The sequence below is a fragment of the Podarcis raffonei genome, chromosome 14 (assembly GCF_027172205.1).
Source record: "Podarcis raffonei isolate rPodRaf1 chromosome 14, rPodRaf1.pri, whole genome shotgun sequence".
NCBI classification, from domain to species: Eukaryota; Metazoa; Chordata; class Lepidosauria; order Squamata; family Lacertidae; genus Podarcis; species Podarcis raffonei.
Window position 1 is genome coordinate 36981879 of NC_070615.1, and position 72089 is coordinate 37053967.

A 72089-nucleotide genomic window follows, 5' to 3' on the forward strand; every position below is an offset into this window, starting at 1 on the left:
TCAGATTATAGGACTAAAAGCCCCACCCTTCCCCTGGCTTGCATGATCTGACAAGGATAAACAGGCTGCTCCCTTGGCCTGTGGACTTACATAGTGAACCAGAGCAAGATGGAGCTATCACAGAGAAGTTGGAGCGAACCAATGGATTCAAATTGCAGGAAAGGAGATTCCAACTAAAATTAGGAAGAACTTTCTGGTGGTAAGAGCTGTTTGACAGTGGAACAGACTAGCTTGGAAGATGATGGAGTCTCCTTCATTACAGGTTTTTAAACAGAGGTTGGATGACCACCTGTCAGGGATTCTTTACCTAAGATTTCTGTGTTGCTGGGGATTGGACTCCATGACCCTTGGCCCCCTTCCAATCCCTTCCAATTCTATTATTCTTTCTAAAGATTTTTACAATTCTGAAAGACTTTTGGCCCAACAGCTTCTGAAGTTTTCCTCTATCCCATCCCACCCTAAGTAAAATAAATATAAGAATTCAGCAAGGTGTTAGGACCTGATCTGCTGCTGGACCCCTTGAAGCAAGGCGGGTCAGGACCACGGATAGCTCCAGGGGAGCAACGTGCTCCAACAAAGGTTCAGAGCAGACTGAGCCCTTTTAAGCCTCTGCCCTCCTCCTTCCGACTGCCTCTCCGAGGCTCCACCCCCCTTGTGGATAACCTCCTTTTCATAAAGGGACAACCCTCTGGTCTGTACATAGGTACTGCTCCTTTGTTCCATAGCCTCTCACCCAGTGTGCTCCCTGAACCATTCGACCAGTGAGGCATTTGGTTCCTGAGATTCAGGGGGAGGTGCCATGAGGGTTAAGACTCTGGCCCTACAGGCCACAGTAGTATGGGACATTCTTCTCCGTGCTCCTGTCCATCAGCCTCAAGCTCGGTCTCTCAATTTGCAGGGCCTGAGGCCTGGTCTGGCTCCACAGCCTCTGACCCCAAAGCCAGACTCTGGAGTCATGACACAAAGTTGAGTGAGGAACATCTTTTCATTCAGTTGCAGGGAGAAAAGATTGCTTCTTTTGTTGTGCAGATGGTAGTGGCACAAGAGCCCTGCTGGGATGGGTGGGGAGTGGAGTTGGCAACTCAAGGCATACATGGGCGTCTTTTTTTTTTTTAACATCCTGCTGATCAGGGAAATAAGCATTAAGAAAGGTATGGAATGGCTTCATGTGATGAACCTGGTAGCCAAGAGCAAGCGGTCAAGCCAGGTATTTGCATATAAGTTAAGGATGGCAACTTTCCAACTGGCCATGACTCTGAGGACCTAAACAAGTGATAACCTTTACCCCTGTGTTATGAAAAGCTTTGCCTGTTCCTTTCTGCACAGCAGGCAGCCTATAAGAACTCTGCCCCATGTTCATTTTGGTCCTTTGGCAACTCTAACTTGCTTCTGCAGTACCAGTAAGCTGCAATGGGGAAGTTTGCCCTCTCTTTAAGAGGGTGCATCTTAAAACTCAGGCTTTTATCCTTCTAAGTTCTACTTTGACTAGACATGTTGGAATTAATAGGCCTAAATTAGTCATGTCCATTCATTTTCCTCATAGTCTCACTTAACGCAACACACACCAATTTACAGCTACTTCTGGTATTCCTATACCGTATTAGGCGTTAAGAAGAGAAAGGGCGCTCTCTGCTGTTTACTGAGGAAAAAGAAGCTTTTGAACAGGGCAGAGTCTCCAACCTGGAACAATGGAAAATGGTATCAAAATGTAATGTTTGAATCTGCCAAAAGCTAGGCCAGATACCATTTGGAAGTCCCACCCAGAAATTTTGAGACAACAGGAGTCAGCGATTGGATTCAGTCATCATATAGAAATTACAGGCAAGAAGCACATAAGCCAAAGATTCTATATCCACTCCAACTCCCCAAGGACAGAGACATTCACTGTAAGGGGACAAGTAGCTGATGATATTTCCAAATTGTTGAAGCAAGCAATTGGGTGGTGCCCTGCTCCTTCAAGTCCTCCACTCTTAGCCCATTGCTTCCTTCCTCGGCCACTGCAGACAAACAACGTAGAGTGTTATTGCACTCAGTTGATGCTTGTGGGTTTCCCATAGGCATCTGATTGGCCACTGGGAAAGCAGGAGGCAGGACTAGATGGGCCTGCAGCCAAGCTATTCTTATGACTTTGTGATCTACTCACTCGGTTCCTGGTGGGTATTACAACAAAGATTCAATAAATAGATAATAATGTTGATTTCCCTGCTCCCACTCTGGTGCTCGCAATGGGAACCGAGTATAGTAAAGCTTTTATATTGTGATTTTATGTTGTAACTGCCCTGAGACCTGCGGGTATAGGGTGGTATAATAATAATAATAATAATAATAATAATAATAATAATAATAATAATAATAATTTTAAAAAACCCAGCATCATGCAAAAACATACAGTGGTTTAGCACTGCCAACTCAGTTGTTCACACCAATAGGCATTACTGCTTCTCAAATATTCAATGATGCAAGAGAGGAGGGGTATTTTTTTTAAAAAAAGAAGAAGCTAAAGTGAGAGAATCCAGAGATATATGAAGCCCTTCATGGTACAAGTGGTGTGCTCTATGGGTTTCCCTGAAATCAAGTCTCTCTGTTAAGGTCTATCCATTCAGAATAAGTTTACACTGATCCACCCACTGGTTTGCTAGTAGCCAGGGCAAGCAGAACAACTGGTACCGTGCAGATTGCTAGCCCAGAAGTCTAATTTCTACTGCAGTTTACAAGCAGGTAAGAAGCTGCAATACAGTAGTCCCTTCCAAGCAGCAGGAGAGAGTCCTGCTGTTCCTTTCTATACCCCTGTATAAATGAGATAAGATTCTGTCTGTCTCCCATGCCAGAGGATAAACGGGAAAGTTCTGGTGGCAAGCACAAATAATGACTGGCTGGTAAACCAGGCTAGAATCTACCGACTCCTGATTAAGAAGTTAACCGACATATGCTCCATCGCTTATCCTGCATTGAGGTGAGAGAGAAATTCAGTGACATAAGAAAAGGATGGGAGAATCCTAGCTTGGCAGCAGTGAAAAAGATCTAGGTGTCTTTGGCCATATCCGTACGATACATTTAAAGTGTATATTGGTGAAAATGACCAAAAAATTGCTTCATATCATAAGAAACTGCTTGCAAAAATGTGTGTTATTTGACAAAATTTGTCCACAAGGGAAATATGAAGACTGACACCCTCCCATTCAGAAAGACTCACCTTCATTGTCATCACCTGATGGGACCAGAAATACTTATCTTCCCTGCCACCCTGGAACACAAGAGCGCTGACTTGGGTCCCAGACTATGGGCACCCAATGGCAACCGTGATGTAACATGATGTCATGACTTTGTGCCAGGGCCCCTGTAGTTGGTGCCAGTGCTGGAACAGGTTTCCTTCTCCCATCCTCTCAGTGCAGTAATATATTTCATAGCACCTGTGCTGGGAAAACCAAAGGACATTTCTGCACAATTAGAGTCCGAAGTATCAAAGAAATATAAAGATCCATTCATTGCTAGGGGTGGACAAAACTGTTCATTTTCCCCCCTCATTTTTCCCAATATCCACATATTCCAGGTCAGTTTGCATATTTTTCAGCCCTCCTGAAAATTCATTCATTTTATTTTATTTTACTTTACTTTGGGTGAGATGGGATAGGTCATTTATCCAGTCAGTTTTCCTATTCCTGGCAGTTTCCCATTTAGACACTAATCAGCTTCAGCAGTGGACAACTATTAGGTACCTCTGCTCCATTCTCTATGAACCAAGATGGAGTCAGAAGCAGCTGCAATATCTTATAAGAACTGCTTTGCTCCCTGAAACCTTTTTCTCCGTCTCCCTCCAAATACCCTGCAGGTATTTAAGTAGGTTATAAATGTGGGGGGTTTGCCATGGCACTTTCCCAAACAAACCCCATAAATTGCAGTCCCATGCCGATCATAAGCCAGGTAATAAGGCCACTTTTTTTTTCGTCCCGCCAAAAGCACAGAGGTGGCAGCAGGGAGGGGGTGAAGGCTTATTAGCGTTAAGGTGAATTTTATGTGCAATGGAAAATGTTTACTCAGCTGAAAGCAAGAAGGATTTTGAACCCAAGAATGCATGTTAATGAAAACAAGAGCATGCAGAGGAGAAGTGAGTTTTGGCACAAAGTCGCAATTCACTTGCGTGCACAGGTGTAATCACACGGGAGGAGCCCAAAGCCTCCAGGTCAGAGCACTCACAGTGCCCTCATTTGCTTCACACTTTTGCAAAAACTAATTGCAGGTGCTGCTTCATATTGTAGCAGAATGCCATGGGTAGACATCATTCCTTCATTCTTTTCTGTAACCATAAAAGGTAAAGGTAAAGGGACCCTTGACCATTAGGTCCATTCGTGACCAACTCTGGGGTTGCGGCGCTCATCTCGCTTTATTGGCCGAGGGAGCTGGTGTACAGCTTCCGGGTCATGTGGCCAGCATGACTAAGCCACTTCTGGCGAACCAGAGCAGCACACGGAAACGCGGTTTACCTTCCCGCCGGAGCGGTACCTATTTATCTACTTGCACTTTGACGTGCTTTCGAACTGCTAGGTTGGCAGGAGCAGGGACCAAGCAACGGGAGCTCACCCCGTTGCGGGGATTCGAACCGCTGACCTTCTGATCTGTAACCATAGGCCATCATTAAATCTGGCAGCGATACAACAGTGGAGCCCAAAGCAACGTACTCAGTGACATAGCTCCTTTGAAGTGCTTGCATAGTCCTAAACAGCTTAGGACTTGGATATGAAGAAGGATATTGACAAGCTGAAAGGTGTGCAAAGGAGGGCAACCAAGATGATAAAGGGCCTGGAAATCAAGTCTGGTTCAGAGCAGCAGCTGTTGCCTACTCCATCACCTTGGTAATGGAGACGCCAAGGTGGGAGAACCCTGAACAAATGTATACAGGAACCTTTGAAGACTTTTGACATTGCCCAACCCCCTTAGCCAAAGACCAACCCAAAATCATCATACATACATCATAGGAGGCAGTCTACAGCAGAAATCCTGTCTGCCAGGATACCTGATAATGGTCGCTGGTTGCATTACCTGGGCAGCCTGGCCATTATTTTGTGACGGTTAATATTTTAGTTCCTGAATCCAGGTTACAGGCTCACCCTATTCATACACAAATACACCCTTAAGGCGGGATTTGTAAGCGAAAAGACAATGGGAAGGCTTTCTCCATTTGCCTCCCTTACTGCAGAGGAATATTTGAGGTCACTGGGAGAGTCAAAATGGCTTCAGGATTGCTCTCCTGTACTGTTTCAGACACATGGTCTATATATTTAGATATGTGTGCATTTATGAATATTTATTCTATATTTGAGACCTTACAATTCTTATAACAATCCCCTGTTTGGAGCTATAATTTTATCTAAAATTGTTGCATCACCAAACAACCTGATGTCCAACCTTCCCAGATGTTGTAACTGGATGTGTTTATGTAACCCCAAAGAGACTTGCACTTCAGGTCTCTTAAGGCTATTCGCAAGTGAAGCAATGCACATAGCTGGACATAGGATTCTGTATCATATAAAACAGCACATCTTGTTTTGTTCTATGGTTAAATTACTTGTGGCATTCTAACAATTTGGGAGAAGTCTTCTCTCCCATTTCCCATGAAAAAAGAGGGTCTATGCTTTACACTCAGCAGGAAGTTCCATTTAAAATGAAATATGTAGTTGTTTTGCTCCTGCTTTTTTTGTGTTCTCAGGTGTCAATGTTAGCCTCCTGGCCCTGCTCCTCCAGTATACCACAGCAACATCCCCCAGTAGGATTCCCTGGTTGGGCTTTCATTGTCCATAAGCAATATCCCATGTAGCTAGGTGGCAACACGCCCTGGTGAGAAATGGCCCATCTTGCCCATCTTTGGGGTTTTACTATGGCTTTGGTCTTGTGCTCAAGGGGTGAGTTGCTCTTCTTAGAGGTTCACCTATCCTGTCTGAAGGGAAAGATTTGTTTCCTGTGAAAATCTCTGTAAGGGTCTGCTTCCTTTGGGCTTTGCAAGGGAATAGGAAAGCAGATCTCTGTAAACTTCCAACAAAGCAGCTTGGCTTGGCATACACGAGAAATGTCTGTGCATGGAAGGAAAATGTGTATATTGGCAAATGCATAGCCAAGGACTAGAAATTAGCAAAGATTAGCATTAAAAATGGCTTTCACAAGGCTTGAAAACTCCTCCGTGGATAAAAAGGAATTTCCTGTTCACAGGCCAAGGGATTTGGGAAAACCTGGAATTTTATTTTTTAAAGTGAAAAATCAGCTACTCCTAGCTGTACCCATTTCATACCTATCTGAAAAATATCATTCCCCAGTGGCTGAAATGTTCTGATAGCTCAAGCTCTGATTACATATTGCTTTGGTGGTGTCTTTGGCATGTAGTAGCAACATGCTGATTGGGGAGTTCTGAAACATTATTATTTACGATTTAAAGTTGTGTTTATTTATTTTAAGCCTTTTAAAAGAGGAGTGTTGCCTGATTAAGAAATCTTACACCGAAGCCTAATGCATATTTATCTGGGAGCAAAGCCCATTGAACTCAAGGGGGCTTTGTTATGCATAGACATTTATAGGAGTACACTATGCCTTTATTAATTGTATGAGTTTAGTCAAATTAAAGCAGGACTGTAGCAAAATGAATACTAACTTTGAAGGGTGGGGCACAAGGTGTGCAAAATTCACCCATGCTTCTCCCAACTCCTTCATGCTGCCAACTGCTGTATTTAAAGCCTCAGAATCTCCCAGAATAATGCTGGAGCACAACATAGCTCCCCCCCACACACACAAGGTGTTATGTACTGAGTTGAATAGGATCCAAAATGCAGCAGTCTGATTGGTCCTAGAACAATAGGATTCAGAATGCAGCAGTCTGATTGGTCCTAGAACAATAGGATTCAGAATGCAGCAGTCTGATTGGTCCTAGAACAATGCAGCAGTATGATTGGTCCGCAGGAGCCACCCAATCCAGCTCTAAGTGGAAGTGAATCCGCACCCTGATTGGCCTACAGGAGAATCCCGGAATTAGCCAATCACGTGGGGCCCATTGTGTAAATAATGTCTATAAAGCAGATATTTTGGGGAAACATTCATTCCTCCTCACCACTATGAGCTGAATAAAGAGCATGAAATCCACTCTAGACTCCGAGTATATTTCACAAGGGATTTTCTGGGAAGTGAGGAAATGGCATTCCCACTGTTGGCTGCTTTAAAATGCTAGTGGGTATGTCACCCAGCCCCTTGCAAAGCTAAGCTGTGTTGTGACATAGCTTTGTTCTAGAGCAGCCTTTGCCAACCTGTTGCCCTTCAGATGTTTTGGACTCCCGTCAGCCTCAAACCAACACAGCCATGGTAGATACTAGGACAGCAAAGCAGCTGGCAGCTTCTGCTAGCAAACAAGATCCCTTGGTAAATGGGGGGAAATTACAAAGCCAGTGTGTTCGCTGGACCATGCATCCTGATGCAAAGCTTCTTATAGAGACACGGAAAACCCAGCACTGGAATGGCCACTTACACGCCACCCATAAAAGGATAAAGAGAGGACAAATGGGACACAGATTTGCATATTATTTGCATATGCTAATTTGTATGAATGCATGAAAATTTACAAGGCATTAGTATAACTTAAATAGAAATATATCTCAATAAAATAGGGACTATTTGTGACAAGGTAACCCATATGTCTGGAACGTGGGTGGCGCTGTGGTCTAAACCACTGAGCCCCTTGGGCTTGCCGATCAAAAGGTTGATGGTTCAAATCCCTGCTATGGGGTGAGCTCCCGTTGCTCAGTCCCAGTTCCTGCCAACCTAAAAGTTTGAAAGCATGCCAGTGCAAGTAGATAAATAGGTAGCGCTCCAGCAGGAAGGTAAATGGCGTTTCCATGCGCTGCTCTGGTGTCTATGTTCCGTTGCGCCAGAAGCAGCTTAGTCATGCTGGCCATATGACCCAGAGCAGACAAACACCGGCTCCCTCGGCCTGTAAAGAGAAATGAACACCGCAACCCCAGAGTCGTTCACGACTGGACTTAACTGTCAGGGGTCCCTTTATCTTTACCTTAACCCATATGAAGGCTCAGTTTGCTCTCCAGATGCTGTGATGTGCATCTTCAAGGCCCTTCCTGCTTTCCCTTCTTAGGGTTCTTTATCTTCAAACCAGATTTGGCCAAGACATCCCTTTATATAGAGGGCCCTCAGGAGTTGTCCTCTCTAGGGCAGGTCACTTGGCAATAGGGATGGGGGAGAAATTTGATTGTTAAAGGCAAGGCTACCTAATTCACTCTTTTGGAAACAATCAAAACACAGCCACCCTGCAAAATTTACACTTCTCCAACTTGTACACAAATCATGTGTACAAAATGCATATATTAAAGTGTGCACATAAAGGGATATATTTGCACAAATAATAAAAAGTGGATTATACTGGGGGAATTGCTTTGCAAAAATGTGTATATTAGACAAAATTGCATTTAAAAACTTGTATAGAATGTGTATAGGAGTAGAAATTCACTAAAAATTGCTGGCGAATTTTCTTGGGAACTTAAAAAATATATACTGCAAAAGAATGGGGAAATGTGGAGAACTGAGTTAAAGATTGGAAAAATAAGAAACTGAAATTGACAAATTTCGCCACCCCTCCTTAGTCACCCTTGTCCTGCCTTGAACAACAGATTGTGAAAGAAATTGCTGATCAGGACACAACCCCATGGCGGTTTGCAGGTGTGGATGTAACCTAAGCCTTTGCGTGTCTGAAGAGGAAGGATTGTGGTCTGTGGCCCAGAGAAATACAACCCACTTGAACACAGCTCAGTGCAGGCATTTACACCCACACAGAAACAGTTGGCAGGATAACAAATATTTGAGAAGTCCAGTCGAAATATCTCAATTCATGGAAGTGTGTTGCACCACATTCTCTGCGCAAGGCAGGGACCTTCAGCCACCTGCCAACTGAGAAAAGTGGAACATGAAGCCCCTATGGTCAGGTGGGCAGAACTCAAATTCTGCCATGACCTCAATCCATTAAGAGCGCAGGTTTGCTTTCCAAATCTCAAGGGACTTCTTACTCAGAGCAAACTGTGGAATATGTGCAAGGGGGGGAAAGAGCCTTGATTTAGGAGAGGTCGTTGTTCGTACACCTGATAAAAATCAAAACACAGGATTGACTTTCCTCTCGGCTCGCTTCGCTTTTTTGGCACACTTCGCCTTCAGCTGGCAGAGCGGGCGAAAATCCATTCTCCTTTGGGTCATTAAACAAGCCATTTCCCCTCTAAAGGGAAAGGGGGGCACTCTGTACGTCTGCGGACCTGCTGGCCCTACCAAGGCCTGCTTTCCCTCTCTCCTTTCCCCCCCCCTTGCCCATCTCCAAGGCTTTCTGGGACATCAGGCACATGGATTGGAGGTCTGCATTAGTATGAAAGCAGCGCACACATCTGGAAGTCCCTTCGGTTAATTGGGCAATTATTCATACCACACTTTCTGGAAGGAGCCTTGTTAAAGGCTGGCCAAGAGCAACAATGGAGTGTGGGCTATGCCCCACCCCTCTCAGCAATTGTATAGTGAGAGCTGAAGGGGGGGGTCCAGGAGAGGAGAGGAGAGGACGTTGGGCAGTGGCAAGGGTGGAGGAGGAATGTATTACTGTATTCGATCCACAGGACGCACGAGCATTTGGAAATCCTTTTTCATTCCAGCCTGTAATGAAAAGTCTAGATGGTGATGATGGTGATGATGAGCTGTAGCTCAGTGGTCTGCTTTAGGCACAAAAGTTTTCGGTTTCAGTCCCCAGCATCTGCAGACCATGCTGCGAAAATCTGAAACGCTATAGAGCTGTTGTTGCATAGCAACATAGCAAATGCTAAGCTTGATGGCCAGTGGTCTAACTTGGTATAAGGCAGTTTCCTATAGTGATTGTGCCTGTAACGTATTGGTGTGGAAGCTGAGGGCCAGGGGCCAGATGTGACTGCCTAGGCCAGGCTGTCCAGCCCTGCTCAGCTCTCCTTGGGTCACACCCCTCACTGCCCCAAATGTTTTTGCCTGGCTGGAATGATGAAGATAATAATCTTCCGCTTGATACTGTGAAGTGTACAGTGGTACCTCGGGTTAAGAACTTAATTCGTTCTGGAGGTCTGTTCTTAACCTGAAAATGTTCTTAACCTGAGGTACCACTTTAGCTAATGGGGCTTCCCACCATTGCCGCGTCACCGCTGCGCAATTTCTGTTCTCATCCTGAAGCAAAGTTCTTAACCCGAGGTACTATTTCTGGGTTAGTGGAATCTGTAACCTGAAGTGTCTGTAACCTGAAGCATCTGTAACCCGAGGTACCACTGTATTGTGAAGTGTGTCTTTGAGGGTGAAGCAGTGACTATGGTGGTTGTAGAGCTCAATACGGGAGAGACATGTTTTGTTGCAGCTCGGGCAGATGAAGGCATCTGGTTTTGCTGCTGCAGATGCACCATGGTGTTTCTTCCCTCTGTGTTCCTTCCAGCGATCATTCCTCCCCCAGTCACTGCTATGGATATAAGAGCTGACTGTCTGTCTCCAGCACTGCCCACAGCAGGGTTGACGTTGCCAGGCTTCATGTCACATTCGCATGAACACAGAGTTGGTCTGCCAACGGGCCTGGTGCCTGAAGCCAGCTCCCCATAGAGCATGTCTTTAAGGATCCTGCTATCTTCCATTCTGTGGGCATGACCAAGCCAGCATATACATCCCTGAGTGCAGACATGCTTTGTTTAAAACTCTGTCCTTCCCCTGTTCAGCGTGAACCAATCTCCGGTCTTTTCTGATGCATCACTGATGTTACCACTGCTGAAGTTTTCAGGCTTTCCATAGCAAGAAACAATAGCAATGAACAGCAACCCTATTTCCACATACCCATGTCAACTTCCCAGAGAAGGCAATGTGCTTACAGGAAAATGTCAGAAAGGAGAAGGTGTGCTAGGATCCAAACCAGGTCCCTGCCTCTTTAAGATCTTATTTAAGAACTTCCATTCCTTAAAGAAGAGACAGACTCTAGGAGGGGTAAATTGGCCCTGGGTGCTTAAAACCTTCAAAGTCCACTTCATTGCAGCAGGTTGTTAACTTGGATCTGCAATTAACTTTGAACATGCCCATCATTTTAATAACCACTTCATTGTGGCAGGTGGATCAGTTTTGTTTTCTCCTTATAGGCTAATGCTATTTTAAAAACTATTAAGATATGTATGCCATCGTTCTCCAGGCACTAGTAGGTAGTTCCTTCTTATCTCCACAAGGGGTCTCACATTCTCAGTGTTTGTCTGACCTCAAATCACTGAGGCTACAATCCTCACCTGGAAATAAGTCCTGCTACCTGCACTACAAACTGCGGGAGGCAGTGGAAGACAGGAGTACCTGGCATGCTCTGGTCCATGGGGTCACGAAAAGTCGGACACGACTAAACGACTAAACAACAACCTGCACTACACATTTAAAGCAGTATCATATGACTTTAAACAGCCATGGTCTCCACTAAAGAATCCTGGGAACTGTAGTTTGTTCAGAGTGCTGAGAGTTGTTAAGAAAACCCCACCCAGAGCTACGGTTTCAGGAGTCCCCCGCAGGCAGGACTGATTGTAAAACCACTCTGAAAATTCTAGTTCTGTAAGGGGAATGAGTGCCTCCTTACAACTCTTAGCAGCCTGAACAAGCTACAGCTCCCAGGATTCTTTGGAGAAAGCCATGACTATTTAAAGTGGTATGGTGCTGCTTTAAATGGATTGTGTAGATAGGCTCCCAGCCCATTCTTAGGATTGCACTGTGAATGTTGTTATGTATACCACATTCAAATGAGAAGCCATTTTTGCAAACTTTCTACTAGCTTAGTGTTTAAAATACTGTACAACTATCCATAGTCACTGGAAAGTACTCTGGAATGCAGCAGGAATGAAACATTCTCAGCACAGCATCAGTGGTGTAGCATGGGTTGCCAGTGCCTGGGGCAGGCAAACTGCCAACACTGTTGGAGCACGCGCCCCCCACTAGAGCCAAGCGGGACTGTGCTGTTGCTGTGCTGTGCTGCCTGCCAGGCCATGCAGGGTGAAGCCCGGCCGACTGATGCAGTTCTTGGCGGGCAAATCCCCCTGACTGCCCACAGTCTAAGATGGGCAATGGGATAAACTACAGAGGGATGGGAGGGAAAAACCAGGGAATGGATTAATTTGTGTAATGGTCACAATTTGGGATTGAGGGTTGACTTGCAGCCATTTCCACCTGGTTGTGTCTGAGGGGGAAGACATTCAGCAATGGTCCAACTGCCATTTTGGCTCCTCTGCGGCCATTCCAGCTGGTTTGATACAGTCATATTTAAATTTATGAATGATGAATATGTGTGATTACTGTCACTAGAGCCTAAAATATTACTTTTGGGCTAAAACATATTTTTACATGATATAGAAGTAGTGGCAAATTTCACTGCTGGTAAAATGGGTATGTGTGGGATATAGCACGCCACCTGTTTCAGATTGGATTGACAAAATGATGTTTACCTTTGCATATTATAGAAGGCCATGTAATGAGCAAACAATTACATGTTTAGAAATATGGACTTCACTGTTATTTGTGTTTTGGAATCATAAATTTCAAGATATATGCTTTCACATATTTTTTTTGCAATTATATATAGTTGTTTTCCACATGTCCACATGTATAATCAAGTGGTTTTTTTAAAAAAAAAATTAAGATACATCGCCTTTTAGGTATAGGCCCTATAAGGAGACATAAAAACTAAAGAAGATGCAACTAAGATACATCTGAGGAGATAAAAATAACAGAGTAAACACAGCTAACTCTGTAGATATATTTTCAACGCCTTCACCGCGCCCTCAGAGCAACAGCTATGAGCTATTGAGCTCCTTAAAAATGTATAAGCCACGCCCCCCTGGCCGTCGCCGTGCACGAGGAAAGGGAAAAGGCGGAGAAAAGGAAAATACAGACAGAATAACGCCACAGCCTGCGAGCGCGCGATGCAGGAGCGGAGCGTGCACGCACGCACGCCGCGGGAGCACGCGCCAAGATTTCTCCTCCTGCGCCGAAAAGTCTCGTGCGCGGCCGTAAGCTCCGAGACGACCTTACTACGCATGCGCCTCGAGCCGCTATTTATAATCTGCTCCGTTCGTGGCCGCCGCAAGGGCTCCCGGAGGAGGTGTGTACATGGATGAACTGTGAGATTGGTGAGTAGAGAAAACGCAGGGCGGGGGGAGCGAACGAGCGAGAGGAAGGAGAGGGAGATAGAATGGTATAAAAGTGCGCCTGCGCGGGCTGGGTCTTACGAGCTGGTACCTGAAGTGGGGCCAGAGGTAAGAGGGGCCGGGCGCGGAGGGAGGGCGCGAGGGCGCACTCAGCCTGCGGGGGGCGCCTCCGACCCACACCTCTTGCCGGGAGAGGGGGCTGGGAGCAAAGGCAAGGTGGAGACGACCGTTTTAGCGTTGGGGGGGGGGGCGAGGTATTTTTGTGGAGAGCAGCTATTGTGGGAGAAATACAGGAATACCCTGGAAGGGCGGGCTGTCTCCTCACTTGCAGGGCTTCGTTTCAGCCGAAGTCCTCTTCTGTTTTTCATCCTCTTCCCCGTCCCAGTTTCCAGAGATGGATTTTTGGAGTGTGTGGAATAGTTTACACAAAAGGGGGCAGTGTCCTTGAGCATGAGCAGAGTGCCACCGCCAAGGAGCCCACTCTGCGTCTACATTTGGGGTCTCTGTGTGTGGCGTGCAGTGAATACGGTGTCAAGGTAGAATTCGGGAGTTCCTGGTCTGATTGACCCCACTCAGCCCCATAGCGTACTAGGTGACATTGGGGTTAGAGACAGATTCTCAGCCTTAACCGGCTGCACGGGGTGGTTAAGATAAAAGGGGTGTGGTGAGAGAACAGTGTGTGTTGCTTTGAACTCCGTGGAGGAATAAGGTGGGTTATTAAATGTAAGTTATCTTTTTATAAATACAGTGGTACCTCAGGTTACATACAGACTCCACTAACCCAGAAATAGTACCTCGGGTTAAGAACTTTGCTTCAGGATGAGAACAGAAATATGTTCCGGCAGTGCAGTGGCAGCAGGAGGCCCCATTAGCTAAAGTGGTGCTTCAGGTTAAGAACAGTTTCAAGTTAAGAACGGACCTCCGGAACAAATTAAGTACATAACCAGAGGTACCACTGTATAGAAAAGCTCCTCAAAAGATGTGAATCCCAGCAGCTTTCTTCTAGACATTGGGTCACCTGTAATTGTGTGGAAGAAAGACCCTTAAAATAGAAGTATTCATCACTTTCACACTCCAGACCCACCATCTTAGCCCCAACTTGCAGCACTGGATAAGACTAGTATTGTTATCCTTGAGTTGGAAGTGACTCTAGGGATCATCTAGTCCAACCCCTTGCAATGCTAGAATCTCAAGTACATGGCCATCCAAGCTCTGCTTAAAAACCTCCAAGGAAGGAGAGTCCATCACCTCTCATAGGAGTTCGTTTCACTTTTGAACAGCTCTTACTGTTCGAAAGCTCTTCCTGATGTAGTAATGTCCTGTTTTCTGTTGTTTTCATCTATACTGCCCTCCTTTCTCCTTCTGCTGCACCCCTTTGCCTTCTCTTTTAAAAATGAAATGAAATCCGAAGACACAAGAAAAGTGGTTCAACTGGGGCACCTGCTTGAGGTTGGGCTACAACCCCGTGTTGCATCGTAGCCCATTACATGAAGGCCAGGGTATGAAGAAATCTGATAATGATGAGATAATTTTAAAAAAACCATTGAAACAGAGTTATGTACAAGTATTGGGTGATGTTCAACTAAGTTTTATTCAGAGTAGTGCCGCTGAAATTAATAAACATTACTAAGTTAAGGCCTTGAATTTCAGTGGGTCTGTTCTGGGTAAAACTCAGCTGAATGCCACCCATAGGCGATTGAGGGCTGAATTAGAGGCCCAGCTTGCATTCCTACAGATGGAAAAACAAAATCTTGATTCCTAAAGATTGACATGGGACATTTAAAACACTGAATTTCTAGGCGAATGCAAAAAAGAGGTTCTGCAGCATGAGGGGAAGAGTGTCCTCATGGAAATAAGCCCCACTGATACGGTGGGACTCCCCAAATACATAACTATATAGAGGATCTGTTTACACAACTCCACCCACATAATTGGCATCCTTGCTATATCCTCTACCTTCTCTTTTGACTAGCCGTGTGTTTTGTTTTCCAGAGTGAGCGCTGAAATTTCTACCCACCCTCTGGCCGTAAAATATGGTTGGTGACATTAGGGGTGTAATGGTGCTTATCTGATGTGGGGGGGGGGTTGCTAGTTTGGGAAATATGTAACTGGAATCAGATTCTGAGGCTCTAAAACAGGCATCCCCAAACTCGGCCCTCCAGTTCCCATCATCCCTGACCACTGGTCCTGTTAGCTAGGGATGATGGGAGTTGTAGTCCCAAAACATCTAGAGCGGCGAGTTTGGGGATGCCTGACCTAAAGTGAAGCAGTTGCTACCTCTAGAATGGATGTTGATACTGCAAGCAGCCTGAATTGTTCGTAGTTACAGAGTGGTTGTTGTATAAACACAATAAACTAGGTTTAAAGGCATGTTTAAGTGCCTGTTTATGTTTTTCTTAATCATGTGATGCATGAATCTCATGCACTAAACTGTTCAACTTGAAATTGCCAATATCCTGTAGGTTAAATAAACAAAAAACTTGCCCTTTTAATACTCTTTGCACTCTGGATTATATTTTTAAAAGCCTGTATCTCTCAGGCCTAAGATTTTGAAATGACTTAGGATGTTTGCTGTATCGCTTCAGAATGCATGTTCCCCTGAAAATGTTTTCCGAAACATTCATGAATTTGTAATTAATTAGACTGATTCCAACCATGAGTTATCAATTAGGCCATTTTTTCTCATGACTCCTGAATCTGCCTATATCTGTAGGGTGGGGGAAAGGATTTTTTCCCAGCCCTGAATTTAATTGGTAATTGAGAAATCTTAGGCGCATTTGCACTTCCCTTTCTTCGAGCAGTTACTGCAGTAGTAGTAACTTCTATTTCCACATGCATGCTATAGTTTTATCTGGTTTTCTTTTCCCACACTGGGAACCTGTGGGGTTTTTTTTCCAGCAAATAGAGATGTATTGATGGTTTTTTTAAGATCTTACATAATATTTCATAAGATCACAAGTTTTGAATCCTGAAACACTTGGCAGCCTTATTGTTGGCGCTGCTGGGCTCTTGGAACTGATGCTGATAACTAAAGTGAGGGGGAAACCCAACTTCTAAACAACCCCAGAAAAAAACTGACTGTGATTGTGATTTTAGCAATGCATCAGTGTTGAAAACCTGCACCACACAGTCATTTACATATCTAAGCAAACTGTATTTCATTTCAGTGATAACATGCTTGGATTAGCTTCTGCCCATTTTGTAAAGGGTAGACACACTGGCAGCCTTACATAATGTATGTATAGTAAGCTCCAAATCATCACTTTTTTAAAAGGGTGTTGTTGTTTTTTGTTTTTTTGGTATGGTAAAAATCAGTGCGTTTGTGCACAACCTAAATAAACTGGACATTCTTTTTACTGCACACGCAGGACCTAATCACAGTATCTCTTTTTAAGAGTAACAGAGGCAAGAAGGAGGTTGCCGTGTTCACTAACCCCAAGTGATACCTGAACTTGTGGATGTGGGCTGGCCTAGTATGGTGGGTGACTGTTGACTTATCAGCAACTGACCACTTTTAACATTTACTGGTATATTTTTATAAGCTGGAGGTACAGCTAAGAGAACAGAGTCATTTTAAAACATTTTAGGCTGGAAGGGGGTACACAGCTGGCAACTTAAGTGAAAGAAACAGGGAGAGGAAATTGGTTTGGGACTCATATGGGGAAATAGAGGATAAAATTAGAAGGGAATCTGGGAGGCAAAAAGGAACCTGTAAAAAATCATTTTCAGGACTTGAGGGGCAAGGAGTGGTAATAGCTTTGGTTATGACAGAAGACAATAAATATGTCCTTGTTACTAAGCAGAATTTCCTCATCCGTTTTCAGATTGCTTTGATCATATAATTTCATCAGATTGAGGAAAATATGCTTGATGCTAACTGACAAGCATGTTTTCTTTTTTAAGGCTTGCACAAAACTACATATTTTTGTAGGCATTGCTGTGAGCAGGCCTGCTATATATTATTCTGTTATTTTGAGGACATTTCTGCATGCATTGTCTCTTACTGCTAAACAACATTTGTGCAGAAGCCCAAAAAAATAATAGTAATAGTATACTACCAACATTCAACTCCCAGTAGTCTTCCCCTTCATACAGCCCCTCTTATTTCTTTTCTTTTGGGGATTTTAAGAACAATTTCAGACAGATTGCACCTTTACATTTAGACTAATGTTTCTATGTTATCAGAGGCACTTATTTCTTGCATCCTTTTCCACATCTCTATATTTTCCTTTTTGCTGTTGTTGAATTATTGGCTCTTGTCCTAGTCTTTCCACCTGTTTGTTCTTACTGGTACAGAAAAACAGTCTACCAAGCAGATTTTTTGTGGGTGGTCGGTTGCAGTCTGTGAGAAACTCAGTTTACAAGCAGTAAATGAGGTTTTTCTTCAAATTAACTGTTTATGAATGAAGCAGATCGATCTTTCATGCAACTCTACAACCTACTCCAGACACTGGTGAACCCAATGCCAGGTGTAAGGAAGCCAAGTATTTTTTCCACCTCAACTGTATATCTCATTGAAGTGACTTATTTGTCTAAGTGTCCATCATTGTAAGCAGTGCTGTATGCATAGAGATAGACTTGCCTACTGCAGAGACTGGGGCGCACAGAGATTCTGCAATATTTTTCACACAGAAAAATGTTGACTCCCCGCATTCAGTCCCATTTGAAGGTCTAAAAGGCTACAGCTGGACTTTCCCTCTGCAACATTTCATTTGTGCCCCCATCCCCACTTCATGAGTGAATGACAACTACTGTCTTGTATGGGAGAAAAGGTTGTACAAGGTCAGCACTGGAATGAAGAGTAAATCTGCCCCCTGCTCCTGGTGACCCCCAGTTACCTGGAGTGGCATTTTCATCTGTGTTCCTCCATCACGCCTAGTTAACTTTTTATTTCTGAACTGAATAGAAGCCACCCTGCATCCACACAAATAGATCTTCACCTAAGTAACTCTGGTTTACTCCTTTTTTAAAAAACAACAACAGGATGTGTTTCATTCAAATTGTTTACAGGCTTGGAGCTTTCTATGCAGAATTAAGTCAGACAGGTTGTAGAGTTGCATCCATCTTGATGGTCCTCAATTGTGGCTTCTTAAATTTCTTTCACAAAGTCGAGGGTTTCTGTTGACTTCTGTAGGTTGGTGTTGGTTCATGAAATGCGGTGAGCTGAAATTCAAAGTCTCTGCCCACTGCAGATATAACCAAAATAATGGTTTCTTACAAGTACAAGCTTTGGGCTCATATACTCTTCTCCCTTCTGTGTTTGCTGTACAAACTAGATTTCATTGCAGCGATTCACTTAATCTGTGGATGCTTTCACAGAGCCTGAGAACCAACCCAAGAAAACATAAATATTTTCACAAACTGGGAATAAGCAGTCGTGGTTTGCCTACATTCAGTGAGTTCATGAATAGATTGAGATTTGAACAGGACTTCTGGTTTGTGCTCTTAGTCACTATACTACACAAGTGCTGTGTGTGATTATTGCCCACGCATACTCTGCTTGGATTACTGTGAATATGCAGAGCACAAGCAAGGTCATAGTTGTAAGCTTCCACATTTCCAGTGCTTGGCCTTATCTTATGGCACTGAGGGGCTGTTAAGATACAAGGAGTCGTAGGTTTTATCTCCTGAAGTCTGTTCAGGGCACTATTGTCAAATTATAAATGAACTCATGGAACAAAACAGAATACAACTGGACAGATCAATAGTCATGCTGCACATTCTAACAAAGCCCTTAACTTACTAGGGAAATTGCTTTCAGACCTCTTGTACATAAAGCTAACTACTTCTGTGACCTAATCTGAAGAAGGGAATCTAATGAATAACCATTCACCTGGTCTTTTGCTCAAGTTCTCTTTCACTGATTTTTGGACAGTGAGGGTGCAAAATTATCCAAGTAAGTTCTTCAAAAAAATTATACAAGGTGGCAGCATGCATGTTTTAAATGAGATCTAAGCATAAATTTTACAGGTGAATATGCCTAGATGTTTATCCTTTCAAAATACAGAAGAGAACATTTTTCAGTAGCTAACAAAACACCTCTACTCTTTTCTCACTGCCTCCATTTCTTCCCCTTCTATTTGCCAGGAGGTGATGGGACCAGTGGCCATGATCTTAGTTTTTTTGATGTTGAGCTTCAGACCATATTTTGCGCTCTCCTTTCACCCTCATTAATAGGTTCTTTAATTCCTCCTCACTTTCTGCCATCAAAGTTGTGTCATCTGCATATCAGAGGTTGTTGATATTTCTTCCTGCAATCTTAATTCCAGCTTGGGATTCATCCAGTCCAGCCTTTTGCATGATGAATTCTGCATACAGTATAAGTTAAATAAGCAGGGAGACAATATACAGCCTTGTCGTACTCCTTTCCCAATTTTGAACCAATCAGTTGTTCCATATCCAGTTCTAACTGTAGCTTCTTGTCCCACATAGAGATTTCTCAGGAGACAGATGAGGTGATAGTTTACAACTGTTAAAAGCTCTTTTCCTCTAGTATCTGATATACACAACTATGAAATATATATATGCTAGATGGACTGGTTGCTGACATATCAAAGATGGTCTTGTGTGATAAATTTAATCAGGTAATTAAATAGGCACAAGATAATAGTGAAGTACTGAGCACTGTTCCAAGGCTATTGTGACTATTATTCCATTTTTGTTGCATTTGGATATGTAAGCTTAACACAGGGTTCATCAGGAAGCCAAAGAAACTGCTGATGTTTGAATCCTTCTGTTTCTTAACAGCACTTCTGCTTATGATTGGACGGTATTTATATCACATCTGTGCTGCTCAAGCAACGCCGAGTGGTTTTTGGAAATGCCATTCCATCTTTCCCTTAGTCACAAAACCTTCTCTTTCCTCAATACCAATTATTTGTCTGGGTCTCTGGAGAACTATTTAGCTCCTGGTGGTTTTGCACAGCCAGCTGTAATTAAATGCATGTAGTAATCTCTAATATTCATTACAAAGAGTTGAAGAATCTTAATGCGGGTTTTTAACACCACTCTATTTGCTGCTCTTGAGTTGGTTGTGTGGTTACAAGACTTGATTCATGAACTCTTCATAGAAGGCAGAGTGAGGGGTGAGTGAGGCAGAGTGCCTGGCAGATGCCACATCTGCCAGTCACACAATTTTGCTTTTTATTTTACTACATTTAGTAGTAACATGGTTTTCAGATTGGATTTCAGGTTGCTCCTAGGGTCTGATTTCCAGGGCAGCTGAGTTCTCTAAGAATGGAGGAAGACACTTGAGTTCTGATAGTCCACCATGGTCATGTGTGCTCCCTACCCTACCTCTAATTCTCATACCCACAACAGAAAAATGCAATTTCATCTGTCTTCAGAAATAATCCCTAAGTGGAGGAGGTAGCACAAGTAGCTACTGTGCTTGGATGATTGTCCCTCACTATGTTGTGATCTATGCTCTTGATGGTATTTGATCTAGAAATGCTGGTATTTGGGCTTTGTCAAAAATGAAGTTGAAGTAATTGTTGGATTCATTTATATAGTATTGTTATTTTAAAAAGTGCTTCAATTGCCTTTCTCCTTGCAATAACACTCTGGCCTGATTCACACAACACACTTGTTGGCTTAGCAAGACCATGTGAACATGCTGGCTGCCAGAGAGGTCCTCACACAAGCTTTACTCTTCCTTGGTCTTTCTTGCTGCCGCACCAAGCTAAACCAAGGTTTGGCTTAGTTTGTCATCCAAATAGTGTTATAAACTGAGATATGAAAGCTAGGAGCTAAATGGCAACTTAAACCTAGGCTATGGGCACAACAATTGAATGTCTAGGCACATTTTTTTATAACAAGAATATAAATGAACTGCAGCTAAAATATTATGCTCATTTTTCACATGGTCTAGTCCCTCCCCTGCCAACCCCCGTAATAGTCTTAAGAGGGTCTCTTCTCCAGTCTTCAGAGAGTAGTTGGAAGTGGGGAGGCAGAAAAAGGTCCTCCTTTCCTTCCACACTGCAGTTTTAATGTGAAATCTTAGGTGCAGTACTGCACCCAGAGCTCAGAAACTGCTTGCGCTAATGAAATTCCCTGCTGCAAAATGTGCCTAGAACAATGCGAGTTTTGAACACTGCATCCAAACCAGGACTCGTGGGTAAGCATTCTCCCCACTAACCATGAGTTTCAGCCAAGTTTTGTTCTTTGCAACAACTCATTATTAGAGAGCAGAAAATGTAACCACAAGTCCCAATCTGGATGACACCTTGGCTTGGCTTGGTATGATACAGCAGCAAAAAGGACCACAGAGGAACAAAGCGACTATGAGGCCCTCTCCAGCAGCCTACACGGTCACATCGTCTTGTTGTGTGAACCTGTTATACAGTGGTACCTTGGTTCTCAAACTTAATCCGTTCCAGGAGTCCATTCCAAAACCAAGGCGCACTTTCCCATAGAAAGCAATGCAGAACGGATTAATCCATTCCAGACTTTTAAAAACAACCCCTAAAACAGCAATTTAAAATTAATTTTGCTATCTAATGAGACCATTGATCCATAAACATCTGAAGGCAGCCCTTTTAGGGAAGCTTTTAATGTTTGATGTATCACAGTATTTTAATATTATTTTGGAAGCCGCCCAGATTGGCTGGGGAAACCCAGCCAGATGGGCGGGGTATAAATAATATATTATTATTATTATTATTATTATTATTATTATTATTATTTTATTATAAAATGAAAGCAATACCGGTAATCAATATACTGTACTGTAAAATAAATAAGACAGTATTGTAGATGATAAAAATTAAAATTAATATATTTTCTTACCTGCTCTGATGATAGTCATTGTTTGGATGGGGGGCTTTTATCCATTTCCGCAATCACACAATCAATCAGTAGATGAACTGGGTTCTACACAGTCACGAAAACAAAAGAACCGAAAAAGCCTCAAAAACAAAAACAAGGCACCGCTGTATATAGATTCAGAGGAAAAATGGATCAGGAAGCAATTGTCACCTGAAACACTGGCTAGGTTAGCATGAGTTACTCTGATCTACATTCCTGTAGTCCCAGTTTAAGTGGTGAGAGAAGCTGATGCTGATGTACACAAAGCCTGAGGCAATTCACAGGGAGATAATCGAACTACATTTAACCTCATTAAGGCAATCCATTGAACTCAGTGCATCAGTGTTGGACAATTCCACTACAGAAACAGTATTTCATTAACTCTCATAGATGAACCGGGGTAGACATTTCCTGAGGTGAGAGAATTGTTTCTGTTGCCAATAATGCCTGTTTTATTGTACAGCAAATCTAATGCTTCCTGTTGCTGCACTTGTCTAGATTTCTGCATGTCTGTTTAAAGAAAACTGAAGTTTGCAAATCCCTTGGCGCTTTTCTTTACCCCCACACAAAAAATCTTTATGACAATAATTTGGAACTTGGTCATCCTGGCCCCACAGTAGCCTTTCCCTAGTAGAATGGTCCCTCTTCTAAATACAGCAATACAGTGCTATCTCGGGTTACATACGCTTCAGGTTACAGACGCTTCAGGTTACAGACTCCGCTAATCCAGAAATAGTACCTTGGGTTAAGAACTTTGCTTCAGGATAAGAACAGAAATCGTGCTCCGGCGGCGCAGCGGCAGCAGGAGGCCCCATTAGCTAAAGTGGTGCTTCAGGTTGAGAACAGTTTCAGGTTAAGTACAGACCTCTGGAATGAATTGTACTTAACCTGAGGTACCACTGTACCCATAAGGAATGGCATCAGTGTAAATACCATGAAACTGATACTTTAAAACCTTACCTTGTCCACTAGTAACATCCCTTGCTCAATTCAAGACTGACAAAAATAATCGCTGAACAAGTGCTGACCATCCGTGTGTGTGTGTGTGTGTGTGTGTGTGTGTGTGTGTTTGTTTAGAAATCTGGAAGAAATCTGAACAAGAATGGGAGCCCTTGGAAATAGTCTGTTTGTATAAAGTGAGGTGCCATTACACTCATTCTGCTCATTGCATTACTTCAAAGATTTGGGCATCTGTGTGGTATTGTGGATCTGGTCCCATATTTGTGAATATAATATGTGTCCTTGTAGCATTAATAGTACGAAATGTTAGAGTTAATACAGAAATTAAGGAAGAAGGGATGTTAACCTTTTTTACTTCTACAGTATTTTTGTACTAATAAATGATACCCACTTTCTCTAAGTTGCAAATACTTTACTGTATAAAATGTCAACACGGCTCTGATTGAGCACTCTGGGAGAATGCCAAATGGTCTGCTCTTCTTAATCGAACCAAAGAAGGTATGTTGCCCTTCCAAATAAATCCACAAAAGTTATTAGCCATATATATGCACCTACATTAGGTGTATATGACCCAAAATGAATTAAGGATCTGACTTTTTATAAAAACTTGGTTGACAGCGATAATAAGTTAGCAGGCAAGTGACTGGGCTACAGGTAAGAGCACAAATCAAGGTTTCACCTCTTCCCTTCTTCTATAGCTTGCTACCTTAAAAACCACGATTGGCCTCTATTTCCTGACTCAGTTGGAAACTATTAACCATAGTCCCTGGGTTGTACGCAATTGGCAAGATGGACTGAGCCTTCCTGGTCTGTTTACATTAGCAGGAAGAGTCAAGTGAGAGCAAAGGGTTTGTGCGCAGGTTGCTCAAAAGCTTGTGCATATCCTGGCTTTTTAGCAGACCATTCTGCCATGGTCAAATCTATGTTTAAGTCTACAGCTACTCACTTTAATAGCTAAATGATACTTCTAGGTACAGAGCTCAAATATTGCTGTGTAGAAGCAGGGCTGTTTAGATCTCTCTGAGAAGCTTACATTAGACTTCTACAGAAAACAGAATGCTGGCTAGCTGGACCTTGGTTTCATCCAACAAATTAATCTCAACTTCTTTCTCAGCAAATTTCTAGCCCTTAGTGTTGCAACGGTAGACCAGAAAGTGGTGCTGTGACTGATGCAGTCTCAAAAGCCAAGAGGAAGAGGATTTTCTGAGACTAATAAAAGAAGTGGCTCAGCTAAGCTGTATAGACAGGCCAGTTGAGGAGGATCAGATTCCCATCCATTCAGATCTGACGGCTGATAGAGACCAGAGCATCATAGTTCTTTGTGCCTCCCTGTGACTAACAAGATTAATTTACATGAAACAATCACCAGTGTTGTAGCATTATTTAATCGAGTTACAGCACCTGGATTTCTTCATAGAAAATAGTTTTTTGCTTTTCTTGGAAGAGGGGCTGTGGGGTTCACAGTTCTGCAAAAAGTGTTGTGGAGAGTTGCTACTAAAGAGGCAGCAGTCTGCAGTTGGCAATCTGACCAAATCAGGGATGTGACTCAAGACAACCTTACCAGGAACACTTAATCCCTGTTGGGTAATCCATAACAGTGGACTAAAATACTAATTATTTCCCATTCTGCCTCCTAATCCCAGCCCCTTTTTAAAAAGAACAGCGACGCTTCTAGTCTCGGCAAACAGTGAACCTGTTGGTAACCAGCAATGCTGGAAACTGGCTTCTGCCATTAAATCCAAACTGTCTCTTGTTTGCAGGGGTTTTACTTTTGTTTTTCTCAGTTCTGCTTTTTGGTCAAACTTTTATGCATATTTAAAAACGAATATATTTTGCAGAGCGCAGACACTGAGATTTCAAAAGGTACAGAAGCTCATTCCATAAATGAGTTGTCTTTAAGGTGGCCGCTATTTTCAAGCCTGATAAAAATAACCAAATGTTCGAGGGCAACAGCTGTGATTCTCACCTATGCGCTCTGCTGTAAACCCTGTATACTTAACTGGAATGTACAAGCAGGTTGATTTGTTTGTGCTGAAGCAGGAGAAAAAGGAACTCTACCAAAGAGGAAATTTTGATAGCAACTGTATAAAAGGTAAAGGGACCCCTGACCGTTAGGTCCAGTCGTGGCCGACTCTGGGGTTGCGGCGCTCATCTCACTTTACTGGCCGAGGGAGTCGGCGTACAGCTTCCGGGTCATGTGGCCAGCATGACTAAGCTGCTTCTGGCGAACCAGAGCAGTGCACGGAAACGCTGTTTACCTTCCCGCCAGAGTGGTACATATTTATCTACTTGCACTTTGACGTGTTTTCGAACTGCTAGGTGGGCAGGAGCAGGGACCGAGCAATGGGAGCTCATCCCGTTGCAGGGATTTGAACCGCCGATCTTCTGATCGGCAAGCCCTAGGCTCTGTGGTTTAACCCCCAGCGCCACCCACGTCCCTTAGCAACTGTATAGTTATAGTAAACTCATCTTCTGTATGTGGATCCTTGCATAGCCAAGATGGCACCAACTCTGGCAAGCGGGAGATATCGGCAGGCTTGGATTTGTAGAAGTATTTTTTCTTAAAGGAAATATTTAAGGGGTGAGGAGATATTTTTGAAAAATACTGGTGGGCTATTTGGGGGTGGGTGGGAGGAATAGAATGGAGTGTTCTGGGAAAGGGCATGGCTGGCAGGAATTCTAAACAGAAGAACTCTATGCTGCAACAGTTCCCACTTGTAACCCTTTAACCATGTATTATAAAGGTGGCTAACCTGTGGCCCTCTAGAAATTGGAATTCAAATACCATCAGCCTTGGCCAGCATGGCCAGTAAAAGGGGTGTTGTAGTCCAGCAAGGCAACAGATTAGCTATCACTGATATAGAACCTACACGTGATATTCTATGTATACCCATAGAGTGTTGCATGTAATGCAGTTCTGATTCTCTGCATGTGCCTGATATAGTTTCAAACCATATCTGCATAGGGCTTCCTAAAGACATGGGTTGTATCAGAGTAGAATAATTGAAATGAATGTGCCTGAGTTAGGTCATAAATTTTAATTGGTCTACTTGTGAGTAGGACTAACATTGGCTATATCATTTGATCTGACACCATACTAATTTTGAGACTAATATAGAATCTCAGATATACAGATTAATATTCAACCAAGATCTTGATTTATCTGGACAAGGACTTGCCCTCATTGCCATGCCTATTTATACGCAGTATTTATAAGCATGTTTTCCTTACAGTAGGCAAAGGTTCAGAATTTTAACAGAAGTGAGACAACACCCACTCTTGGCACATGAGCCAGTATTTCATGCATTAGTGTAACCTGTTATAGAAAACATATTGATAGACACTTAATTTCTTAAAGTTATCTGGTTTTTAAGTGATGGAGGACCACTTAACTTGTCTTTTATTAAGTCTGTCATAGCACTTAATGCACCAGCAAATACTGAATTTCCAAAGCTCTGCTTACAAAAGCAATTTTGCTTTCCTATTGGAAAGCTGCTGCTTAAATTTTGGGACTAAACAATTTATTGCCATTCTACAGACAGACTAACTATGTGTATGGTGAACGTACATCCCTGACTTTGTTGTTGGACTCCTGCTCTTCCAAGTGTTGTACAGGCCTATGTTAACCTGACTTGTTAGGCTGTATCTTCCAGAGGATTAGCCCTGCTTGTTACAGCAAAAAGAACCAGAGGCCTGTGGCACTTGAAAGACTAATTTATTATGGTATTAATTAATTAGGCTTTAAGGTACTACAGGATTCCTGTTTTTATTTGGCTACAGCTAGTAAAATCCTTTCCTGCCTATGACCTAGTATGCTCACGAAGCCATTGCATTTCCCAAAAAGCTTGATAATGTAGTCTCCTATGGCAACTCCTTCCTCAAAAGACAGAGGATTCTGATATGGCAGTAACATTTGCATCTTTATTTTCTGATGTCCTGTATAGTTTCCCCCCACCTCCCTGCTTTCTGGTACCATATAAATAAGATGTGCTGGAAAGGAATGTTTGAGGCAAATTACAATGGTACCTCAGGTTACAAATGCTTCAGGTTACAGATGCTTCAGGTTATAGACTCCGCTAACCTGGAAGTAGTACCTCGGGTTAAGAACTTTACTTCAGGGTGAGAACAGAAATCACGTGGTGGCAGCAGGAGGCCCCATTAACTAAAGTGGTAACTTAGATTAAGAACAGTTTCAGGTTAAGGACGGACCTCCGGAATGAATTAAATTCTTCACCAGAGGTACCACTGTATTCTTCAGCTCAGTTTACTACAGTTTTCAGCCACAGAACAGTGTATTGCACAGATAGAAAAGGTTAACCCACTGAGGAGGGAAATACCGGTACATCAGTTTAAAAGTAATAAGCCATTAATTACCTGAGTGAAGCCCCTTTGCAGGCAGTCTGGAACTTGCACTCCACTGCCAATAGCGGGACAAGCTATTAACAATTTACGTGTTCTTGACACGAAAGTAGCCATAACCTGTTGTGTGCTTTGTTCTTTTCCAGGAAAAAGTGAAAGTGCTCCAAGGGCCAGATAAGATACTTGCTTTTATGTCATTCTGCGAAGACTATCTTAATAGCTATGGGTGAATATAGCCGCTTTATAGACTGGGATAAAATGGATTCTACAATCCAGGACCAGGATGCAAAGGAACTGACCAGCACAGAATTTCAGGACCTGAAGCAACTGGCTCGCCAGGGATATTGGGCCAAAAACCACTCTTTAAGAGCCAAAGTGTACCACAAACTGATAAATGATATCCCTTGCCGCACAGTGACTCCAGATGCCCACGTCTACCGGGACATTGTGGTGAAAATTGCTGGCAAACGTAACAGCAGCAGTCTTCCGCTTCCAGAATTTGTGGACAACAGCCTTGTTCCCACTTACTGCCTGAATGCAGAAGGCATTGGGGCAGTCAGGAAGATAATTTCATGCATTGCAAGCCAGTTCCCGGACATATCATTCTGCCCAGCTCTGCCTTCAGTGGTAGCACTTCTCCTCCATTACAGTAGGGATGAAGCAGAGTGCTTTGAGAAGGTCTGCCGCATCCTTGCCTGCAACGATCCCTCCAAGCACTTCATTGATCAGACGTTCTTGGCTTTTGAGTCGTCTTGCATGACTTTTGGCGATCTGGTTAACAAATACTGTCAGGCGGCCCACAAGCTGATGGTAGCAGTTTCCAAGGATGTGCTAGAAGTATATTCAGACTGGCAACGGTGGCTTTTTGGAGAACTGCCTCTGGTATATGTTGCACGGGTCTTTGATGTATTCTTGGTAGAGGGCTACAAGGTTCTATACCGTGTTGCACTAGCTCTTCTCAAATTCTTTCATAAAGTCAGGGTTGGGCAGACTATGGAGTCAGACAACGTTCAGCAGGACATCCGAGCTTTTGTTAGGGATATTGCAAAGTCAGTGTCTCCTGAGAAACTGTTGGAGAAAGCTTTTGCGATTCGGCTCTTTTCACGGAAGGAGATCCAGCTTTTGCAGATGGCCAACGAGAAGGCTCTTCAGCAGAAAGGCATAACCGTCAAACAGAAGAGGTAAAAGGGATTCATACATACTCCAGAGAGGCTTTCCCTCTCCTCTAGTAATGCTCTTGACTTACATGGGAAGTGGATATGGTTGCAAAAGCAGAATAATGTGGGTGCTCAGTGGGAAAGTATAGAGGCTGTACCAACTTAACCGAATAATTACATGCGTATGTTTGCTTTTTCAGCTTCTGATAATTGGGCTTTTAAAGAACTTTAATTTTTCACAAGGACCATAGTGGTGGAGCTCTTTCAATGCTTAATTCAAAGCACTAGTCATGTTTTTTAAAACTCTAAATAGATTATGTCTTAAAATAATCTAAGACTGTGACTTCCCATATGAACTTGTCCCTCTTCATCTGAAGAGGGTCTTCTCTGCATTTGCAAAGCCTCAACTACTATTGGGAGAAGTAGGAGAAAGCCTTTTCCGATGCCCCACCTAGATTATAGAACTCCTGTCAGGTTATGATTGTGTGCTTGTTTTGTACTCCTCTCCCTGTGGCATTCCAACATTTTGATAAAAGGCATTCTTCTTTCAATATATTTTTGACGTGCTTAGTTGCGAGTTACTTTTCCCCTCTTTAAATCTCTTTTTGTTGTTGATGAAATTGTGATGGCTTTCTTTTGAAATGTTGGAAGCTGCCTTGAGCATCTTAAAAATAATGGAAAGGTGAGGTGCATTTTTAATAATGAATATAGAGGCTCAGAAGACAAGTAAAGGCAAAGGTACCCAGAGCTGTTAGGTTTTGAGAGAGATGCTTAACTTCTGTTTCAGAATCAGGCCTACAGAAGGCATGTTGGATGCAGCAAAACACAATTGTTTCTGATTTTCAATAAAAAAAGCCTTAGGAGGTTGGAATTTTGAGCGCAGGAAGTTGGAAGTTGCCTTATCATTCCTCTCCTGCCCCTCTTTTACTTGCTGTTTGCTCAAAATTGCCTTCTGCTTTCTTTCCCACATGGTTCCAGATGTTTATATAGTAGCTGAGATGGATGATTTTGAACATAAAACAGCTAGAGAGAAAAGGGTAACACACCCCGTTCCCTTCTGCCGGTCTTCAATAGCCTCCTAAGGCTACTTTTCATTAAAAGTTAAAATGATTTTACGACATATATTTGTGTTACAGGTAGGTAGCCGTGTTGGTCTGCTGAAGTCGAAACAAAATAAAAAGATTCCTTCCAGTAGCACCTTAGAGACCAACTAAGTTTGTTATTGGTATGAGCTTTTGTGTGCATGCACACTTCTTCAGATACTTCTTCAGATGGTATCACCACAAAGAAAGGCTATTTATCCCAGGGGGTTGGACTGGATGACCCTCAGGTCCCTTCCAACACTACAATTCTGTGATTCTACAATTCTGTGACCTCAACTACATTGCTTGACTGTAGATTGCTCTTACAGAAATTCACTTGTCCAATATGCAAGAAAGAGAAACACACAGTGGAAATGGAACTGGTATTAACTATGAACTAAGGCAGAGGTTTTTAAACTGTGATCTGTGAGTTGCATTTGGGTGGCCTGTGGAAAGGCTTCATCATGGACCTGCACCAGTAGCAAAAAGTGCCAGGCGCCCAGTTAATTTTGAACACTGGCTTACAATCTATAAAGACAAACTTAAGAGAAATGGGGGAAAGGGCTACAGCTAAAAGTACTAAAACTGGGCAGAGTTAAGTGCACGAGGCATCTTTGATGAAAGAGCCCTTTAAGATGTTCCGCTGGGGCTTATTCAGCTGACAAGTGTTTGTGAAAGCCTTAAAGTTTCTATATTCTTGTCAGAAGCATTGACATTTCAGAGATTTGGGTCAGTGTTCTAAATATTCCATTTATCGTTAGTAGAAATAGCACAAGACCAGTGGCTGACAGGCATGAGAACGCTGTGCTTTTGTATAAGCTGAAGAACAGCTAGTATTCTGTAATCACAGAAACTTGATTGGAGGAAATGTGTTCTGGTTGTGTGGCCCAAAATGTAAAGCTTCAAGGAGTTCGGTTAACAGCCTCACAAATAGTTTCTTAGCATTTCACACATGCAAATGGTTTGGTTTTTGAAATTATGTAATCTGTACCTGTCCAATTTTCCAAGGGGATTCCATTTTTATGTTAACTCTGTATTTTTGTAATATTTTGTTTAAGTTGTCTGTTGCTTCATTTTTTGTACACCACTTAGATATATTTTTAATACATTAAGCGGTATGGAAATTAAATAATCCAGATCAGATCAAATGAAGTCAAAGGGTAAGTACCACAGCACTAAAGACCCAATTTCTACATTGTGCGAAACAGGAAAACCTCAACAACAGAGCGCAGTCGCATATATGGAGTGAGAGTAGAAGGGAAGGTTGAAGGGCAAGTGCAGAAGTCATAAGCAGTTAGGTGAAGAGACATTGTATAGAAAGATAAATGTGATAAGAGAATTGAGGAGGAAGAACTATGATACAGTGGTTGGGTGTCCATCTGTTCTTTAATCTCGTTCATTTGACTTCAAATCTTACTCTTGAGTTTTTCTCTAGGCTCTAATTTACTGAACTTTTCTTGATTTCTCTCTCTCTTTTGTCTCGTACTGTCATTTCCCTGTCTGCTGCACCCCTCCTCTTTGCAGCATTGCATCCCCAAAAAGGTAGGTTTCAAGATTTGAATACTCCACGCTTTGCTTTTCTCTTCTGCCTTGGCTTGACTTCCTAATGGCTGTTATCGCGGCTTATGCTTGGCTGGTTATGCCAGTACTTACTGCAGTATCAGATGGTGGGGAAGTGGTGGGTGGGTGGGGTTGCAATTCACAAATGTCTTTCCAAAGCTTTCAACAGTCCTGCTGTCAAGTATGCTGTACAAGGTCTGCATTCTAGTCTAGTCTTATTTCTCTGCACTGTCATGAGGATTTCACTGATGAAACACAAGCCTATTCTAACATACTGTAGGGGCTACTAGTCTTTTGTTGTTAAAAGAACTTCTGAACCATATAGTGATAGGCAGAATGTTAAACATGAAGTTGCTTTGTGTGAATAGATAAAGATTGTTAATAACCCTGGTACAGGCATCCCCAAACTTGGCCCTCCAGATGTTTTGGGACTACAACTCCCATAATCCCTAGCTAACAGGACCAGTGGTCAGGGATGATGGGAATTATAGTCCCAAAAACATCTGGAGGGCCAAGTTTGGGGATGCCTGCCCTAGTAGTACAGCCCAAGATAGTTTTGTGCCTAGGGAGGTGTTCAGATAAACTGGTATCTAAATTCCACTTAACTATGGTAAGGGTATATTGGCTGCATACATATGCTGGTCCATACATATTGGTTCATACATATGCTGGTCGGTCTCTCACATATGTGCATGTGTGTGTGCGCACACACACACACACATTATATATACATATATATATATATATATATATATATATATATATATATATATATGGTAAAGGTACCCCTGCCCGTACGGGCCAGTCGTGACCGACTCTAGGGTTGCGCGCTCATCTCACTTAAGAGGCTGGGAGCTGGCGCCATCCAAAGACACTTCCGGGTCACGTGGCCAGCGTGACAAAGCTGCACTGGCGAGCCAGCACCAGTGCCGCACACGGAAACGCCGTTTACCTTCCTGCTATAAAGCGGTACCTATTTATCTACTTGCACTTAGGGGTGCTTTCGAACTGCTAGGTGGGCAGGAGCTGGGACCAAACGACGGGGACATGTCAAGCCTCCTTCACAGCCAGATCTCCTCCCGGGCTTGCTCTCAGTGAGCCCTGACCCTGGAATCTCCCTAATTTTTTTCTTCCCTGAACCTTAGTCAGATGGCTGCACATCCTGATTCCCTACCTGGTCCCTCCTGTTACCCCTAGGGTCTTCTTTGTTGCTCAGACTTCCCCTTAGTACAGGCAATGACTGCTTTGCACAAGTTATGTTCCTTACCCCCTCGCATGTTGGCAGAGTGCGCATAAGCCAGTTACCCTCCCGCCTTTTTTTCAGCCCCTTCTGGGTTGTGGCAATGCACGTGTGCACTGTCTCGTGTCAATTAGCAATTGCCTGTATAACACCAGTTCCTTTATTCTTATTTTTTTCACCTTGGGAGCAACAGAAGCACATTGTACTGGAATGTGTTGGGAGAAAGCACCTAAGGTAGCCTGGTGACAATCAGGGGCATGGCTCAGTGCATTAAGGCATTAACCAAAAAGAGCTTCCTGCACAAATACAGAAAATAAATGCAACATATGAAGGTGTGACTAAGTGTGGAACTATTGTCTGCAGCCCAAATTGGATGAATGGCATGTTCTTCACATAGAACATGAATGGCATGTTCTTCCCCACCCTCAGTTACGCTTGTTTCCAAGATCTTTTTAAAAGTATACAAGCCCATGTGGTATTCAAGCCCATAGCTGAAAAGCCAGTAGTGAATGTTTAACAAATTTCTTGTTAGCAGCAGTGCTTTTTTTCTGTGGGGACTCGGGTACACGTACCCCTAAACATTTTGTGAATCTTTGTACTTTTGTCCATTTAGTGTATTTATTTTTCCCGATTTGAACCATAAAATGGTGATTTTCTTGAGTCCAAATGAGAGTACCCCTAAAAAATTTTTTTTAGAAAAAAAAGTACTGGTTAGCATCATGTTTATTAATCACTCTGCCACAGTAGGTACACAGTCCATGTGCTTTGGTAACAAGACATGAGATTCATGTTAGCTTGAGCTGCCTAAGCCTTGGTGGTTTTAAGGTTTAGAGATTAGTGATAAATTGTAGCATGCACACTGAACAGAGCAGCCTTCACAAGTTGTAGATCATGCTTGGAAGGAGACTAATCAACAACCTGATAATCCTCTGCTGATATCATACAGGCTCCTATCTGCAGTGCTTCGGAAGGACATATAACTGGCTCTGTGGCTTATCTGTGCTGAAGGGAACACATCCTGCCCTTAGCATATGCAGTCAACTATGCATTTTGATTAACTTCTGGTTTAAGGACAGAACATGAGTTGCTTCAGAAACAGAGCCACACCATTTCTGAAACTGTCACTGTACTTCAGTTAAATTTTGAAACTACCCATGAATGAGAATCCCATTTCCCTCACTTAATTAGAGATGTGCAGGTGATTCCGACTAAACATTAGGACAAACTTTCTGGTGGCAATGGAACTGGCTACCTTGGAGGGTGGTGGTGGTGATGGGAGATTTTAAAAATGAGGTTAGATGATCATCTGCCAGGGATTCATTAGCTGAAATTCCTGCATTGGAGGGGATTGGACTAGATGACTTTGGGTCCCTTCCAACTCCACAGTTCTGCCATTCTATTAGCCGCTAGTTTTCTGCAAGGTTTACAGTATGCAGATGTGTCCATAATAAAATGGACAGGTGGCTCCCCCCTTTTTAAAAAAAAGAGTGTCTTTGCACTATAAGTGGCCCGCATTTCAACTCTTCTTCCTAGCATGTACTGTATAATAACTCCAAAGTTTGGCTTGCTTCATGGTACAGTTCTTGCATATCTCTGACATAAGCTGTGAAACCTGCATTTAACTCTAGCTTGGCTGTCAAAAAGAATTGGCTATATTTCCTTGTCACTGGCTTGTATGTTATCCTCCTGTTTTATGTATTGGCTTCCAGTGCTTTGGAGCAACTGAGCCTTCTGTGGATTCTTTAACTCCATGGATATAGCCACATTCAAGTCTGTTTTCATACTTGGACAACAGTTGGAAGAGAATTTCCAGGAGTGGCACATAGCTCTGAATATATTTATGGTTGTACAGTTTCCTCTGTAATGGTATCACCTGGGTCCCCTGCTGGTTTTGAACTGCAGCAGTCATAGCTGGGGAAGGGTGTTTACATCAAAACCTTCCAAGTGCTTTTCAATGGCTATAGCTTTGATCGGTGAATTGGGCTAGCTTGTAAATACATCTACCAAATCAGTGGGAAAACTATGAAAGGGCAAATCCGATCCTAGTTGCAAGGAAACAACTTATGGTATAGTAGGTTTTAAAATTTCCCAGAATTCCCACCATTTGAAAATCCGCATTCATCCTTGGGGACACAAAAAAATGTACAGCTATCTATTATTCACATGAAAATCAAATACAGAAAGTAACTTCCTGTTATCCATGTAAAAATGCTGATTTGTATTTAAGAACATTATTTTGACCAAACTACTTAGGGCTGCTGAGATCTGCACCCTTATACAGAGCTAAACACCACAGCATTAATGTGGATATCAAGCCCTCCTAATTTCAAGCTGTGGGTGACTGCAAACCCCTTAATTGTTTTGCCCTTTTATTGTTTTTCCTGTGGTGTAGTGTTGCCCTCTTTCTGCTCATAGAGTTACTAGCCCTTCTGCTAGTTTCTTTGTTAGTCATTTACAATGCATCTACAAAGGGAAAGGGAAAGAAATGTTTTAATTTGCAATGCTTCTTTGCCTTCTGGATGTCAGGAAGGGACTCTTTTCTTGCCATAGGCAACAAGTTGAGGCCCGAATTGGGCAGTAGTTGCTTTGGACAAATGCCCATGACTCCAGTTTTAACACCAGTTTTCTGTTATTCCACAGGCAGAATGTCCACCTGGCAGTTCATGCTGAGAACTTCAAGTCTGAAATAGTTGATGTAAAGAAGATGAGAGACATCTGGTCATGGATTCCTGAGCGCTTTGCACTTTGCCAGCCACTGCTGCTGTTTACCACCTCAGAACATGGCTGCAGCTTAAGCAGGTAAAATGTAGTCAGCACTATTTTAAAATGAATCTTTGGTACTGTACGCCACAAGATGATGTAGACAATCATAGGCCAATTCTCTTGGCAAGGGTGCTTTGCTTCTGTTGTATGATGAATGTTGCTAGAGTTGTCTTGCTTTGCATCAACACAAGCAGAGTTTGTAGGCTGGCTTTACATTGAATGCATGTTGGTGTGCTATCAACTCATATAGATCTTTTTTCTAAGTCAAATCGTGGTTGAGTGTGAAAGCATGTGGTCCCAGAAAGGTGATTGCACCTGCTTTCCCCCTCCCTGGCCATCCTGCTGTTGTTGCCATGGTTTGTCTTAGCATGTCATCTGAACATGGGCTTGTGGTTTGTCTCACTCCAGACAAACTACAATCTGTAACCAAGATTCATTTTTGGTTTACTGTTTAAGGAGATGGACCACAAACCCAGATTTGGATGATGTGCTAAGCCAAACCAAACCATGACTTGGCTCATAGAATGCAGCAACAGCAGGACCAGAAATCAAGCAGCCACAACCTTCTCTCTGGGAACCTGCACATTTGTGATGTACTGTGATTTTGCTTAGCGTTATGGACAAACTGAGCCATAGACTATGCTGTGCTATAGAACTCTGGGTTTTTGCTCGCTCTTCCTTAGCTGAGAGGCCTAACTGTATGCTAAAGCAACAAGGAATGTTGTGGCATTAAAAAACCTAAGACATTTATTATGGCATAAGGTTTTGTGAACTAGAGTCTGGTCTTTTAGCACATCACCCAAACAGTTTTTATTGTTGATTAAAGAGGCAGACAGTGAACTGGGTCTTGATTGGCAGTGTGGTGTGGATGCAAAAAGTGTGTGGAGAGTGTGCAGTTACCAAGACCAGCAGTGGGATGTTTCACTAAGGGAGCATTGTTTTATATGTATCTTTATCAGGTTCTATTCACATTGCGAGGGACATGAACCAACTCTCCTTTTGATTAAGACAACGGCCCAAGAGGTAAGTTAGTAGGACAAGTAGCAGCTTTATTTATAAAGTAGACACTTTATAAATTTCATATGATTCACTAAACTGCTGTCCATCAATTATTGTAGTTGCCATAGACAACAAAATGAAATAACTCCTTAGAACTCTCCCTGTTGCACTAACTCATTTGTGCCTTGCTTGCTTAATAAAGCACAATTTAGCTGCTTTCTTGGGAAATTTGAATTTGAAATTCAACCTGTTTTCCAGGTTGACGTGTTATGCCACAGACTCCCTTCCCCTACCACTACAGAGGAGTGACTTCATCACAGTGCACACACTGCAATATGTGTCTCCTGCACGACTGCAGAGCTATTCAAAAAGACCCATATACATTCTCTCTCCATGCCCCTGTTGACACTGATAGGAGCAGTCATAAAATGTGATCTTGGTTGACCGCCATAGACTAACTACAGATATAGCTTGCTACCCTCACACCAGGGCCACTTCAGAGACAAACCTTGGATTGCTATATTCAACTGTGAGTTGCTGCTGTTGACAAATTTACATGTTTGATTTGCATTTCACACCTAAGGTGTGTGTTAGGTGTACACCTACAAATGTTATAAGAAGTGTCTCTTTATCTACCAGCTTTGAGACCTTTCAACATTACAGCTTCAAGTGTTCAAACTTCTTCGTTGTTTCTCTAAATGGTGTCTATTACCATCCTAGGTCTGTGGGGCTTATTTATCAACAGACTGGAATGAACGCAAACGAGGAGGAAGCAAGCTGAGCTTCTTTGGAACAGGGGAATGTTTTGTGTTCAGGGTAAGAAGTAATCATGTTCACTCCTTTTTTTAAAAAAAAATCATTTTTATTTGATTTTACAAATATAAATTTATAACAATCCAAATGCATATCCATATATAGCTATTAGTCTGACTCTCACGACTCCCCTCCCCCATACCCTCCATTTGTCAACATTTATAACTGCATATTATTCCATAATCTATATTTTGTATCCATCCATATTATCCATAGTATTTGTTACATTATAAGTGAGATTAAAATCCTGCCAATGTTTTCATCTGCTTAAACAAACAAATAAATAGTTTCCCCCCATTCTTTTTTAAAGTTTTTGTCCTCTTGGTTCCTGAGGTTTCCCCGTCAGCTTTGCCATTTCAGCGTGGTCCATCATCTTAGCTTGCCATTCCTCTCTGGTACCACAGAGTAATCATGTTTACTCTTACCACAACCACCCCTTGCCTTTGGGGAACAACCTACTAATCAGTTTATAAGACTAAACCTTGCTGCTATTAGCAGCAGCAGCAGTTTAACTATCATCATCTATATGAATATGGAGCAAACCTTTCCCCAAGTTCATCAAAAGTCTTCATTAGGCTGAATGTTATGATATTCTACTGCAATAAGTGTCTTGATTATTGTTGGGTGTCACACTTTCTCTACCATGGTGTATGATGCAATGTTGCCAAACTAGGAAGTGTAGATATTTTGAATTTCAAGCTTGGGGCAAGGGACCGAGGCATACAGGTGTAGTATCTGTGCACATGGATTGTTGATGAGCTACCAAAATAAATGTGTCACTCTGAAGTTGGAAGGCAACTGGATTCAGTCTGCATTTGAAGGTGAGCCTACCAAATTTGCACTTTCTGAAACAAGAAGCAAACCAAAACACAGCCATCCTTCAAAACTGACATTTCTCTGAATTCTGCCATGCAGTTCTTTAGCCAAGTAATATATACAAGAACGTATATGCTAGTGTGTATATAAATATATAACAGTGAAAATAACATACAAGAATGCATTGTATTCTGGGATATTGCATAGAAAAATGTGTATATTAGGAGGAATTCACACTAAAATGCTGATAAATTCACAAGGCCTTTTTTAAAAAATAGCAAAGTGATGTAGAAATGGGGAGAACAGAACTTAAGAGTGGGGAGAAATGAGAAACCAAAAGTGATATATTCCCCCATCCCTAGTTGTAAGTACCTTTTTAAGATTCAATTAACATGAGTCTTTACCCATAAAGTGGCAATCAAGAGGGCCACCAAATGAAACATTTGAGTAGCTATCCCGATTTTGCAAGATTCCTGATGCAATGTCAGGAAGAGGTTGTGCAATATAACTGTTATAATGTCTTAACACTTCTCTAGTGCATTGAAGTCCTGCCTAGAATGGTAGGCCAGAAGTACTCTATAGATTGGCTGCTGAGCAATCTGAAAGCCCCCTGTGCTCTACAAATACCAAACTTGATTAATGCCTAGCAAGGAGACCACTGAAAGTTGCTCTGAGCTTTTCTAAAGGAACAGCAGGTTATAAATATAATAACTTCCCTTTTTAGTGCCTGCCACAACATTCATAGTGCAAATTCATTCTGAAAATCTTTCTTGGGGTGTGAGTCAAGTTCTGGCCATGGGGGCGGGGGGAGACGCCAAGTGCAGTGCATTTTCTCTGAAGAATTCCTTCATAACTCCATCTCTCCTCTCCTCTCTCTAGCTGGTGCCTGAAGTGGAACGCTATGAGTGGGTAATAATCAGGCACCCAGAGCTAGCCATGACAGGACCTGAACAAGGGAACAATTCCTCCCATGTTTCTGACCCTCCATCCGCAACCAGCCTCCCCTCGGACCCCTCAGACCGCCTTTCCCCCTTCCTTTCTGCCCGGCACTTCAACCTGCCTTCCAAAGCTGCATCCATGTTTATGGCTGGTGGAATGGAATGCATCATTATAGGTAAGCCTGTGCTCTTCTGTTGCTGCCTCTTGCAACAGCGCCTTTTAGTTCTATGTAGGGGCACAAAGGGGTTTGCACTTTTTAAGACTTTTATTCCTAAATCTTTGAATCAGGGTTAAAATGAAAGATGGTGTAGGAGAATGGTTTTCATCTGATATCGAACTGCAGTTAGGCCTGCAATATTGACAGTTGGGGGGGAGGACTATAATAAAATAATAATAATTTATTATTTACACCCCGCCCATCTGTCTGGGTTTCCCCAGCCACACTGGGTGGCTCCCAACAGAATGATGATGATGATGTGGTAAAACATCAAACATTAAAAACTTCCCTAAACAGGGCTGCCTTCAGATGTCTTCTAAAAGTTAGATAGTTGTTTGTTTCCTTTACATCTGATGGGAGGGCATTCCACAGGGCAGGCGCCACTACTGAGAAGGCCTTCTGCCTGGTTCCCTGTAACCTCACTTCTCACAGTGAGGGAACTGCCAGAAGGCCTTCAAAGCTGGACCTCAGTGTCTGGGCTGAGCGATGGAGTTGGAGACACACCTTCAGGTATACTGGGCTGAGGCTGTTTAGGGCTTTAAAGGTCAACACCAACACTGAATTGTGCTTGGAAATGTACTGGGAGCCAACAGAGGTCTTTCAGGACCGGTGTTATATGGTCTTGGCAAATAGATCCAGTGTGCAATATTTTATCTGTTCTGCATCAGACTCTTGACTATAAGCTTTTCTGAAAGCTAAAATACCCATAATTGAATGCTCTGCATATGCTAGCCTTCACCAACATGGTGCCCTCCAGATGTTGTTGCCCAAAACATCTGGAGGGTGTCAGGTTGACAAAGACTGGTATACACCTTGGATTCTGAGAGATCCGTGAACTCTTAACTGTAGAGCAGTTTGATGGGGTGATAATGTCTTCTCATAATATATATTCCCATGTTGGGGCAGCTGACAGCTGTCATTCTGTTGTCTCCAGAAGTAGTGGAACTGAACATGTGATTGGAGCCACTGCTTTGCATCTTGATGCAGGGACAGTGTAACTGTGGTCTTTTCCCCCACAGGCGGAGGTGACGGTCAAGCTCTCTACATTGACGCAGACCTGAACCATGGAAGAACTGGCCACTGCAACACTTTCAACAACCAACCATTGTGCTCTGAAAGTTTCCAGATAGCTATCATAGAGGTTTGGGGTTTCAAGGACACTATGAGCAACTGAGGAGATAGAGCCTGCTTTCAAAAACAGCTAGCTCGTGGAGCATCTTATGATTCTGACCACAACTCCAGTTGCAAGAGTCGAGCTTATTTCTGAATCCACAAAATCAGTAGGCTCCTTTTTTGTAATTTAGAAAGCTAATTTGCAGGGCTCACATAGATGCAGGGGCCTCATTGTTCAGCCATTGTATTCTTCATATGCAGTTTGTATTTGGGTAAGTGATTTATCCTTGACCTCCTGTTCTTACCCCTGGAAACCTTTATGCATATCCTGATATTTTTGGTAGCGAGAAGGTGGCCTCACTGAAGTATCCAAGTTGACTTTTATCCATGTCAGAGCCTTCACGAGGCCAGATAACATTTCTGATGTCAGCAGGTGCTTGTTGGTGACTGGATTTATCCAGCAGTGTAATTTTTCTTCTTTTGCAGAAGCTTCTAATCCCTGCTAACGTTAGCTTGGATACAGAGTGACTCCCATGCAATCCAAACTGATTATGTTGCCGATTTTTCTCTCCTCCCAACTGCAGTCTTGCTTACTGCATGCCACGCCAACCTAGAGGCTTCCCCAGATCCCCAGGGGGCTGCAGTGGGAAAGGGAAGAATGAGAGAGACCCATTGCACATGTGCAGAACACACTGCAAATGGATTGTTTGATCCAAGCCATTATTTTCTATAACCTATTAGAGAAATCTGTTAACAGCACCATTTTGTGTGTGTGTGTGTGCCCGCACACACTCATTTACACACCTTACAGCTGGCTGTTGCCCTACGAGCCAGTCTTCGTTTGACATTCCGCTGTGTGTGAAGTGAGGCTGACTGAGTAATTTGGGAGTACTTTTTCCCCCTTTGGTCTTCAGTGCCACTGCTCGGTCGAAGGCATCCTGTCTGACATGCTGCCATCCTGCTTTTCTGTTTACATTCCTGATACTGCATATCAGTGATACCATGATTTTTTTTAGGGGGTACATTCAGGCAGCTAAGGACCCTTATGGGATATACAACACGCTGAACTACTTCCTCCTGAGTCGTTGCTATTTGTGTTGAAAAGAAGCTGGGAGGAGCTTGAAGCAGTATTAGCTAATTGACCTCAAACTTTGGCACAGTCTTTTAAAGTGAAGCTATTGCAACAAGCTCGGGAAATGGCCGATAGTTGTTTTGACTATTAAAGGACTGTTTCTTCTAGGGACTCTAGGGGGTGCTGCATCCTCATTAACCTGACAGATACCTGGTCACTGGAAGCTTTCTTGCATGCAGCCTTTGGCTGTTTGGTTAGTAGTGACATCTCTTCAGTTCAGGTTGCCACGTGGTAAGCAAAGTCTGCCCCTAGACTAACACAGAAGCATTAAGCACATCTTGTTGGTTTTGCGCTTCCCTTTTTTCGTCTCTGAATCTCTGTGAGATCTGCTCACTCCTAGCTTAGCAAATGAAGAAGGGAGCTTTGCCATATCTGATATCCGCACAACTGCAGTAAAGTGGCCAGCTTAGAAGATTTTCCTTTAGAATTGGTTATTGAGTGTTTTCATTTGATTATGCCCTGTCTTAGAAATGACACAGCCTATGGCTAAAAATGGGAAAGCCAGCTTGTTACAGAACTTGCTCGGTTGAGGCGATGCAAAACTCAGCATGCTTTAGCCTTTGGGGAGGTTACATGTATTTGAAGCTAGGAGGTACTTAAGATAATAGCTCAAGAACATATCATATAGCCTGGCTTATTTTAAGCTTGTTTTGGCCCTTTCTCTTACAATTTCTAGTAATGTGGGCAAAATTCTACGATTTGATGGAAGTTGTTAGGTAGTGCAGTAATACAGACACAGAAAGAAGCCATTGCATGGTGTCTTACAGCTGAAGCTGTTTGCTCGTGCTGTCTGGGGAGCTTTATCTGCAGTGAGACTGCCCTCCTCTGAATGAAAACTGGTGGCATTTCTGGCCATCTTTCCACAGGCCAGCCCAGTCCACTCCCCGTCACTTCTCTGTTGGAGTAGACTGCAGCACATGTGAACAACACCAAAACATCCAACTAAGGTGAATTGTTTAGGATGTGGAAGTCTCAGCAAACCAAGTTGAGCATGTTTCCATATCTAACCAGAGGGTGGCACACATTTCTCAGTGGATGTTGACATGGTGAAAAATAAATAGGTGTTAACAGTCATCTAAGCTTTTGTGAAGCAGAGCTGTGAAAGTGGGGGCTGGGATGTTACTTGCAGTCTTGAGAAGGGTGCAGCTCAAAGTTTGCTGCAGCAGGTTTGGCAAAAATAAAAAAATACATCTCCCTGTTATGTTTCCCAATCTGTTTTAAGTGGGGGGGGGTTAGCATAAGCAGTTTTGGATGATATGTCTTGAAGTCGATACCTTATTCGTGATTTCATTAAGTATGTTGATATTAAGTTTTATCAGGTTTGTGTCTTCAATTTTTGAGATCTTGATGATGACTGAAAAGGAGCCATTCTAAAAGTGGTTTCCTGAGAGATGAGTCCCTTCCTTATAATAATAGGTTGGACGGCAACACTTGCTGGGTTGAGGAAAGGAGAGAGGTCTTGGTGGTAGCAAGAAGTGACATGAATGTAACTAGAAATAGCTTCCAACCTAATTCTTTGGGGTGCAGGCAAATTTCTACCCACCTACAGTAGACTGCTGCAGTGCTAGAATTTTCTTGGGAATGTTTCAGTAATTCACTGAGAACCATGTACTTGTTGACAACCAAGATTCCCTATTTCTCATTGAGATTATTTAGCTTTTATTGCATATGAAGAGGGAACAGAAGAGAAAGTCAATATTACCATTAAAGAGTTAAAAACACCTCATACTAGAAATACTTTCAGTTTTAGGAAACCATAAAAACTGCTTCATTCATTAAATCAGTTGTTAATCCCAGAATTGATGTTAAGCACAGACTTTATTAATTCTTTTTTTTAAAAAAATATTCCAAGGTGTTTACTTCATGTCTCTTGAAATAAGTGTTCTAGTTTTCCTCCAAAATCTGAATATGTATATTTTTGCCTCGCCATCATAATGTGTTAATATCACAAGCAAGCAAGGCCTTTGCCCTCATCTACACACAGTTGGGGCAGAGGAACTCTGGTGTTGCAGATACATATCTAGAAGGTGGACCAGCGGCCAGATCTCAGCTGCTGTCTCCTCCCTCTCTTCCTCCAGGTTGCTGTGTGTCCCTTTGGTGTGTTTTGAGATGAGCATTGTACCTGGTTGTAACGATACATGTGAATGTGCCTACTGCTCCTGACAATGTGGTGATGTTTATTTCCCTGGAGGCAATTGTAGCTTTTGTGCAATGTGACTTTCTTCCCTTAACGTATACTTTATGTCTCCCTTCCACAACTGATGTCACTGGTGGCAGTTGTCGCTGTGTGTGTGTGTGTGTGTGTGTGTGTGAATGTGAATCTGTGGCCACACAGAAATCAAATTGACTTTTAACAGAAAAATAAACTCTGGATATGACTTGACTCTTCAATACAGCCACATGGCTATTGGTGCTTCCTATCTTAACTTTTCTGTAAGTAGTTGGTCCTGCAGCCAGCAACTTGTTTAGTTGGCCATGTGCTGAGATGCTGAGATCTTGGGTGTGACCACCTGCTACCAAAAACACCAGCACTCTACTTAGGTAGCATGATTCATAATGCCCCCTCCATTATTGCTGTTCTCCTAAGCACCAAAGCAGTCCCTCTCTCTAACAAGCAGGGAGACCAGCTTCTTGCATGCATCTTCCAAGGCAATTAGCATCATCCTTAGAAATCAACCAGGAAAACGTTTCTGGCAGGGGCTCAGATAGTACCTCAGTTTTATTGCACAGGACCTCTGAAAACTTGAATGGGTTGCATGCTGTTGAGTCCGAGAAACAAAACCTCTTGGACGATCACAATTCCATGTAAACTGGATATAAATCTGGACAGCATGAGACAGCTAATTACCAACTGATTTGAATATGATAAGCTATGTAAACACAAGGCAGTTCATCCCTTTGGACAAGTGGGATCTTGTGGCAGTTGCTCATACTGTATTAACTAATACGCAGCATGTAGGCCACTACAGCTTGGCCTGTTTGTAGTCTCCTGGACCACAAGGTGTAGATTGTCAAGGTGGTCACAAAGGTTGTGTGCACCACCATGCATTTGAAGCATATGGCTTCCTGCAAAGAGTCCTGAAGTCTGGGATTCCCCAGGATTGTTTGGGGGGGGGGGTAATGTGCTTTAAATATATGGTGTGTCCATTGCCTAATGCAAAGTTAGACTTTGATGTAGCTATGGCCACTCTTGCCTTTGACACCACCCACCACAGACATGTGGCCCCTGCAAGGCTGCCTGTGGAGGAATGTGGCCCTCAGGCTGAATTCCCCATCCTTGCTATATAGTGTAAGCATTGTACATTACTATATAATATAGCAGTACTTCATTCTGGCCTCTAGAGTTCCCTCTTCAACTGATTTCAAAAGCAGTAGCAACCACTAGACCTTCTGTTTGCAGAAGGCCTTACTGTGGATTCAAAGCTGCTCTTTGCACGGGGAGGAAATACTCAGCTTACCTGAGGCACAGGGTGGGAGTCTCTTTCATGAGCTGCACCACCACAGCGGTGACACCTAACCTGACCTGGCACTACACACTGGTACATAGTAACACAGGTCTAGGTTTTACTCTCGCAACCTTGCAGTGCATACAGACAGGCATGGGCATTTTGCTCCTTGCCATTTTGCCCATTAAATCTCTGGTCAGCTGGGAGCTGTGGCACATTCTTGGCTTGACAGCATAAGTCTGGCAGGGCCCTACAGCCATCTTAACCCTCCAAGGCATGTATCAAGTGTACCTGGTTGCCCTTGCCCCTACCCTACACTGGCCTGCAAACAGCTTCAGAGGAGCAGTTTTCATCAGGAGCACGAGCGGCTTCCACATGCATTTTCTAAAACACTTTAAATGTAAAGACCAATTTAATGTTTCTAGTCCCCCCCCCAAAGTGTAGGGTGTCCTCAATTAGAGGAGGAGACATCTGTCTGAATCCCTCTTTGGTAACAGCACTGGAGTGAACAAGCAGCAGCACATCAGATCTTGGGACTGATCTGCACAAGCACACACTACTTCCTTGCAGTTGGAGGTGCAGTTGCACCAGGCACATGGAGCAATGCTGAAGTATCAAGGTTGGTGCTGCATACAATGAAATATTCTAGCGATTGCTGGAATTCTTTGGGGAGGCAGCGGCCCTTCACTCTGGATAAGCTGATGCCCACCACGCACAGCTCCTCCAGGGACTGTTCCTTGAGCTTCTCCGCTGGGCATTTCAAAACTGTGGTGCTAAGCTTCAATACTGATGCTGCATTATGAGTCACTATGGAGGCAGCACCAGGCATCCTGGAATCTCCTTTCCTGACCAACAGCTTGAAGAAGCCTGTAGATTATCCTTGCAGCAAGTGCTGTACTGCTATTTCCATCCAAAGGAGAGTGTATGTCTGGTTACAAATTGTCAGTAAAATGGAGTCATCTCACACTGGCTTTCCACATCTCTGAGCCCCCTTGGGCCGGGATCACAGAAGAAATGCTGTGGCTGATGGGAAAACAACTGCAGGGTGTGCAGCAAGGCAAGTGTAGTTTAAAATGTGGGGTTCTGCTTTGCCTGCACATGATGATTTTTCATCTTCAGCCTTATGGTGCTTTAGTAATATAGGAACATTGGAAGCCTTATATTGAGTCAGACCCATTGGTCCATTTAGTTCAGTATTGTCTGTACTGACTGACAAGCAGCTCTCCAGAGTTTCAGACAGGAGACATTCCCAGTCTTACGCAGTGGTACTGTACCTTGAACTGAATCAGGGTTCTTCCACTGCACTGTGACTCTTGCCCTTAAAAAAAATGAATTAATTTTTTAGTGCTCATGATCTAAAGGTAAAGGTACCCCTGCCCGTACGGGCCAGTCGTGTCTGACTCTAGGGTTGCGCGCTTATCTCGCTTAAGAGGCCAGGAGCCAGCGCCATCCGAAGACACTTCCGGGCCACGTGGCCAGCGTGACAAGCTGCAGCTGGCGAGACGGCACCAGCGCCACACACGGAAACGCCGTTTACCTTCCCGCTAGAAAGCGGTACCTATTTATCTACTTGCACTTAGGGGTGCTTTCGAACTGCTAGGTGGGCAGGAGCTGGGACCGAATGACGGGAGCTCACCCCGCCGCGGGGATTCGAACCACCGACCTTACGATCAGCAAGTCCTAGGCACTGAGGTTTTACCCACAGCGCCACCCGCGTCCCGCTCATGATCTAGTCATCATCATAAACTTTTACTGCACCAGCCAAAGGCCATGACATCTTCCAAAAACAGATCTACAGTGGTACCTCGGGTTAAGAACTTAATTCATTCTGGAGGTCTGTTCTTAACCTGAAACTGTTCTTAACCTGAGGTACCACTTTAGCTAATGGGGCCTCCCGCTGCCGCCACACGATTTCTGTTCTCATCCTGAAGCAAAGTTCTTAACCGAGGTACTATTTCTGGGTTAGCGGAGTCTGTAACCTGAGGTACCACTGTATTTGGAGGGACTTGGATTGTTACAGAAGAATATTCAGCCATGCAACATAGAAAGCAGTCTTACGCGCGCACGCACACACAGAGTCAGACCATTGATCTACTTATCTGAGTATTGTCTACACTGACCAGCAGCAGCTCTTTGAGGTTTCAGACATGGATCCTTCGCCAGCCCTGCCTGAAAATGGCAGAGATTGAACCTGGGACCTTTGGCATACAAGGCAGATGCTCTACTAATGAGTTACAGCACTTCCCCATCACTTGCTTCAGGTAAGCTCAAACTCATAAACTCAGTACCGCTGTACCACCAAACACTGCATCCTAAGTGCCATGCACTAACTGATTGCATCGCTAGAGCTGCAAAACGCTTACCTTTTGGAGTGGAACACAAATTTTTGTATTTATATATTTTGGAAGAAAGTGCAAGGTAGTTAATGGTTTTGTTTTTTTAAAAGGGTAATACTTTCCCATGAATTCTTCCCAGTTATCCTTTGCTGGTGATGTCATTCATCTGTCTGCAGGTCATTCCTTCCATCAGTTTCAAACACTAAACAAGTAATAATTTTATTCCAGAGACATCAGGAGGTCGAGATGGGTTTCCACATATTTTATAAAAGTTGTAAATAATTATTTAAAAGGTTCAGGCCAATACTGTATTTGTCTTCATTTCTAAATAAACCACAACCTGTCATAACCACAACACAAACCAAGTATAATCTATTTATGCTCTACCAACTTCAAATAAAATGAAGTTACAGAATATAAAATGCATAAGATTGTTAAAAGGCGGGAAGGGGGGTTCAAAAAGTCATCTTAGATTATCTAATGTCCTCCGATGTAGGACAGAGGCAGAAGGCAGAGTGGAATCCAGTATCTGTTGAGGGATGATGTTCCTGAAACTACTGAGATTGTTTCAGGATATTTAGCCGAGATTTTTAAAATCAAATTTAAAACTACTCATTTTACTTAATGGTGGCTATTGCGTCTTTTTTATGTTTTATGTGTTTTAATATGTAGGGATTACCAATATTTTATGGATGGCTTTTATACATTTGATTGCCCAATTATGCCAATAAAGGCTGAAGGAATGACAAATTCATGCAGAGTAAGGCTATCTCTGGCTTATAGTCATGAGGGCTATGCTGTGCCTCCATAGTTGGAGGCAGCAATGCTTCTGAAAACCATTTGCTGTTGCGTTCAGGTTCCGCTTGCGGACTTCCCTTAGCTATCTGGTTGACCACTGTGAGAACAGGATGCTGGACTAGCTGGGCCCACTGGGCTGATCCACCAGGCCCCTGTTATGTTCTTGGGTTCCTAACAGCGGCTCAAGAATGAAGAAAACTTCCAACAGCCAAGTCAGGCCTTTCACTTTCAAGTTCCATTTTCTGTAAATGCTTAAGCTGACATCTTTTCATTTCTTACAAAACAGACTTCCCTGTATACAGTGCTACCTCTGGTTACGAACTTAATTCGTTCTGGAGGTCCATTCTTAACCTGAAACTGTTCTTAACCTGAGGTACCACTTTAGCTAATGGGGCCTCCCGCTGCTGCTGCGCCACCAGCACGTGATTTCTGTCCTCATCCTGAGGTAAAGTTCTTAACCCAAGGTACTACTTCCAGGTTAGCGGAGTCTGTAACCCGAAGTGTCTGTAACCCGAGGTGTTTGCAACCCGAGGTACCACTGTATTAACTGACTGGCTGTTTCCTGTTCCACCCTTCCTCCATCTCCCTATTTAAAAACTACACTTCGCTTAAATTTCCCAACCTCCCTCTCCCTCTGTATGTCTGGCAGCCAGCCCATGAAGCCCATGAGAAATGTAACAGCTTCTATTTCTTGCTGCTTCTAGGGGGGTAAGCCAGGCTACGAGACCTGTTGTCAGTGATAACAAATCCTTTTGTTAAGCATATTGAGAACAAATAACATTTGCTTTTCAGTTTCTTTCCAGATTTTGCAAAAGACGGTTTGTTTGCATACAAAAGCTAACTGAATAGGAGGGCATCTTGGCCTGAAAAACTAGAGATGAAGGAGAGGAAAATGAGCCCTGTGACAGATGAGTGATATTACACATTTTGTTTTCACTGATTTTTGTGTGTGTTTCATCCAAGGAGCTCCAGGCAAGATGCAGCTGCCATTATCCCCTTTTTATCTTCAAATACCTGAGAGTAGGCAGAGGAACAATACTATACTTAGCATTTGCTTAGTTATTTATTTATTTGAGCAGTTTAAATAACCCTTTGGGGGAAAACCAAACCATCTCCAAGGCGGCTTACTAAAGGGTAGAGCACCCATTTCGCTCAGTGTTGTCAACACTGGCTGGCAGTGCTCTCTGAGGTTTCAGACGGGGGTCTCTCCCACCTAGGGAAGTGGGCAAATCTGTTGGTTTTGCTCAGTTTCTCATTTCACCAGTCTTAAATTTCAGTTCTCCACATTTCCCAATGAGTTTGCAATTTTTTAAAAACAAGTCTTCATGAAAATTCATCATTTTACTGCAAGTTTCTCCCAATATACATTCTTGAATGCAATTTTGAGTACTACCATGCCTCGGTGTGTGTTTATTTTCAGTAATGCATGCATTTTGGGCAATAGACAAATTTAATAAATTAATTAATTAATAAAAATTGCATGCATTATGGAGAACTGCACCAAAAAATTTGGAGAGGTGTGAATTTCAAAAGATGGCTGCGTTTTATGCATTGGTTTGAAAAGTGCAAATCAGGTACGTTCACCTTTAAATGCTAACTGAATCAAATTTATTCCCCATCCTCCCAAACCTCATTGGGGATGCTGAGGATTAAATCCTAAATCCTTCTGCGTGGAAAGGGCCTTTTCTGTCGCTCTCTCATTCTCCCTGCCCAGGGAAGTTCCAGCAGGGAGGGAGTTCCCTTTTTTGCCAGACAGCTGAACTGATTGCTTATAGAGGACATTCTTCCTTCCTACTTTTGTCACTGAATTCATGTTGACTCCCTTTTTCGCTTCGCCCATCTCCCTCTGGGTTCCCCACCGCCATCAAATTAGGCTGAGGGTTTCAGGTCTCCCTAACCCCTGGTTTAAGCTAATTTCAGCAACAGCGTAATCAACAGGCTGGTGTTAGAGGTGATCCCTATGTGACAGCTGGAGCGTCATAGGAAGCTGCCTTCTCCTGAGTTAGACCATTTGTCCATGTAGCTCAGTTCTGTCTACATAAGGAGTAACCAATGTGGTGCCCTCCAGATATTAGACTACAACTTCCATCCTCCCTGACCTTTGGCTGTGCTGCCGTAACGGAGATCCTTATGATATTCCTCCATAAATAAATCCTCCATTGCTGCAGCTGGTGGGTGAACCCCCAGTTCTGGCTTCCCTTTCCAGGAAGAGCTGAGCCACTGACTCAGTTCATGTCGGCTCTTTGGCATGCAGGAGGAGGGGAGAGAGAAAGAGCTGACTCCATTCTTTCATTTCCCATTCTTCCATCACAGGTGCTCCAGGACTGTGTGCACTGTAAACAAAGCCGAACCTGAGCCCAGCAGCATCCATGCTCCTCCAGGCTGGCTGGTGCTGGCGGGTGTTTTGTTTGGCGTAGCAGCAGGAGCTGGCTGGAGGCAGCGCATCCCTGCTTCCCGCAGTCATGGTACGGTGTGATACTTGCCTGCGTCAGCAGCCTCCCCTCTCTTAATGCCCTTGCTGGCAAAAGAGCTATTTTGGTCTCCTTACCTGTTAACCCCATGTGTGCCGCAGCCTGCAAGGATGCATCAGGCGCTGTTGAGTCTTCTAAGCAGGGAGCTGCCCATTCAACAAGATATTCAAGGGTCCCTTTTCACTCATTGAATGCATTTGCATACTGCCTTTAGGGGAGCCGAGACAAAGAGGGGGATTGATCCTGCCCAGCTCCCAGGTGTGGCACGGCAGCCTGGACCACGCATACAACACACATAATACATTTTACATCTTCCTTTTGAAAATTTCTACTCTGCCTTTTAATCAAATGCTTCAAACAGAGAAAAACTACGTTTTTAAAAAAGCAAAAGCAGCCCTTATTCCTCTGGCTGGAGGCAAAAAGCCTAAAGCAGCCTACTTCTATCTTGCTGTTGCTCAGGGATGATGGGATTTGTAGTCCCAACAACATCTGTGGCCTAGACTGGGTCCTTCTCTCACATTTTCAGGCCCACATATACACACCATACATGCTGGTATTGTGATAGGAATTTTATGGTCTTAGATATATGGCAACGTTCATAACCACACGTACATAGAACAGCACAGGAAAGCCAACCTGGAACCATTTTGATTCCTAAACTGAGCAAATGTTTCTCTGCATGGTCAAAATGGAAAAGCCTCCCCATTGTCTCTTCCTTCACAAATCCTGTCTTAATCTGTGTTTGAATAAGGGTGTGAGCCTTATCATTACAAAAGACTGCCCAGGCTCCCCAAGAAATCCAATCAAGTAACCTGCCAGACAGGAAATAAACAAAGCGACAGGAGAAAACAACATGCAAATGTTCTGTTTTAGACCGCCTTATCTGAGGGGTGGTCTTAGGTTGCACCCCTTCTGTGATGAATGCATAATGTTTCTGGGGGTGGTCTTGATCTAGAGGATGGGAATTTCAAAAGTCTTTATAAGCCCTTGCACAGCATTTTGGGGGGTCCTCTTCCTCTCCTGCTTGTGAGGGGAGTACCCTGTTGCAACAGATCAATAAAGATCAAGCTTGCTAGCTGCTTTGCTTCTCAATATTCTTTGGTTGGCCTCTGTTATTTTCTCCTACCAATAGGGAACCTATGTAAGGACTCTATATGGGCTCTTGGATACCCCATAAGGGAAAAGGGCATATTTTTATTTACAACAGTATGGCACACACAGTCACCTTTCTTTCTTTCTTTCTTTCTTTCTTTCTTTCTTTCTTTCTTTCTTTTTCTTTCTTTCTCTCTCTCTCTCTCTCTCTCTCTCACACACACACACACACACACACGCCACATCACACTCATTTCTAACACAGCACTGGGCTTAAGAGGAAGCCTCCCTTCTCAGTCCAGCGCTGCAGTGGAAGAAACAATCACTATTTGAAAAATCACCTAACCAAAGACTCTTGACTAAACTTTCCTATTTCATGGAAATATGAAATTGCTGATCATGTAACCAAAATATGTAGCTTCTCCTTCAGATATGTCTCCATGCCTGCACACTGGAATTTGTAACTTCTAGGACCAGGATGGGTCCTAGAAGTTACAAGTTAATTACATGTCTTATACATTTTTGCTAGTTTTACGGGTGTCATATACCACCTATAAAACATTTTCATAACATTTTCTTTTAACGTCAGACATGCAGTAAATTTTAAGCCTTCCTTCCATAGTTTTTCCCAGTCCTCAAATTGTATGTTGTGACCCACATCTCTAGCCCAGTGAATCATTACCGACTTAACTTCTTCATCCTTTAGATTCCATTCTAACAACAACTTATACATTTTGGATAGTATTTTCCCATCATTATCTATGATTTCCATCTGAAATTTAGAATCCTTATCCGCATAGCCATGTTCCTTACTGTCTTTCCTAAACATTTCATTTATTTGAAAATAATGCAACCAATCATATACATAATCTTTAACCTGCTCATATGGTTTCATTTTCCATTTTCCTCCTTCTTTAAATAATAGTTGAATATATGTTATCCATTTACTACTCATATTAATTTTCTTTACACTCAAAACTTCTAGAAGAGATAACCAGTGTGGCACTCTAGGTTCTAATAGGTTTTTATACCTATCCCATATTTCAATTAAAGGACCTCGGAAGATGTGGTTCTCGAAACCTTTATGGACTTTCCTTTTCTAGTACCATAAATACGCATGCCATCCAAATCTGTTGTCAAACCCCTCTAAGTCAAGCAGTTCGTTGTTTTCTAGTTTAACCCAATCTTTCAACCAGCAAAGGCATGATGCCTCATAATACAATTTCAAATCCAGCAGGGCAAAGCCTCCCCTTTCTCTTATATCTGTTAACAACTTAAATTGAATTCTTGGCTTTTTGCCCTGCCAAATATATCTTGAAATCGCTCTTTGCCACTCTTTGAAAACTCTATTCCCCTTAATTATGGGGATAGTCTGAAATAAAAATAACATTTTTGGTAGCACATTCATCTTAATTGTAGTAATCCTTCCCCAAAATGACAATTTCATTCTTCCCCACACCTCCAGGTCCTTTCTTATTTCATTCCACACTGGCTTGTAATTATTCTTGTATAAATCTATATTTTTAGGAGTTACCCATATTCCAAGATATTTAACCTTTTTAACCACCTCTATCTGTGATTGTTGTTGCATTATTTCTATTGCACTTTGGTCCTTATTCTTCACGATCATTTTCGTTTTCTTCTTATTTAATTTAAAACCTGCCACTCCTCCAAACTGTTCCATTTCCTCCAATACTTCTTTTACTGTAATTATTGGCTCTTCGATCATTATTACCAAGTCATCTGCAAACGCTTTAATCTTATATTCATTTTGTCCGATTGTCACTCCTTTTATTTTCTTATTTTGTCTAATCAAATTCAAAAGGACTTCTAACACCATTATAAATAATAGTGGTGAAAGTGGGCATCCCTGTCTTGTTCCTTTCTGTATCTTTATTTCTTCTGTAACTACATTATTTATAATCACTTTAGCTTTTTGTTCTGTATAGATTGCCTTTATTCCATTAAAAAATTCTTTGCCGACTTCCATATGTTCCAAATTTTTCAACATAAAGTCCCATACTACATTGTCGAAAGCCTTCTACATCCACAAACATCATTATGGCTTGTTTATCATTCCTGGCAGACAGATATTCCATCATATTAATTATATTTCTTATATTGTCTTTCATCTGCCTGCCTGGAAGAAAACCTGGAAGTGCAAAGATAAAGAAGGTTCTTTTTATCATATGTGGTGGGAATGTAAGAAAGTGAAAGACTTCTGGGAAAAAATATATAATGAATTGAAGAAGATTCTAAAATATACATTTATAAAGAAACCAGAAGTCTTTCTGTTAGGGATATTAGGAAACGAGATAAAAAGAAAAGATTGTAAATTTTTTCAGTATGCAGTAACAGCAGCAAGAGTGTTACTAGCCCAGAAATGGAAACAGCAAGAAATACCGACTGTGGAAGAATGGAGAATGAAGCTGTTGGACTATGCGGAGCTGGATAAATTGACAGGAAAGATTAGATACTTAAGAGACCAAAAGTTCATCGAGGACTGGGGGAAATTTGTGGAATATCTGGAACATATAAGTGAAGGACAGATAACGCTAATGGGATTTAAAGAAGCACTGTGAAAGACTAAGAAATATTGTCTAAAGGGAATAGAAAGAAAGATATAAATAATGTCAATACAAAATTAAGAAATGCGTAACTTAAATTATAACTTACGAATGATTTACGGATAAGCTGGAGGAAGTCCTGAAAAGGAATATGTTGTGAAATTTTGATGTGAAACTAATATGTTTTTTGTTTGTTTTTTCTTTTGATGTAAATTAATAAAAATTTATTTTTTTAAAAAAGAAGTTGTTACAAGTTAACTTAATGCCTTTCCCAAGGAAACTGGTGTAAAGCATTATTAAAGACAGAATTACCCAGCAAGATACAAGCGCAAGAAGAGGAGGAATCTCTTATCCCAGCCCAGTACCGAAAAAGAGAAGACTGGGACTGGCCATTTCAAAAGGTTTCCAGGGCCTGATCTGACCCATGGTTGCTGCACCCTTATTATATGAGTTTAATTTCCAGCTCTCCTTTAAGGAACACCTCTCTCCCTCCAACCCCAGTTGAGCAAAACAAGACAAGCCATTTGGAGATATTGCGACAGGAAATTCTTCCTCTTTCCCACTGATAAGTATTTGATCAGTAATGCAGCAAGCAAGCATAAGAGGGAGCTCTCTTGCAACCACAGCCGCTTCTCTACTGAGCTGTTGATAAATGGCCCAAAAAGGTTGAGTGAGCCCCTTTCCAGCTATGTCTAGCATGTACCGGTAATATGATTACTATGCTTTGCCTCCTTGGTTGGAGGCAGTATGGCTCTGAATGTCAGTTGCTGGAAACGACAGGAGGGGGAAATGCTGTTTTGTTATGTCCCACGGAGGACCTTATGGTCTTCAAACAAAAACATCTTGGAGGTCCCGGGCCAAAAGGAGGTTAGGCTGGCCTCATCCAGAGCCAGGGTTTTTTCAGCTGTGGCTCCAATCTGGTGGAACGCTCTGTCACAAGAGACTAGGGCCCTGCGGGACTTGACATCTTTCCGCAGGGCCTGCAAGACAGAGCTGTTCCACCAGGCCTTTGGCCAGGGCACAGCCTGACCCCCTCCTTTGGCAATCCTCACAGAACTCTAGCCCAATGGTTGCCATTAATTTGATTTGAACTGATTTTATAATGAAATGATTTTAGAATGTTGTATTATTTTACTGTTGTTAGCCTCTCTGAGCCTGGCTTTGGCTGGGAAGGGCAGGATATAAATAAAATTTTATTATTATTTTATTATTATTTATTATTGTTTAGATTTCCCACATTCATCTGGTTGGCCACTGTGAGAACAGGACACTGCACTAGAACTTCTATTGGCTGATCCAGCAGGGCTGCTCTTAAGTTCACATTCAAGTAGATGACCTGGCCTGCAGGCCAGATCCAGTTCCCAGTCCCAACCCATGCAGGCCAACTATGACAGGTGGTTGGGGACACTCACCTGTCAATTCACCTGACATTGCAGTGGCATCAGGTGACCCATTTTCCAAATTAAGCTTTGCGGGTGAAGGCATACGGTGCCAACTATCAGCTGATCCTAGGATCTTGTGAAGCGCTAGGTATGGTGCTCCGCAGGGTCCAATGATCATTGGAAGTATCTAAAGCCTGACTCTGACAGCCCAGGGTGCAGTGCAGCAGAGGGCTTTGCAGGTGCCCTTTCAGATGACCCAGGTCATTACATCTGATGTCATACATGATCTAAAGTGTGTGTGGCTTGGCCAGAATGGTCTCAAGGGCCAAATGGGGAAGGTTAGGCACACAGGCTGGAGGTGCCCCACAACTACACTAGGGTGTCAGGCCAGACACACAGAAAGCTACCAGGGCATGTATGTAATTCTTAGTGATCCACTCCAGTTTCAACTTCCATTTTCTCCATAAACTTTCCCACGCCCATGGTTAATAAAAATGAAACAAAATGAAACTCGCCAGAAGCCTTTGGTTGTCTAGATATGCCCAGCTGAACTGCAAACCTTGACTTACAGCTATTTGAAGCCTCAGTTTCAAAATGAAATTGCATTATGCAGTTGCAAAATGTGTGGGACACTTATTGCATATTTGCAAGGAACATGACTGCTGAGACATTTTCCCATGTTCTTGTAGCAGACCTTCTTGCAGAGAAAGGAGGTGCAATTAAAGACTTTGCACAACATTGAAGCCCTTGCTCCTCTCAGCTGAGGGTCAAGAGGGGCCCTCAGGGGCTGGATGAAATCTGGCAGCCACATCCGGTCTGTAGGTTGACAGATTTATTTATTATTGAATTTATATACTACCCTATACCCAGAGGTCTCAGGGTGATTCACAAAATAAAATCAAAATATAAAACCACAAAATACATAATCAGAATAAAAACAACCCAATAACACCCTCCCCCCCAAAAACCCCACATTTTAAAAGGGCATAGGATGTAAATCAAATCAACCAAAGGCCTAGTTTAAAAGGAACATTTCTGCCAGGCACCTAAAGGTGTATAATGAAGGCGCCAGGTGAAGTTCCCTGGGGAGAGCATTCCACAGACAAGGAGTCATTGCAAAGAAAGCCCTTCTTGTCTTGCCTCTCAAGGAGGAGGCACACGAAGGTAGGTTCATATGGAAAGAGGCGGTCCTTGAGGTATTGAGGTCCTGAGCCATTTAAGGCTTTATAGGTCAAAACCAGCACTTTGAGTTGGGCCCAGAAACTAATTGGTAGCCAGTGCAGTCAGACCAGAATCAGTATAATATGCTTAAACCATTTTGCTCTACTGGTCTGGCTGGAAGAAATATGGACCTTACTGGAACAGAGCCTCTTCGAGATTCGGAATTTAAAATAAAGGACTATCAAAAAAACCAGCAGAGAGAAATTGAGAGACAGTTGAGTGCCTCGGACGTGAGGTCGCCAGGCTGATTGCAGATGGACTGATGAACTTTGGTTGGGGTTCGAAACTGGGAAAGGGGGTGGTGGGGCTTCGGGAATCCAAAGGGTGTACAAATATATTTTGTTTTAATTAAGTTGGTTTTGCCACTAACATAAAAATGGGGATTTTGGGGAAGGGATCTGGGGCCGACCTTAGAAAAAGATTGTTAAGAATAAGTGTTGATGTATTAAGATTGAGGTTTTTAAGTTAAATTGGGTTAATTAAATGGATGGGGCGAATTCAGGAAAAGTATTTTAAGAATAAGTTTTGAAATATAAAGATTGAGGTTTATAAGTTAAAATTGTTTAATTAAAATGAATCAGAGAAAACAAGGTAAAGTGTGGGGACAAAAATTTGCTGAGCTAAAAATTGGAATTGGAATACAAGAAGGGCAGGTGTGGGGAAGTCAAGGAATTTGGATATGGAAAGCAAGTAATGTAAACTTTTTCAATTGTTGCTTTTTCTTTTTCTTTCTTCTCTCTTTTTTCTTTTTTGTCTTTCTTTTTTATTTTTTGGAAATTTCAATAAATATATATTTTTTAAAAAAACCATTTTGCTCTACTGAGCAACCTGGCTGCTTAATTCTGCACTAGCTGAAGTTTCCGAACCATCTTCAGAGGCAGCCCTACATATAACACATTGCAGTAATCTAACCCTGAGGTTACCAGAGCATTGGCAATAGTAGTTAAGCTATCCCTGTCCAGATAGGGGCATAGCTGGGCCACCAGCCAAAGCTGATGGAAGGCACTCTGAGCCACTGAGGCCACCTGAGCCTCGAGCGACAGCAAAGGATCCAGGGTCCTTTGCTACAAACCTGCTCTTTCAGAGGGAGTGTAACCCCATCAAGAGCTGGTGATCTCCCACTCATCCGGTTTAGGGCTCAAGGGTTGAAAAAGCCTCTCTCCTATGGTTTTATGACGTGGTCCTGGAACACTACTTGAGTCACCAGTGTTAGCAAAGTGTTAGCAAAGCCATTTAAATAACAAAAATGGAGTCTGGTGATAAAAGTCCTGATAACACTTTGCAGAGCAAACTGGACAAAAATAGTGTATAATTTGAGGAGAAAGAAAGATACACGGACGCTTGGGCTGCGAACGTGATCCATGCAGGAGGCACGTTCGCAACCCGCATTGCCACATCTGCGCACATGCGGGTCACAATTTGGCGTTTCTGCGCATGCACCGAAACCCGAAAGTAACCTGTTCCGGTACTTCCAGGTTCAGCGTGGTGCACAACCTGAAGCGTTTGTAACCCAAGGTATGACTGTACTTTGTCTTCCTTAGTTTAGACCTCGTACATAGCAGGAGATGTACAGAGGAAAATGCCCTTAGAACTACATGGCCAATTAGAGTACATACTACCTCAATAAAGATCATACCACTCTGCCTAGTTGCTAAGCAACACCTTCACCTTGGCTAGTTGACTTTAACACTAACAACTAACCCTTAAGTTACAAACTGAACAATCTCTGCTGCTGCACTTCCAGCAATCAGAAGTGTTTTCCTCCTTAGTGTGCTTTACTCCTACGCTTACACTCCAGGTTGCAACAGCTCCTTCTTGGAAAATATCTTGACATGTACAAATTCTGAAGACAAAAAATAAAATGCAGAAGTTAAACCCACAAGAGGAAAGATTCATTGGGGAAATAGTGAATGCATGCTGTGAGTCATGGAAATGGGATGGTGCTAGCTGCTTTTTAAGGGGGGACTCAAGAGTGACTAGCCTTGTCCTCTGACACATGTGAAAGGGATGCTACCAAATGAGAGAAGGAATCTTTTAAGGTTTGGACCTACTTCAGTTGATTCTTTTATCCTAGCCCAGTTGGTTTATAAATATATATTGTTTTAGCCATTAAGCATTACAATTTAGCAAATGCAGTGACTTTTGCCCTCTTCCGTTGTGCTATAGTACAAGAGTGCCCCTCCATACGGTAATAATGCAGTAGCTCTGAGTAAGCATTGCAGAACAGCTAATCAAGCAGAATGGTGTGCGGATTATCCAGTATAAACCCACCACTTAATGTGCTATTACAACAATGGCATGTTGCAGAGTTACAGCTGCGTAAAAACTCCAGTCTTGGAAGATGTGTAGTTAATCGGTTTTGAGGCTGCAATCATGTGTACAGCCTCCTTTTCCTTAGAGTAAGACCTTGAATACAATGGGATTGACTTAAATGTAAACATGGATTAGTTGCACTTTAGGTCCTTGGTGGCTTCAGGAGGAGACATGCCTTGAAAATTGCGAAGTTGGGAAAATGAATACTAAAACTGAATAGATAAAAAGCACATGCTTAACTTTCTCCCTTTCAAGGGCTTAACTTTGGTTGGAATGTGCCCCCTTTGTTGGCATACCCACAACAATATTATGTCTCGCTGCAATGGCACAAAATCTGTGTTGTTTTAGGGAAATTAATGTGTGGGTTTGCAGTCCCAAGAGGAAGAAGTGCAGGTATGCACCAGTTCAGGGAGTGGGCGAGAATTGCAGAAAAACGCAGAAGAGGACAAGAGACAAACCCAAATGCAATGCCACAGAGGAGCAATCCTGCTAATCTATAGTTGGCCATTTTCCATATTCTCTCCACACAATTTCCACTCCTCCATCTAGATTGGACTGCCCAGTTCTTTGCAGTAGCTTCCTTTTTAGCAGCTCTTGTGGCTGGGGGAGCCCAGGGTTAAAGCCAAATTAATACCAGCAGAATAGTCTGAATACTCAGAACGAGTGGTGGGAAAGGGGGGTAGGTGATGTGCCAGCTCTGATCTGAAAGCCCCACACAGTAACCAGGACTAGCCTGTAACAACCGGGCCTGTGCTTTCTATGTCCACAAAGCATGACGAACCAAAAACAACCAGCTCCCATTCTGACATATTCCTCTGTCATTGGGCAACCGGTCAGGAACTTAAAGACTCTAGGTTTCATTGGTGTCCCTGCCCCCGGAATAATACAAGCTGCTTATGAAAGGAAATCAATGAAACATTAAATTGCCTCCAAGTATACCACCAGAGGAGGCTGGCTGTACAGAGGAACCATAAACAAGCTTGTGTGTTTCTCTGACCTAAAAGGGCCAAGGGAGGCATAGGAGATTTTGAGGTGGTAATATAAGAGCTTTGCTGGAACAGGACTTCTCATCTACTCTTGTTTCCCACTGCCTTGTCCTTTGTATCCTGGCAGCATAGGAACGCAGGAAGTTGCCTTATACAGAATCAAAGCATTGGCCAATCCAGCTCAGTATTGTCTATGGTGACTGGCAGAACTCTCCAGGGTTTCGGACAGGAGTTTCTCCCAGCCCTACTCAAGGATTGAACCTGGGACCGTCTGCATGCAAAGCAGATGTTCTACTCCTGAGCCACTGCTCTTGTGTAGCGAAAGCTAGGTGGCAGGGAGCCTGGAGTCCCATTACTGTTTCTGCAGCAGAGGCACTGTCTCCCAGCATCCTAGAGCCTCCCAATTAGGATAAAAGGAGAGTGTTTTAGGCACTGTATGCTCCAAAGCTAAGTATTTAGGTGCACGAGGTGCTTCAGTTTTCAGGGGAACGGTGTGTAAGTTCTGTTATGTGTAATGGAACTTCGTGGAAAATATAACTTAAGTCACTTCAAAAGAGGATATTGGAGCACTCCAATTCATTTCCCCATGTATCGTGCACAGAAAATAGTACACCTAACTGAAAGTCAACACATGGAGATCTGCATCAATCGTTGAAGTGCATCCCTAATAATTATTATTATAAAATTATAATATTGCAGAATTGTTGGCTGTTGTACAATCCTATAAGCAGCACGGCTGTAGCTATCACGAAGGGACCTTGCACTTCTGAATTCGCCGCTACGCTCCTAGTCTGGAGCAGAGGAATCATTACCTTCCAAATCCCTCTCGAGTTACTGTTAACTGAAGATGAGCCATTTCCTGCTGCTCCGGATCTCTCCATGTGATACTGACTTAGTCAGGGGAAGGAGGATGGAAGAACTGTGAATCTGTCTGCCCTCATCACAGTCCTCTTATATAGCCCCATCTTCTAGGTTCAGTTCCCCAGAACAGAACGGAGCAACAAATTAGGATACAATCTTGCAAAAGTTAGTCATCAGAGCTGTTGTCTCATTAAAATAAAGAAAAAAAGGAAAAAATAATAGGAGGAAATCAGCAATTAAAGCTACCTCCCAATACAAGGAAAACTGGCATTGGGGTAATTTTACAGCGGCTATTCATATTCATTACTAATTGCCCCACTAGGGTCAACAGGAAGAAATAAAATCCACTAAAACTTAGAATTTCAGTTAGCATTAAAAAAGGATCTCTGCTGAATGTAACTTACTTGTGAGGAGACAACTGGAACGTTTGTGTTATAAAAAGCCAGTGTTTCCCCCCCCAAAAAAAAAATGTTTAGGGGTACTCTCATTTTCCTACTCATATTGAAATGCTGCCCCTCAATGAGGCCAAACTTAGATTCACAAAATGTTTAGGGGTATGTGTCCCCCTGCGTGCCCCCAGAAAAAAAGTACTGTAAAAAGCTGTAAAAAGTTATGGGGTTTCAGAAGGAAGTTACAGGATATGCACTGATCGGATATGATGTGGTGTGCCCCAAAACTTTTGCATGTGCAAATAGTATTGAAAACAGGTTTAAGTATGACTGATATGGTAGCGTCACAAGTACGAATCATCACAAATGTGCAATAAAAAGGATGATAATAAATAAATAATAATAATAATAATAATAATAATAATAATAATAATAAATTTTATTTGTATCCCACCCTCCCCGGCCAAAGCCAGGCTCAGAGTGGCTAACATCATATAAATAAGACAATATGCATAATACTAGTGATCAAACAATTAAGATTCATCCCACGATTAATTCAAACAATTAAAATTAAAATTAAAACTGGAGTGACAATCTTCAGGTTAAAATTGGAAGCGGTTAATACTCACCAAGACCAACTGTTTCCACTGATAGTATAAGGACCTATGAGCGGGCTGGGAAACAGCCCTATTTCTGGAAAGTTATGCTTCATTCAAGGGCTCCAATGTGGATGTACCCTTTATGGAAGATGTATGGTTACCCCCGACTATGGGCTTGTTCACACATCACATAGTAAATCACAGCTAGCGATCCCAATAAACCATGGTTTACTGTGAATGTGGTTGAGCCAGGAGACAGAAATCCCAAAACTTGGTTGAGCATGATGTGCCAACCAGCACTCATGGTTTGTTTCTCACAAACCATGAGTAGTAATCCACACAAAAATCAGGGCATCCATCTGTCCCTATTTACAGCTTTAAAGGCCAGACCCAAAACCTTAGACTTGGGCCCAGAAACAAGTAGGCAGACGATGTAACTGGCAAAGAATACATGTGATGTGATCTACCTGCAGCCTTCTGTACCAGTTGCAGTTTCCAAACCATCTTCAAGGGCAGCCCCGCATACAAGTGCATGAGAAAGGGTCATCATAGTGTGATCAAAGCCCTAAGGACTAAGTCAAGTAAGGGAGTTTTCAGCCCTCTTTAACTGTGCAGCTTACCACATGGCTCCCAGTCTAGACTGGCCCACTCTGAGTACTAAGCAGGAAAGTTGAGTGGGTGGGTAGGGATAAAACATGCATTTAAATTCTGGATCTAAAATCCTGAGCCTCCTCACCAAGACTTTGCTCTGAAATGTGGTTTCTGTGATTTGAATATGCGTACCAGAGAACCTTAATCCTCTGAAATGAGGAGGAAAGGCAAGCGAGGTCAAAGAATGTGACTAGTAGCAGAAGAGCTGGCAGTGAGCTTTGCACATCCTCTGTGTTTAACAGACAAGGATTTGGTTGAAGCTGTATCAGGCCTGGAGCTCCGTTTGCTTCCTTTAGACCAGGGGCTGTACCCATGAAGGTTATGTGACACCATCATTTCCCACATTTCTGTTTTTTGCATGAATCTGCACTGAACGTCTCGTTGACAGTTCCTTTTCCAGACTCGCATGGTAAACGTGCAGAGGAGGTCTGTTGCAAGAATGAAACTTCTGGGGTTTGTAGGCCAGATTTCCGTACCCACCCCAATCCTGCTTGCTTCTTGTTGACATCTGAGATTTACATTTTTAAGACTCGCTTTCTATGGTTGTGATTTGTTTTAAATAGCTTTGAATATTGTGTTTAACTGCCATAACCTTCCCTGGAACCTTTGAGTGAAGATCATCCTCCATCATCATGAGTAACCAATGTGGTACCCTCCAGAGGTTGTTGGACTACAAGTCCCATCATCCCTGCCCGTTGGCTATGCTGGCTGGGGCTGATGGGAGTTGGAGTCCAGAAAGAACTGGAGGGTACTGAATTTGTTACACTTGGTGTATATATAAGCACTTGCCACTTGCTACTCTGCCACTGTCATGCCCCCCTGAAAGACTACCTATGTAAGGAATTTTCCGCTGTGAAACTTTGTTGGTGGTGCAGCTTGCAGTCCTACCTTCTATGTTCTTTCTGCAGCTCTAATAAGATCAGCCGAGACCATGCATAAAACCCCAGAAATCAACAGTTCCATTCAGTGTCGTACCTTTCTAGCTGTTTGCTTTGTCAACAGGTGTTATTCTGGGTGAACTGAATCTGAAACAGGGCCCCGCCAGACTTATCTTAGCAAGTAACCATGGCAACAAAGGACAGCTTGTGGAACAGGGTGCCATTCTGAAGCCATCTGCAGAGAATCCCTGTAAAACATTTGCAAAACCCATTCCAGCCCGTTCTTTCCATGCTTACTGCAAAGGTCATTTCATGATGCTCGGCTGATGACTGAGCTCCATTTCCTAATCTGCAACACAGGTGAGAGAGCCACTGGGGAAGAAGGTCCTTAATAGGACTAAAGGTCTGGCTCCCCTCCAGTCCCATGAAGGATTTTAAGGGGGTGGGTAGTAATGACATGGCCTGCTCTTGTGCCTCTTTGATTGACAGAAATCATGGAAGGCCTTGGCTCAGTTAAAGGATATTCACCCAGGCTTCCATTGGGAATCTTAACACCTGACTGGATTGTTGTGCATTATTTTAAAGTACCAATTTAATCCATGTTACAGTGGTACCTCGGGTTAACAGCTTAATTCATTCCAGAGGTCCGTTCTTAACCTGAAATTGTTCTTAACCTGAATGGGGCCTCCCACTGCTGCCATGCCGCCGGAGCACGATTTCTGTTCTCATCCTGAAGCAAAGTTCTTAACCCGAGGTACTATTTCTGGGTTAGCCGAGTCTGTAACCTGAAGCGTCTGTAACCTGAAGCGTCTGTAACCCGAGGTACCACTGTATATGTTCTGAGTAGCTAAAGCATTGCTGAAGCAAATAATAAAAAAGCAATGCCTGATACCATTCTCTGTGCCCACATCTAATTTCTATCCCAGCCTAAGACCAGAATAACTCAAGAACCACCAACTCCTATATGACCCTGCCCAAGCTTTAATATCATTTTCCAAGCATCTACTTTTTACTGTGTCTTCATGCAATACAAGATGGGCAGGTACAAGAGACAAGGCCTTTCTGGTGGTGGCACCGATACTGTATAATATCCTCCCTGCAGAAATTACCTGGGCTAAACTGGTCTATTCCCATTTTAATAAGTTTCTTTCTTCAAAGATGGCTTTTGAAGCTTATAAACTACCTTCTGCTTCAAGGCCTGCCTTGTTTCAATGCTGCCATTTAACGGTCTATATTGTGGTATTGTTCTAATATAGAAAATGTTTTATTAATTGCTGGGTTTTATGTAAGCATGAATGTGATTTTACAGAAATAACAACACCCCCAACCATTTCTGCACCAGATTGTGGCTTCAGAACCCTCTTCAAAGGCTGCCCCACGTACAGCATATTACAGTAGTCCAGGCTGGACGTGACCAAGGCAGTGGTTGCTGCTGCTTCTAACCATTTGCTTTAATGAGTGGGCACAGCCGGTATTTATCCTGTCAACTCTCCTTCATTCCTTAGAAAGGGTTTGCTATAATCAGTGCCTTACGCTGGTGACCTTACCAGCAATTGCAGAATGCTTTGGTCCCACCCAGATCCCTTCTAATGGAATGTGCCGGCCTGTGTTTCTACTGCAAACCTCCATGCTTTCGGTGTCACGCTGGCTCACCCACAAAAAAGCTTCCACAAACACCCAGACCAAGGCTTGGTGTTTTCCCAGCAGAAAACAGATCTTGACCAGCAACAAAAGAAGCGTAAACAATGGTTGAAAAGGAGGCGAGAGAGGAAAGAAAGATATGAAACTGTTCTTCCTGTTTGATGAGTTCCAAAGGGAACAAAGGGAACATTTAAAAAATAAAATAAAACACACAGAATGTCCTGATTATATAGAGGCTAACCAAGAAAGTCACCAGTGACTTATTCGGAAAGGCAAGTAGCTCAGCTGACCCCACTAAACTACAAACACCATTAATCTTGTTAAGGCAATCAAGGCCAACTTTTCTCTATATGTTTGCTTTGCTATTAACCTCATTCGGAGCTGATGGTAGTAAGATGGGAAGACATAGGAAACTGCCTTATACCAAGGCAAACCATTGGTCTATCTAGGTCAGTACTGTCTACACTGACTGGCAGCAGCTCTCCAGGGTTTCAGACAGGATTCTATCCCAGCCATACCTGGAGATGCCACAAATTGAACCTGGGACCTTCTGTATACAAAGCAGATACTTTGCCACTGAGCTATGGTCCTTCTAGTAAGATGGTTGTTTAAATGAGCCTCAATGGCTTTTAATGGTTGATGGCTAGTAACTGCTGTATATACCTCAATTGTTTGGGTGGAACACTAGTAGTTCTTGACCTGCAATGGTTGACTCCCTCTAACTTTAACTAAATCAATAAAAACAGGACAGGACAATCCCTGCCCAAAGGTCGATATGACACAAAAGGAAAAGAGAATAAGGAGGGAGGAGGAAAGCAAGCACATTTAGCTACCAATTCTTAAAGTTATATCATTGTTCCTATAATGAGACCAGTGACGAGTGAGGAAGAGTTCTAGGAGAGGAGGAACCAAAATCTGACCCAGCTGGCCAAATCAATTGGGTGTTGCTTTCTATTTTCTCCCTCTGAAGAAGCCAATGTTAAAATGGTTCTTGAAAAGAAAGCAAACAGCAGCTCAAGCCAGGTCAAAGGAGTAGCCTCTGGGTCTCACTCAAATATGCATCTTAGAAACCCAGTTTCTATTTATTTATTAATTGTGTACTTATTTTCTTTATAATCTGTGCTTGCTAGCAAAGCGACTTATAATTAACCACTTGCAATAGTCATGCTTATTATTTCACTTACTTCAGAAACTGTTAAGGCAGTTGTCCTGCATTTGAGGGCCCTAATGTTCATTAATTAATTAACAAAAGTAATATGCAGCTTGATTGTAACAAAACCTTTAAGCAGTTTCCACGAAATACTAAAATAATCAATAAAAAAGTTTAAAATAGGTATTTAAAAGCATTCAAAGGCTGCTTAAAATTAACAGTAGCTAATTAAAAGAGACAAATCACATGTAACTTCTACCTATCTGGATAGCCTTGCCTATACAAAAATGTTTTAAGCAACTAAAAGATAAAGTGCGAGACTGGCTACATTATTATCAGATAATGGAGGCTTACAATTTGGATAAGAAAGTTGGCTTCCAGGTGGAAAAATCTAAATTGGAAACAGAACTGTTAGAACCCAAAACTAAGACTTTGTCAAAAATGTATAATTTGCTGTTGAAATGGAATACTCAGGATGAGACGGTTAAATCTGTAATGATTAAATGGGCACAAGACGTTGGACATAATATTATGTTTGCTGACTGAGAACAGTTGTGGACCACTGGGATTAAATTTACGGCATGCAATGCCTTAAGAGAGAATATTATGAAAATGATGTATAGGTGGTACATGACCCCAGTCAAGCTTGCAAAAATCTATCATTTGCCCGATAATAAATGTTGGAAATGTAAGGAAAATGAAGGTACATTCTTTCACCTTTGGTGGACGTGCTCCAGGATTAAGGCTTTCTGGGAAATGATATATAATGAATTGAAAAAGGTATTTAAATATACCTTCTTGAAGAAACCAGAGGCCTTTCTCTTGGGCATGGTCGGCCAATTGGTGTCAAAGAAGGATAGAACGTTTTTTATGTATGCCACAACAGCAGCAAGAATACTCATTGCAAAGTATTGGAAGACGCAAGATTTACCCACTCTGGAGGAATGGCAGAGGAAGCTGATTGATTGTATGGGATTGGCAGAAATGACTGGCAGAATCCGTGACCAGGGAGAAGAGTCGGCAGAAGAAGATTGGAAAAAATTTAAGGACTATTTACAGAAATATTGTAAAATTAAGGAATGTTGAATGATGCTGGATTGAAATTAAGTGGTTTCTAGCTGTAATGGTATAAAGGAATATGAAAAAATGGTTTTTTATAAGTAAAAATTTAAGATTATAATAATCTAAGAAGTTGGATAGAAAATAAGGTGTTTTTATAAGCTGTAATGCTTTGAGATAAGGATTTGCTGAACAAATAATTTGAACTGGACTACAAGAAGGGGAGGTATGAGGAGGTCAGAGAAATATGTTATTGAAAATTAAGCATAAGTGAACTATATGTGTTTTTTAATTTTTTTTGTTTGTTTTTTGTTTGTATAAAAATTTGAAAATTTCAATAAATATCTTTTTAAAAAAGCCAAAAATGTTTTAAGCAGATGCTGAAAATAATAGAGTGAAGGTGACTTCGTGATGTCAATAGGCAGGGAGTTCCAAAGTGTAGGTGCTGCCACACAAAAAGAATATCTGACAAGTGTGGAATGAATACTGTGCAGCACCTGTTAACAGCACCGGTTCTGCAAACTGAAGCAGTCAAGTGGGTACATACAGGGAAATCCCACAAGTAAACTGATCCCAATCCGTTAAGGGCTTGATATACTAATAGAAACACCTTGCATTTGGCCAGGTAACCAAATTGCAAGCACTGCAGGTCTCTGAACAGAGGTGTCATCACTGCTGTCAGCAACTGTGCTGCAGCATTCTGCACTAACTACTGCAGGGGTTGGAAAAATTTTTAGCTGCAGGCCGGTCCACTGTCCCTCAGACCTTGTGGCGGGCTGGAGAAGTGGCACTGGGGGTGGGGAGCTGGAAGAAGAGGCAAGAGGGGCAAGTAGTCCTCCTCTCCACCCCTCAGCCCCAGCCACTGCGTTTACCCTCCCTGGGGCTGCCACCGCCACCACCGCTTCTCGTGGGTAGGCAGAGCGAGCTCAGCCCACAGGGATCACCAGGGCAGCGGTGGTGATGGCGGAGGGAAGATGAGCAGAGCAAAAGGGCTGGCCCCGGAGAGGGGCTGCTTAAAATGGTGCTCAGCCAGCTCAGCCCAGTCCCCTTCCTCCTCTAGGCAGGGCGGGGAGAAGCCAGGAGGAGGGAGGGAGGAGGCACCGCCATGGCGGTGTGTGTGAGGGAGGGGGGGAAATGGAATAGCACAGGGAAAAAATGGCACGGCCCAAACTAAAAGAATCCCCACGCTGATCCACGGACAGTTCGTGGGCCGGATCCTGAAGGCAACTGGGCCTGATCCAGCCTGCCGCTCTTAGTTTGTCGACCCCTGAGTTACCATTTTGTTTTGTTTTTCAGATCAGGCCCAAGGGAAGCTCCAGATACAGTGTGTTGCAGTAATCCATTCTTGAAGTCGCTGCCTGTGACTTCAGATTTCCCAACCCTCAAGGCAAACGGGACAAAAGGAAGAGAGTTTATCTGCTCGGCTACTTCCTCATTCTTGGCTGAAAGGATCTGGTCTTTCTTGAATCATATGATACAGCCTCACAAGCTGCAGATAGGCTGGGAAGTTTCCACACCTCCCCCCCCCCCCTTCTCTTGAGTGCCTATAGAGACAAGCTTTTCATTCTTTCTTTTCTGATGTCTCCAAGTTTTGATTAACAAGAAACCTGTGTCTTAAAGCTGAGAGGGAGGAATCTCTTTAGTGTTTTTCAAACTTTTTAGACTCCCCAACTCTAAACTTACCTTCTCTGCTTGCTGATGGGGCCCGTGATAGTTTACAAAAGGCAAAACAGTAAAATCAAGAAAAAAACTGCAACTCTACTTTAAAACATACAAAAGTTAAAATACTAAAACAGATTAAAATTACTTCAAGTTTCTAAGCATTACTGCTTAATTTAAAAATAAAAACGGATAAAAAATAAAAAGGCAGCATAAAAACACTGTAGAAAAGCGGAAAGACAGTATTAGGAGCTTGCAATTAGGAAAAGGAGCCTGTCTTATTTTGAGCCAGACCATTGGTTTATCAAGCTCAGTATTGTCTACACTGACTGGCAGAGGCTCTCCAGAGCTCATACCTGGAGATGCTGAGAATTGAACCTGGGACCATCTGCATGCAAGGCTCATGCTATACCACTGAGCCATGCCACAATCAGGTCATGACCACTTTTAAACTGCCCCCGCACTCACTTTGGCCATGGGTCTACATGGTCCTTGGGCTGAAAACCATTTGCGACTCCTGTTCAAGGTCATAAACTACCACATGTGTGGGGAACCTTTGGCCCTCCAGATGTTGCTGAACTCCAACTCCCATCAGCCCCAGCAAGCATGGCCAGGGATTATGGGAGTTGTAGTTCACCTACATCTGGAGGGCCAAAGGTCCTCCACAACTGACTAACTCACTAAAGCGTGCAGTCACAGTCTTAACCATTTTGATAACCACCTCAGGGAGTGAGTCAATGAGGCCTGTGCGTTTTTATATACTAACTACTAGGATATACACCACATGGGCATTTTGAGGAATGTGGAGCAGAGAGGCGTCTCCACATCAACAGTACAGGAGTTCCTTAAAGCCACTCTACCCAACCTCAGTTGCTTGGAGGACTGACTTCATTTCTTAAAGTCATATTCTGGCACTGAAATTCATTACGCAAATTCCACACGGGAAAGAATTCCAAGGAAATGTCATTATGATTCCTGTTGGCAAGGTTCATTATGGCTGTGATTTCAAACTGGGGGGGAAAGTACATCAAAGGGAACCTGCAGGAAGAATACCGTGTTATGTTAGAGCTGAGCCAGACTGGCAGCTGTCCACAACAACCCACTTCCTCTGAATTCTGGACTGGCTTTGTCACTTTCTTGCTTAATATATCTGATTCCAAGCTCCAAGAAACCCTACGTCAGAGGTGGGGGACCTCAGGCTTCGGCCCAAAATGCGGCCCTCTGTTTGGCCCTCAAACTCTCTCCCCCTCATTGGTCCTACTACACACCCCATGCTTTTGCCTAGCTAAAATATGCCACTGAACTCTGCTAATGTCTCTTGCTTGTCTGGATGGAGGATAGAGGGGTGTACAGTGGTACCTTGGGTTACATATGTTTCAGGATACATACGCTTCAGGTTACAGACTCTGCTAACCCAGAAATATTACCTCGGGTTAAGAACTTTGCTTCAGGATGAGAACAGCAGCGACGGGGCAGCGGCAGGCCCCATTAGCTAAAGTGGTGTTTCAGGTTAAGAACAGTTTCAGGTTAAGAACGGACCTCCGGAAAGAATTAAATTCTTAACCCAAGGTACCACTGTATGTAGCTGCGCATAGTAGAAACTAGTCTAGTATACAAAGTTAAATTTTGCATTCATTGCTTGATCCACTTTTGCACAGAATGTTGTCCAGAATCAAATTTATCCTGTCCTCCCAAAAACTGGGCTTACCTCCTCTTCATTAAGAGGACTGTGTCAATTTCATTGGTACCTACAGGCCTGGATTACGATTATTTTTTTAAAAAAAATCAACACCCCTGCTGAAAAGTAGCAGGGGGTGTTCTGAAATCTCATGTGTTTGCAGTAAATCCTCTCTTTCCCCCAAACTGCTTGCGTCTCCTGCTGTCAGATAGCAATTGATAACCTTTAAATGCCCTCTGATCGCTTTCTGCTACAAAAGCAGCCTGGCTAGAGGCAGAAATCACATACAAACGCTCTCAATATCTTCACGCAGGCAGAATGCTGCTTTCCCCTGGTTTCTCCCCCATAAATCTGCAAGCTGTAGTCGACTGGGCTGTAAGAGGGATGCTAAGATTTTTCTTTCTTTTTTTGTATTACAGGCCTGTGTCAGCAGCTCTGTCATTTAACTCGGAACCAATGCAATAATCTGCACTACACAGTCCAGCTGCTTTTCTAATGGTGCTCTTGGCAACCAATCCCTAAATGGGGGCAAGTTCTGGGGACTGACCTCACAATTCACAAAATCCAGAAATGCAAGTAGCTCCCTCTGCCTTCATGTCCCCATCCCTGCTCATTGCCATTCCCTTCCTGTTTTGCACCTGGCAGAGGACACAGATATCCACTCGCTGGCCTGAGCTGCAGCTACGTAGATTCAAACCGCTATTAATCCTTCACCACCACGAGCAGCAGACAGCTTTCAACATTTATTGAGAGCTATTAAGATACTGTAAGCTGAGGATCATTCAGCTGGGCGCTTGAGAGATGCACAATGGTGGGGGTGAGGGTGTCAGGTTAAAAAAATAAATTACAGTATACGATTATAAATCCAAAGTAAGGCACTGTTAAACAACATGCAAACTACAATGCATACCCTTCCAAAGCAAGGGCTATAGTTTTGCATGCAGAAAATCCCTGATTCAATCCCTGGCATATCCAGAATGGGGTGGGGGAGACTCTCGTCTGAAATTCTGGAGAGCCACTGCCAATCAACGTAGACAATACTATGCTGGATCAACCAGCTTTCCCTAATACATAAATACATCAAAGGGTTGGGGGTATATATAAAGGATTAGCATGTCTACTTGTAGCACCCTGCTTGTGGTTAACGCTTAGCTGGAATGAAATATTCAACGCAGCAATAGAGAAATTAAAATAATAATTTATTTGTCAGACAAATAAATGAGAGGCACAGTGGTATATGGTTACCAAGCTCTGGCCTGGCCTTCTGCCATTATGGCCAGCACTTATATTCCCTCAGCTCAGCCCCCTTGCTCCTCCTTTGGCTGCCTCTGTCCAATCAGCCTGGTTGAAATTCCTATTGGCTGTTTGCTAGAACCAATCATAAAAGATACACCCATTTCCTATTACCTTTTATGGGAGACAAAGAGCTATATTTCCTTCTATTTATAATTGGCAAATAAGTAGTCATATATCTTACATTTACCTCGACCAGGCACCTTAATTACCAGATAACCTTTTGCCCTAGACTAGGCGCCTTAACTAACATTTCATCTTTTGCCCTAGACTAGGCGCCTTAACTAACATTTCATCTTCCCACACATTATCAATGAAAGATCTCCTTCTTTGGAGGTCATCAAGCAGAGACTCGACAACCATATGTCAGGAGTGCTCTGATGGTGTTTTCTGCTTGCTTGGCAGGGGTCTGGACTCAATGGCCCTTGTGGTCTCTTCCAACTTTATGATTCTATGATTTCTTACTTTCTAAATCCT

The 72089-nt window shown here is 42.8% G+C and overlaps 1 protein-coding gene across 4 annotated transcripts; it reads left to right on the top strand.

Moving 5' to 3' along the window:
* The first annotated feature begins 13041 nt into the window (after window positions 1-13041).
* On the top strand, window positions 13042-43533 carry TBC1D24 (TBC1 domain family member 24). Of its 4 annotated transcripts, none has more exons than XM_053364666.1 (8): window positions 13042-13141; window positions 27458-28492; window positions 31075-31092; window positions 34991-35149; window positions 36073-36136; window positions 36833-36928; window positions 38621-38855; window positions 39917-43533. In XM_053364666.1, exons 2-8 carry the CDS (start codon window positions 27534-27536, stop codon window positions 40069-40071), a joined length of 1686 nt encoding a protein of 561 aa, XP_053220641.1. In that variant the 5' UTR covers window positions 13042-13141; window positions 27458-27533; the 3' UTR covers window positions 40072-43533. The 4 variants fall into 4 exon arrangements, with proteins under 4 accessions (XP_053220641.1, XP_053220639.1, XP_053220643.1 ...); XM_053364664.1 differs by having other exon boundaries at window positions 13050-13169; XM_053364665.1 differs by lacking the exon at window positions 13042-13141 and adding an exon at window positions 13220-13295.
* Window positions 43534-72089: the final 28556 nt, after the last annotated feature.

Excerpts from the sequence above, each read along its gene's own strand:
- TBC1D24 (XM_053364666.1), top strand. The coding sequence starts at position 27,534 with ATGGGTGAATATAGCCGCTTTATAGACTGGGATAAAATGGATTCTACA. Across the intron at positions 36,137-36,832 it reads TTAAGACAACGGCCCAAGAG|GTCTGTGGGGCTTATTTATC; the intron begins GTAAGTTAGTAG and ends TTACCATCCTAG. Across the intron at positions 38,856-39,916 it reads AATGGAATGCATCATTATAG|GCGGAGGTGACGGTCAAGCT; the intron begins GTAAGCCTGTGC and ends TTTCCCCCACAG.